Consider the following 72,089-nt stretch of genomic DNA (forward strand, 5'->3'; position numbering starts at 1 on the left):
TGCACATTGTCTATTTGGACTTTAGTAAAGCGTCTAACACTGTCTCGCACAGTGTAATCCTGGAGAACCTGGCTGCTCATGGCCTGGACAGGGGGATTCTTCACTACTTTGGAAAATGGCTGGATGGCAAAGCCCAAAGAGTGGTGGTAAATAGCATCACATCTAGTTGGTAACCGGTCACTCAGGGCTTGGTATTAGGGCCAGTAATATCTTCATTGATGATCTGGATGAGGGGATCGAGGACACACTCAGTAATTTTGCATATGATACCAAGTTGGCTGGGAGTTTTGATACGCTGAAGGGTATGAAAGCTTTGCAAAGGGATCTGGATAGGCTGAATCGATCGGCTGTGGCCAGTGCTATGAGGTTAAATAAGGCAAAGTGCCAGGTCCTGCATTTGAACCACAAGAACCCCATGCAACTCTACAGGCTTGGGGAAGAGTAGCTGGAAAGCTGCTAGACAGAAAAGGACCTGGAGATGCTGACTGATGGAGCTGAACATGAGCCAGCTTGTGTCCAGGCAGCCAAGAGGGCCAACAGCATCCTAGCCTGTATCAGCAATAGCATGGCCAGCAGGGCCAGGCAGCGATTATCTCCCTGTACTGCACTGGTGGGGCTGCACTTTGAATCCTGTGTTCAGTTCTGGGCCCCTCACTACAAGAGACATTGAGGTGCTGGAGTGGGTCCAGGCAAGGGCAACAAAGCTGGTGAAGTGTCTGGAGCACAAGTCTGATGAGGAATGGCTGAGGGAAATGGGAGTGTTTAGTCTGGAGTAGAGAAAGCCTGGGGGGACCTTATCATTCTCTACAACTACCTGAAAGGAGGTTGTAGTGATGTGGGGGTCAGTCTCCTGTCCCAAGTAACAAGCTATAGGACAAGAGATAATGGCCTCAAGCTGTGCCAGGGGAGATTTAGAGTGGATATTAGGAAACATTTCTTCACAGAGAGGATGATCAGGCATTGGAACAGGCTGCAAAGAGAAATGGTGGAACCACCATCCATGGAAGTGTTCAGAAACAGTGTAGGTGAGAGCCTCAGTGATATGGTTTAGTGGTGGTCTTGGCAGTCCTGGGGTAATGGTTGGACTGAATGATCTTAAAGGTCTATTCCAACCTAATTGATCCTGTGATTCTATTCTGTGATTCTGTGGTGTATCTGTGTCAAAAAAACTTGAGCTCTTGGGTCCTAAATCCCAACTGTTCTGTTTACAAGGAGTTTTGGACCTTTCTTCAGTAAGAGGAGGGAGTCCAAGCTCTTACGTCACTCAGAGGCAAGATTTATGTCCAAGCAGAGGAGCTGTTTCTGACCCCCAGCTCACACTGAATTGGGAAGTCACAGGAAGTATCTATCCTTCACAGTCAGGGTCAGGTTTTGAATATTACTTGCTCCTGCTGTGCATGCAAACAAATGTTCACAGTTTGTGCCATTCCAGGAAAAAATCCTCTTTCTTATCATTACAGAGTCATTACTCTGATCTCCTGGATGTCACAGGTTTAAACAGTTTTGAGCATTGCAGAATATCAGTAAATAGGGAAAATTAAAACATTGAGATTTTTTTTTGTTGTTGTTAGTTTTTTTTCCTCCTCTGAGTGATTCTGTGCCCTCAGAATAGGATACGATGTTGACTCCAGGTTGTGTATATATACATGCCTGCTTATTAGTATTTTGTTTTGGTTTTAAGATGTAGGGCTTAGGAGGTTGCTTTTTTGCGGTAGGTATTTTGGGGGTTTCCTTTTTTTTTTTTTAATGTAATTAAAGCTGGCATTACAGCCTTTCCTCTGTATAAGAAGCTTAAAAACCAGTGTAGTATGATTTTGTATATTAAGTGGTTGAAGCCATTTTTTAGTGTCAGATTGTTACCTCTTAGCCATGTTTGAAAGATGTGCATTTAATTTATTATCTTGTACAAGCCAGCTAATTTTATCAAGTATGCAGCTCTGGAGTTAAAGCAGTATTTACTCCCTTGAGTTTGATTGTGTTCTCCATTGTGGTGAACCACAATGATCAGCTTTTTTTTCTCAGAATGTTCCTTTAATGGTCAGTTGCTTTTCATTAAAAAAATATATTTAATAAAAGCTTCAGTTCTGAGCAAACCTGTGTCCTGGTTTCAGCTCTGTTCTCTTCACTTTCTCAGTGCTGTGGCATGGAAAATAGCTGAGAAAGTCTAGCAAATACATTGTAAGAGAGTTACACATTTTGCTTTTTATAAGGTAAACTTATGGACAACAGTTTATGGATAAAATGTTTAAACTGGCGTAATTGTTTTGTTGTTCAAACTTCCTTTCACAGGAAAATTCAGAAAATTTCCACAAAGCCAAACCGCCACTAGAACACCGTCCAAGTAGAACACAGTTTTAGGCTTGGATGAAGCTGTAGTAGAGGGGAGATGACTGTGGGTGGCAGGGAGCTCTGGGTCTGATCTGAACAGCAAGGCTGACTGAAAGCCACACCATGATTGAGTTAAAGGCAGCCTCAATGCACTTGTTTTCACCTGGAAAAAAAATATTGATTTAGAAAAGTATTCCTTATATAGTGTTGGGTGCAATATTGTCATGTGACAGTACCATCCTCAAAGGCGCTGTGGGACTGAGAGCGGCTTCCTTGGTGTTTTAGGGAGGTGGGCGGGTGTCAGTACCTTCGTTAGCCTGCAGCATCTCAGCGGTGATGCTGTGCCTGTGCATCTGTCCTTGTCCTCTTCTCAGGTGTAATCATGAGCAAAAAGGGAGACATTTTTTTTTTCTTTTGTAGAACTTCCCATCCATGTCAGTGTTTGGTGACAACTCAAAATGTATTGAAATATGCTAAATGTTAAGAATATTCTCATTTATATGAAGGATTTGATGCATTCTTTCTCTGAAGAGAGGTTTTTAAAAAAAGTACCATAGAGTTGCCTCTGTCATAGGCAGTTCTGGTGTGACTGCCAAGAAGCACACTGAGAATTCATCTTGTGGTATTTTTCATTTCTGTAACTTAGCATGCATATTACTGGTCCATTGTTAGTGATTAAAATGCAGTCTGTTTCTTATAACAGGATACTCAGTTCTAGTAAGAATGCCGTATCTTAAAAAAAGGTGTGCATTTCATTTGAACAATTTTCTTTTTCACTTTTGCATGTCAAGAGTGCTACAAAAGATTGCTATAGTTTATAGTAGATTGCCCAGATTTTATATGTTGTTAACTATCAGCATGTTTAGTTTCATAGATTGTGTAGAAATGCTGTTTGGAAAAGGGGAAATAAATTTGATACTTTTGAGGTAGATTCAGCATGCAAAGCACAACATCTGGGAAAAAAAAAAAGTATTTACAATTGTTTTATGTTGTATTAGTTTTGTTCATTGAAGAACTATATAACATACATGTAATTTCGATCCTCAAAGAAAAAAATGTTTTATGGATGTAAGAATGTAGGGCTTTTATATAGCGTTTTCACAGAGCTGTGTGAAATTTCAAAGCAAGTGTGGAAAAGCAAATCTATTAAACAAATAGGTGCTGGAATATTGTAAAAAAAGTATTAAATTTTCTACTTTGGTTTTATAGGTCAACAGAAATACTTCAAAAGGCTGAAAAGCACAACCATATGTCCCTAGGATATTGTGCATCTATAATTCCGACCTTCTAAAATGACTCAGGATTCAGTTATTACACCTGGTTTGGGGAAATGCATAGCATTGTAGAAAACCTTCAGACATAAAAAGTCCAAACACTTTGACCAAGGGAAAAAAAAGGATTTTTGCCAAGAAATATTGATCCAACAGTCCATGACAGAAACAATTAATTTATCTCTGCAGTCATCAGCACCGAAATCTCCCTGTATTATAGGGTTATATATAGCTGGTATGCAAGGGAAAAAGCACACCTAAATACCCTGTGACAGGTTTCCCGTCTATTCTTTCTGTTTCTGGTACTCAGGAATAAAGCCATTTGTACACAACTCACTTCACTGTTTCCCTTCTCCTCCCTTCCCTTTTTTTCTCTTCATTTCACTTCTACATAGAGTGAGAGAAAACAAAAATTCAAAGTGGTTTCAGCAAAACAAGGCCAAATATATCTCAACTGGTATCAAGCCTATATGGAACTCATTTTCCTACATGTAAGGTGAATATTTTGGATTAAATTTTTAAGGTAAACCTGAAAGACCTTCACAGTAATATTCACAGCAGTGCACATTGTGAATCATTGTATTTGAATGTGTATTAATTATACATAGTGATTCGGTAGATTATCCATCATATGGTTAGGTAAAAGCTTAAGGTGTTTGAAGGAACAGGCTTGTAATTGCTACTGCAGTATGGTGGCAAACTTAAATGATGAAGAGGGATGATACTCACTAGTATATGTCTGTGATTTGCAGGTTGATTGATCACTAAAAATATAGCATTTCATGGAGGAAAAAAAAAAAAAGAAACAAACCAAAAACACCCAAGCAAACAAATTCTTCTTTGTCCTCATCATGACTTGCAACAGATCATGATACAGTGAAGCAAGAGGGAAATCAGTCTTACAGCCCACAAAGGGGGAAAAACTGCCTTCAGTATTGGCCAGTGGTGCAGGATGTGATCCTGGTGTGTTATTTCTCAGTGGAAAATACTGTTGAGCAGCTGGTGTAAAAGAACAGGAACGGGGTTCTTTTGTCCTGAACCACATATCTTACTAAGTCAGCAAAGGAAAACTGCAGGTGAATTTTCCTAATGTATGAAGAAATAGCTTACTAAATGACAAGTGTGCAGTTCACATGCCTGCTTCATTTATACTTCATAGTTTGCAATAGCTATATAGCCTGGCAAAACATTTAATGAAGCCTCAGGCTCTGGAAGAGAGAAGAGCTTAGTTTACGTGCCATGTTGCAGACAGTTACTTGAGATAGGAACTGGAAAAGAAGGAAGGCGTAGGCATGCGGTGGCAAATACCACCACAGAAACTTCTCAACGTGTTCATTCATCAGCGGCCATACAATTTAGGGAATCGTCTAATTAGGTGTAATCAACTGCCAGTTGATGAGCATAGAAGACAATTTGCATTTATTGGAGCACTAATGAATAACTCTTCTCATGCCTACACTGACCATAAGCTCATAGTAATTATAAGTTATTTCACATGTCACTTTTACTATGTTCATAAGGCTCCTGTATGCCATTTCAAATAACTTTCAAATTTCTGTGCAAGCCTAAGAATGCCTACCTTGGGTTTTTGATCAGGCTGTCTCCAAATTTGCTGTACTTACTGCTGGTACAAAAACTGAGCACACAAGAGTCAGAGAAGCTGATTATTTTCCTTTAAACTTAGTAGCACTTTCAGAAAGTCAACAATCTGAATTCACAATTTCTGCTCCAGACTTGGAAGTGACATTTGAGAGAGGCCAGTAGTGCATTTCTGGCTCTCTGCTGTAGTGATCTAGTTACAACTCTTCCGTATCTTTATAACTGACTCTCTAAAAGTGGAGGATGGGAAGTGAAAGAAACTGTTATTTTATATTAGTAATTTTGTGTTGTCAGAATATGCATTGGCGTTGAAAGAAACTGTGATGATAGAAATTGCATCGCGATGTCCCCTGCGATAAAGACGTAAAGCGTTGAAGGAATATGAGGTGGAAGTGGGGAATGTTATTACAGAAAGTGGTAGTGAATGACCGGTGGCGTGTGACAGGTACTGCCTTTGGCCTGTGGCTCCGTTTTTCGTTGGCAATACTCTGTAGTATTGCTGGCATCAGCTAGCATCGTTTATCTTGGTGGGAGATGCCTTTGAAGTAAGCCAAAGCTGCGACGCAGCTATTATGTCGGGATTAACAGCTGTGTCCTGAGATCATCTCTGCAGCTCAGCTGCTCAGAAAAATACTTTAATATCCCTGAAGGTTTGAGTCGTCTCATTTATACCATGTAAAGATGTTTTGCTTGTGAGTGAGGCAAGAATACAGGACTTCATCTGTGATGCTGTGGTTTCTCTGCAGAGATTGCATTGCATTTTCTCTGCAGTGCCATTAGTATTTGCAGTGAGATACAAGTGGCAAAAAAGCCCTGGTTTTTGTTTTATCTTGAACAACACTCTGGCACAGCATCAGAATTCGGATAGTTATTCATGTGAACAAAGGGTTTATTAAAACATCATTTTAGAAGGACAGCGATCTTTTTTTTTTTGAGACTTGTGTGTGTCATCTTTCCAATCATCATACATCTCTAAAGAGCCATGCGTTTGGCAGCTCTGTTTCCACAGGCCATATTTAGACAGTGGCAGTTATACCATATTGCATAACTGCATCCTGAGAGTACCTTTGATGAAGGGGAATATATACAGGTATAAAAATATATAGAGAGAGATTGTGCAGGTTTCACATCTTTGTATTATATTTCACAAGCTAGTTTTTCAAGGGTGCTCCTAGTATATCATGAAAAAGAGTCACTGGCTTAATGGTCTAAGTAGTGTTCTGTCATCTTTAGAGTCTGCAGGAAATGGATAATCCTAGGGCTTTCTGAAAAAAACACTGTAGATCTTTCCAAACATTTCTGTATAAATGCTTATACATATGCTTCATACATGCATATGAAGAAAATTAGTTTAGATTTAGAAGAGGGTATTAAAAATTGCAGGCCAGATCATAGGTGTTGCTGTGAGTTAGAAAAGCCTCAGGTTCTTCCCTGATCTTTGTTAGGGATGCTTCATCCTCTAAAATAGCTCAAAATGGGGTGACACAGAAATACTTTCTCTTGGCTTTCTGTGATGCTATTACATATTGAAACTAAGTTGTACAGAAACTCATGCTGTCTTTCGTGGGCTAGAGACACATGTTCCCTGAGCCTCATGTTCTGCCAGAATGAGACTCAAAATCAGTGCTTTTTGCTGTCCTCTGATACCTCCTGTTATCTCAGATGCCACTGGCAGAAAATGAAGGAAATCCAATACCCAGCATTTTTCAGCTGTCACAAGTAATAGTCTAACCACTAGCAAGGTGGCTTCATCAATTGGTAATGCAAGGTAACATCCTTATCGTGTTGCTGTATCATCTTTTAGAGCTTTTCATCTTAAAAAGTCTCTCATGGTCTTGTCCTCCTCTTTATTTTCCAAACACAATTTGTGCACAGTGAGAGGAAGAAGAGACTGAAATGTCTAGGGGAAGGATAGCGAGGAAGTTGACTTTTCTGACATAATTTGAAATAAAAATGTAAATAATGTGGACGATGTGTTTCATTAATACTTAATCAAAACATGATTTTTTTAAAAGTCACTATTTTCTACACAGCAAATCAGTGCAAACTTCCATGTTTCTGTTTAAATAGATCACTTTCCTTGGTGCCTTCTCTGTTTTTTTATGCACACAACGTGACACAAGGATTAATTCCTAGAGCAGCACAAGAAAATTGAAATTGATTTTCATCACAGCAGTCAGCAGTATTCCTACTAGGATGGGTTTGCAAGATGACTTCCTGAGATTGTATGTGAACAGCAACAACCTCATGGAGCCTATTCTTGAGCCCTTGATATTCTTAATTATGGGAGTACTGGTTTATTTAAGTAGCAGCTGGACTAAATTATTTTGCAGGAACATCTTACTTCTAAGATGAACTGCTGTGTCCTACACAGGCATTGAGCAGCTGTAGTTTCCTTAGCTGAGTGGTACCATTTCTGAAGACTTGCCAGAAATGTTCAGTGTACTTTCTTATGGAAATAGCAGCAGGGTTGTGAGTCAGTTTGCATAATGAAAAGTAAATTGGGGAGCACTTTTGCTAGAAAGGATTAAACTTTAATAATCCCTTTGAGAAACTATCGTTTAGAGATGCATACTATGGAGAAAAAGTCAGCTTTGACATTTGATTTCAGGCTTCACATACTTTGTTGGACTAAGGGCATAAAGTAGTTCCAACCTTGCCAGTGATTATTTTGGCTTCTTTGGAAAGTAAAGCATATTGTGATTACCATAAACAAATGTTAAAGGTAATTTCATTTCTTTTAAAGAAATGTCATGGCACCTAACTTCTAGTTACATTACTGGGTAATTAGGAGAATAGAAAATTAAATTACAGAAGCCAATCTGAGACACACCTAGCTTCAGTATTTTAATCTTGTTTATATAATAACATGTTTAATAAAACTGTATGTTCAAATAACATTAGTAAATGGAAATATTGCTGTATTATATGTAGAGCTCTCCTGTCTTTAACCTTTTACACATGCTGTTCAGAGTGTTGTTTACAAAAAACAGATAAAAATATTTTGGCTTTATGCTGCGTTGTGCTGTCTTGTGCTATCATTGTCTACAAGGAAAGACAAATTGGGATACATAAGTAGTGATATTACGTAATGTTATGCTACATGCTACATTATGTTTTCTAATGTTATTTTTACCATTTTTTCTTGCAGGCAGTTCATATTTACATCAAGATAGTGTTGTGGTTTAACCCCAGCCACAACTAAATCCCCCATAGGCACTTGCTCACTCTCCCTGCAGTGGGATGGGAGAGGCAATTGGAAGAGTAGAAGTGAGAAAACTCATGAGTTGAGATAAAAGCATTTAATGGGTAGAGCAAGAGCCATACATGCAAGCAAAACAAAACAAGGAATTTACTCACCACTTCCTGTGGTCAGGCAGGTGTTCAACCATCTCCCGGAAAGCAGAGTTCCATCATGTATAATGGTAACTTGGGAAGACATATGATATCACTCCAAATGTGTCCCATCTCCCCTTCATTCTTCTGCCCCTAGCTTTATATGCTGAGTATGATGCCATATGCTATGGGATATCCTTTTGTAAGTTGGGGTCAGCTGTCCCAGCTGTGTCACCTCCCACCTTCTGTGCACACCCAGATTGCTTGCTGGTGGGGTGAGGAGCAGGAAAGGCCTTGACTCTGTAAGCACTACTCATCAGTAGTGAAAAACATCCCTGAATTATCAACACTGTTTCCGGCACAAATCCAAAACATATCCCTAGTTTGGCTACTGTGAAGAAAACTAATTCTACCCCAGCCAAAACCAGCACAGATAACTATTGGTTTCTTGTCACTGTCAAAGTGGGACAGAATGAAAATGGATTACAGTGTGGCTGGTGCATGACATGGAGACTCAGTGTGCCCAGTTAGCCTTTTCTTTCAGGGCAGCAAACTCAGGGGACCTGTGCTGCTCTTGTCCTCTGTTTAGCAGCAGTAGGTTCCCCCTCCTTCTGGTGCAGTCTAGCCCAGGAATCCCCAAAATGCTTTATTTGAACAGATGTCGACTTGAAACATAAAAATTTCCAGGCAGCTCTGTGTCACACACCAGATGCCAAAGATAGCTCTGCGTGCCTAAGTGCGCTTAGGTGGCACGTGGTTTCTGGCACTCTAGGGGCCTCTCTCACTGACAGCTACTTGGCTTTTCAGTGCCTGACAAGAAGATGATTAATTCAGGCAATGCATTTATTATTGGCAAGTTGAGGAGGAGTAAAATCCTGCTGTATTCATCAGCATATGCTTCGTTGGAAGTCTGAAAATGATTGCATATAATTGATAGTGGTTAGCGACAACAATGGGTTTTAGGTACTGCCATCCCATAGGTGTTGTTCCCCTGTCGTGCAGGATTCATGCAGTCTTTAGAAACTGGAATGTGAAGTTTTTGAGAGTAGGTTTGACTGCATATGGCCTCTTCAACTGCTGAATAGTACAGGGCACACCTTATTTCTTTCAATACTTTTTCAATAACTGTTATATTTTTTGTGAAAAAAAAAGTGCATACAGCAAAACTTCAAATGAGTGCTTTGCTGTCGCTATGAAGGCAGTTAACAGGATGATGCCCATTCTTGTGCTGCCACTGAAATTGCTGTCCTCAATCTCTCACCCATTTTAAAGCATCAGCGTATGGAACTTTCTGCTGCCTTGGTGAACAACTGCTTTTTGAATGGGAGGGTGACAGGCAAAGTGTGCATGTGAGTGCTGCTCAGCCATTGCATGGACAGCATCTTCTACCTCCAGGAGACTGGGTGGGTAGAGTAAAGCATAAATAAGTGGTTGTGGAAGGGGTCAGTCCTCTGCAAATACAGCCAGTATGAAAAAAGTCCTGCTTGAACCCCTGGGAGTGAGTGGTTTTGGTGGGTTTTGTTGTTTTCTTGGTTTTCCCCCTAAATAAGCTGGATTCAGTTAGCTGGACATGGTTACTTGACAAGATTTTGTCCTTTTCTGAGTCATCATTGTTTCATAATATCTTGCATACTGTGCAAAAGTAGTGACAAAGCAATATTCTTTTTAAACTCTTTCAAGAGTCAGTTTTTCACTTGAAACTCATTATGAAACTTTTCCATTTGCATGCTTCCCTTTCTCTCCTCTCTGCCTCACCTTGCCTCTGGTAAAGCAGGTCCTGAAAAGTCTCTCCACTTTCAGTCCATGTTCATGTGGTTCACATGGAAGTGTTCAGGTACTGTTAGGGGAAAAGATACTTCACAGTACAAAAGTTATATTGCCCAGTCATATGGGAGCAAAGTTTTTAATGAGGTCAGTAGAAAGCAGATGTATATCAAGGAGAGAAGCAGGGTTTTTTTGAGTGTGATATCTAGTGAGCCAGAGTTTTAGAAAATGGGTCTTAATTTATACCACCAGGATAGCAAAAAACTGGTACATTTTCTCCACACCTTAAACATGTTCTGAATTGCTGAAATGGTAAACATAAAAAAGTGCAGAGGGTAAGTTCTTTTACAAATTGGTAATTAGGATACAAACAACTGTGGAATAAGGTCAATCAAAATAACTTGGATTCAATTTAGACTTAAAGTGATTTTAAACTGTTTTAAAATATTCACTGAAAATAACTGGTTGAAGAATGAGGAATACATATAAAACATAACATTTTTTTCTAGAAAGTAGCAAAATAGCATTGTTCCATTAGAAAGTCTTCTTCCGACTTCCCCATTCAAGCTACTAAAATGAAAACCATATATCAGGCTCACGGTGTCTTTTTAAGGACATAGGTTTATAATACTCACTATGCATGTTCCATAGCCGCAGTAAAGAGCAAAATCACTTGGCAAAGTAGAACGGCAGTGGCCACAGGGATGAAATGTGGAGCAAGCATTAGCTGCATATGCGCGTGCATTCATGCTTTAAAGCAGAATAAGAAACAGTGAACCCATACTAGAATTCAGTTCATTAGGATTGTTGTAGGGGAGTGTGTGTGTGTGTTTTCACCATGTGGATTTATTGAGTAATTGTATGGAACAAGTTTTAGATATTCCTAAAGCTAAACTTGATAAGGAGCTATACTGTCATGTGGAAAAGAAAAAAAAACTTCTGTCGAAGCTCTTAATTGTAGCTTAGAGCAGAAGCAATTATTATGTATCTATTTATTATGTAAAATAAAAGGGAAATGAAGAAATCTTTAAAATTGGGAAAGATGCTGAATGCTGTGAAAAAATCTTGAAATTCTAGGACCCTTAGCCAAGATAGGATGTGGGAGAAGGAAAATAACTGAAGATTGGTAATGAGATGAGCAATTTCATCTTTGAAGATGCATGAAGTAGTCTGTGCTGTCCTACTGTATACAAACAATCTTCACTGTGAAAGGGCTGTCTTTAAAAGGCAATTTGTATAAGTTGAATTTCTACAAAGCTACATCTGTGGAGTACTAGTTATTTACAAGAGCAGTTTGCTTTTCCCCTCTTTTTCAAATTTGACACAAGCTTTTTGATCCTCCTTTCCCTTCCCCCACCCCCTGTTTTTTTGTTTCATCATCATGATGAAAGTCTATTCCAAATGCGTATTTCTTCCATATCTTTTTGGTTTTATATTTACTGAAGTATCATATTATCTCCAGCGACATAATCCATGTGTCCTTAATGTAGGTGTATTTGATTCATTAGTGTGCATTGCAGTGGGAAATCCTACTATGTTCATATTAATAATAATAGTAATTATAATAATAATCAGTTGTTTAATACTTCTGTCTCTGATTTATAGGAGATCTTTCTGTGTCTTTGAACAAACAAACATCAAGTATTTTCTTAGCAATGAGGGCAGTCCCTGAAAGTATTCATTAGCATAAACTCTGAAATAATTGCAAAGAAACAATAATTTTGGACAAAATTCGTGTTCCTCTTAAGATCTACCTCCTTAACATATCTACCACTGTTCAAAATTACACTAAATCATGTCCAGATCAACAAACACTGTATTAAACCTGCAGCCTCAACACTAGGACTAGAGTTTATGTCACCAGATGATGGTCCATGTGTGATGGGCTGCACATAGACTGGCACAGGTTACATGATGGCATTTACATGGGTGTGTTGAGGATTCTCCCTTCAGTAAAACTTGCAGATCTTAGGCTATGTTTTTGCTAGCATACTGAAGATTATGTACTGCTATCCATATCGCTGAAATAGTGAGGAAAATACCTACCAGGGAGGGAGGTCTGTGCAGTGAGAATCCTCATACAAATATGCAGAGACAGCAGCGCCCGAGTGTTTGTGCACACATTTGTATGCAAGATGAGCAAATTCATTTTGCTCCAGTTGTCAGCATGAGTCCAAGAGTTTGTGTGGTAGCCTGTTAAGTGCAAGTTATAAGTAGCTGATAACGAGATATTTTACTGGAAATATTTATGCAACTTCAGTTGAATAGTCGTGCCTGCTATTTTATACACTCTATATTGAATTATGCATCAAGTATAAATCTGCCAAAGCTAATATAATTGGAATTGCAAAGGCTAGTGAATCATCTGGAACTATCAATGTATGCATACCTTAGTATTGGTAAAGAGACAAAGGAGAACCTGGATGCCAGTGATGTGTAAGAAATTAGAGAGGTAGCACCTTAGTACTTAACTTCAGTTCTCAAAAAAAAAAAAAAAAATTGTTATCAGGGAACTTTCTGGACATGATTTTGAGAGATAAAACCCTTAACAGGACATTATGTGCACATCTACTTGAAGGAGCACAATTAAAGCAAAAATCACTTTGCGTTATGGCTAAGACCAAGATTTTCCTGAATTTCTAGATCAGTCATAAATGTCAGTCAAACACATAAAAATATTTGCATTTATTAGTGTGTAACATTGCTGGTGTACATGACTTGTTTAGTCAAGTGGCAGTCAAACTCAAAGCTGCTTGATCTCCTTCAATTGGTTTTACCTGTTTGTAAATATAATAATTTGCATCTGGATAATGAAAAAAATGGTTAAGACTCTTCACACAAGTTCTGAGAAATTCTATTGCTTTCTACCAGGGAGGCTTTTAGGGGTAGCATATGGGCCTTTTGTGGCCCTAAGCATCTTTTAATTCTTGGGGTATAGTTCCCATTGATGCCACTCCAAAAAAAAGACTATCTTGTGTTACCATTTAGAAATGAAAATGCAATGCTTCAGGATGGCAAAGGGGGAAAATTAATGAACACATTTTCCTGTGTCATGTATCAGTAAGGTACAGTATGTTCATACTGCATTAGAGTGCATGCCTCCAGTGCTTGAATATGAAGCTCCACTCTTTAGGGGGCAGGGAGGGAGAATGTGGATTCTTACTGCATTATTTGCTAAGGTTTATAGTGTAAATATGTGTGTGTATGCCCAGATACATACATGTATGTATGGTTTGTTCTGTTTTCTTCAACATATGGTTTAAATATAGCTGGGCGAAAGTGTCAGCTAAGTAATTGTTTACCCTATACGAATCATGTTTTGTTAAAAATAGCTTTTTAATTAAATCTTGGGTTGAATCTTCACGTAGTGGAGACAAAGCATATGCTGTCATACAGATTACAGTATTACTGACTGGAAGCTCAGCATGTTGAACAGTTTTTCCTGTAGGTCTGATAAGACCAGTAAATGCTTGAGTGAGGAAGTTGAGCTCCTGCATAGCTGAGCTTCTGAACAGCCTTTGTGCACCAAGCTGTGCACACATGTGTGCACATACACATACAGACAGAGCCACTAGTCTCTGCGGGTGGGTTGAGGGTCTGCAGACGTCCTGTTGTGTATCTTTTATTGGAAAGTATTAATGCCATGGAGATACCCACCTAAAACCAGAATGTAAGAACATAAGAATAGCTAGAAGAAGATAATGAACTGGATCTTCTAGAATGGGAATATACATGCCTCACATTACCTAAAGATGCAAGCATCTCCCTGTTAGAATGACTGGCTTTTGTCTGTTGACTGGCTTTTGTCTGTCTGTTAGGGTTTTTGCTTATTTGCTTGTTTGGAGTTGGTATTTTTTTTTTGTTTTAGTTTTTTGGGTTTGTTTTTGGTTTGGTTTGATTTGGTTTGGTTTGGTTTGGTTTGGTTTGGTTTGGTTTGGTTTTTTTTAAAGCCTCAATTCCAGAAGCAATTTATACTTAACCATTTTCCTTCTGCAGTTGATGGATTTCCTAGCTTAACACCTTGGAAGATCATGTTGCCGATTTAGAAGCTTAAACTCACAACATTTAATTTTCACTGCTTCTGCGCAACATGATGGTTACTAAACTTGTCATGATGAACAGTTTGTCTTGAAGATAGTGGAGAAAAGGTGGCCTTGTACTGCCTTTCTCATCTTCACCTTTTGAGCCCCAAATACATTAAACGTATCAAAGAAACAAGCTTTTGCAAAAACTGAATAACCAAGAGATTCGTGACATCCTGTGAAAAATGTGGGTACCATGCTTGATTCCTTCCTGTTCATTTTTTCTTCAACCTAATGATGGTTAGAGTATCTTTAAGCCTAATGTTACGTATTCCTGAAGAATAATTGCATTTTCTTGCTCAAATGCACAGCCATTTATAATAGTTATTATAGTTTCTGAATGTGTTTATTACACAGGATCTGTTGAGGGAAAAAAAAAAAAAACAAACAAAACACAAACCAAAAAAACCCCAAACTTGGTTCTCTGGTGTTTCTGATTCAAGAAAAAACAGTAATGACCTACTGTTGGGTTTATTGTACTTTTAATTAAAGCAGATGCTCTTAGCCATTCTCAGGGAGATTGATATGAACCATTGTTCAGATACAATATGATAATTCCTGCTTTCCTTGAAACCTTCTGATTCTACATCTGTTCTCAGTATTTTTAGCATTGGTCAGAAATACTGTAATACTCACAAATATTCACAAAAGCTCAGAATTTTTGTGTAAGTTTCAAATACTTAGATTTATTTGGTTTAGATCATTTAATTTAACACAGGGGATAAAACTTAACTTTTAGTCTTGTTTCCAGCCCAGAATTAAGAAGTTCTAAAGACTGATTCTGGACAGGGTAAGGTGGTGTAGCAGAAACTTAATGTGATTTGTGACATTTTGGGTTTGTTGGTTTGTTTAGGATTCTTGTACTTTGATTTGAAATGTTATATAAACATTAAGCCCTTGATGTGCACTTTATACGGTCTCCAGCACTTTGAATCAAATGGGCATAGAATACTTTTTAACAGCTACACTGGAAATAGAAACTAGAAATAGAATTGAGTCAGGTGAATGGGTGTCCACTTTAAGCTGGATCTCTTAGATCAAAAGAGATAGAAATGTAACTTGTCCATTCAGAACTTGGTAGAGGGGTAGCAAACTCTTGATAACAAGATACTCAGAGTAATTGAATTTCTCACTCAGTAGTGTGAATGCAGATCCTAATTACACAGGTTTAGAGGATTATTCAGGGCTATTTGCTTTTTCCAACACTGGTCACAAATCTCTGAAATTGCTGTAGTTAAAATACTGCTAATGACTAGCTCAGTTACCTCCAAAAGGATTTTGTGACTTTACATTTAACATTTTGAGACAAACCCAGTTATCAAATGAGCTCCTCTTCCTTGTCCCTGTGTTTTTATTCCTCCCAGATGCAGCAAAGAACATTTCAGAATTTCAAGGGCATTCCTGGCAGAAAGTAAATAATGATATTAATTGCAAAACTCTCCAGGTCAAAACCCTGAAAAGATCAGCCTGCACTGGCATTGTGTATTCAGATAAAGCTCTGCAAGTGGCATGATGCTTGGATTTACTACTGCTGCCAGGAGCAGGGATAGTCTGCTGCTAATGGGTTGCCTGTCAACAGTGCTGTGCACTTACGGAAGCTGCTTGCAATTTTTATATTTTACCTAAGGTTTCTGGGGCATGCTCTAGTGGCTCTTGACAAAGTATCATGATAGTTCAAGAAAGGACGGAACCAGTCCCCTGAGCATTAAGATGACAAAAACTATTAAGACCTTAAACAAATCAGCATTGATAGATCCATGCACTTGGGAGTTTTATGCTGAAAATTACATTCTAGCGTGGAAGTTAAGCATGTGTTTAGAATGTACGGATCTGTTTTGCAGTCCTGATTGTTATTGAGGTAACTGAATAGCTCTCTCTAAATAATAATTTATACGTAGGTTATTAATGATGAGAGAGAGTCTCAAGTGAATCAATCTACTCAAATTTGCAAGAGTAAAGCTGAGTCATGCAGATGTCTAAATGTTGACTATACTAAAAATACTCACCCTGGAAGTTCAGGTTGTCACCTCCCTTAGTGTATGAAAGAAGAGCGCAGCTAAAGTAAAACTGGGGTAGAGGGCTTGCAAAGATAGTTCTTCAGAGTGGTGCTTGGAGCTTCATTTGTAGAAGATTGCCCATGATTCTGTACAGATATGACTAGCTAGCTGGAGCTGAATGATAATGGTACTGCTCATCTGTGGTCTTCTGGAAGGTTGAAAACTTCATAAGGTACTCACATGTAGCTACCCTTTGTATTTGGAAATCTAATACAGCATTGTTTACTGAAATATAACTTCCTCTGATTATGTTGTTTTTTTTTTCTTTTTTTTGCAATGCTTAATCTGGTATAGGTTGGTGTACCCTTGAGGAAAAAAGAATGAGCCTATGGTTATTTTTCTAAGTTTCATGAGAACTTAATTTGGAAGTATATTAATGACTCCAAAACCCGCATAATTTGTTCCATAAATTACTTTGTTCTGATTTTTTTGGAAGTCTCCAGATGATTGGAAATTGATATTTTCATTGCTTATTTCCTAACACTTACTAAAAAGTAATTTTGGATCTCCTAAAACTGGTGTTTAAATGTGCTCAGCCTTCTAGTGTCACTTGTCATTTGCATGCATAGGAGTCTTAGTATCTGTGAAAAAAAAAAAAAAAAGAACAGAAACAAAAAAACCCAAAACTCACAAAATCCCTAATTTCTTTTATTCCCTACCTAACCTGTTTCATTTTTAGTATTGATAAAGCAATTTCCACTTTCTTCCAGATTGGCTTCAGTAATCATGGTGAAAATTTTTCTCTATTATATTAAAAGTTCCCCAACTTTCTTCTAGTCATATCATTAGAGGTAGTGAAATTAAGAGAATATGAAAAAGAAAGGCTAGTTCCATGGAGAGAAGGTCACTAAGGAAGGAGCTTAATTTGAGATAAAAATGTTTATTTGAAGAAGGAATCATTCAGGGTGCTGTTTAAATCAGTCTTGTACTCTTTTTAATCAGCATGCACCACGTAAAATATAGATACAATAATTAAAAGAAAAAAAGATCTTTGCATCGATCTTTCAAAATAAGCAATGAAAACCACATGTATTCTTAAAAAGCAATCCTTCATTTTATGTGATGGCAGTGTGATATGGATGTCTTAGCCCAGTTACCGGGATAGTAGCTATCATGGGAAAACACCGTATCATTTACTGCATAAATGTGCGCTTGACAGTGTCGGTTTATCTCAGGCTATAGCATTGTTGTTTTTTAAGAAAATGGAAGTAATACAATAATTGGTGCTGAAATTTGCTTGTATCAAGCACACAGATTTAATGACTGTACTGAATTGCTATGTGATAAAGAGGCCCAAGGCACTATTAGGGACCTTTGAGTTTGTTTCATGCAAATACTTGGGAGGCAGTCCATCCAAATGTGCACAAAATCAGCAATAAATATAAGAAGGAAAAGTGCCACAGAGAAATAATTGGGTTTTTCACAGTTTAGAGATTTTCCACAGTTTAGAGACAGGAATATGAGCTAGATCTGCAGGGTCCTAGTCTTGTCTATCCTGTGCTGTACCCACTTTTCCATAGATTTTTTTTTTTTTTTTCCTGGATTACGGCTTGAAGGGTATATATTTTGTTGAGGATATTCTGAAGTCTTTACAGTGACTCTGTGTAAACATTTTTCACCTGCTTATGAAAGTGAAAATTAGAATAGCAGTATGCTGCAGCAGCAGAGCAAATCCAATATAAACTCTAAAGTGCTTACCATGTTCTGCACATTCGTCATGCTATAAGATGAAACTCTTTACTATACCATAGTTGTATTATTAATAATGTCTGAACTTAAATGGAATCCTCTTTCATCCAACCACTCCTGGAATTAGAATGATTTATTAGAGATAGAAAAAGAAAAATTGTAAATTTTCAATTTTAAGTAAATTGGACAAATTTTTGCTATTATTGCTCACTTTCAATCATTTTATGCTGCACAGTGTACATTACTGTAAGATCAGAGTGCATGTAGCCATGAATTTTTAGTTGAAGTGAAATGCAAAAATGGAATATTCTGAATTTTGTTCTTTTTGCAGTCTTTTCTTAATATTTGGACAGGAAAATAATAAGGGTCTTTTTAAAGACTATGTTATGACATTTCTTATTATTAAAGAAGTAGAAGACCTAGACAAATTGATGTACATTGTGCATGTCATGTTCGATGTTTCTTGAGAAATAAAGCTCATGTGGCTCGCAACTGAGACGAGTAAGTTTTCTGTGCTATTGCACAAAAAGGAATACTAAAGTAGGCAAGGATGCATAATGAGTTGTCCATCAAGACTTCTTTGACAGGTTCAGACTTTTCTAATTTAGATAAATGTTGGTTTTGTTTTTAGATGAACTAGTAGACATTTTCTAACAGTCATAATAACAAAATTGTTGTTTGAACCAATTGGAATCTTACAGTATTTCCAATTAAAGGAAAACAGAAATTAAAATTTCTGCATAGGATTAAAGCTTGTATGCATACATGCTTTCTATATTTACTGCTTATTTCTTGTATGTATAATAAACATATCGCCACATGGAAAGGTAATGGAAAGGACAGAATGGGTCAGGCCAGAGATCTTAAAAGTCAGAGTTCTGACTTAAAACAGGGACTTCAGATAAGGGCATATGCTCATTGCACGTTCATTTTGTGCTTTATTGGCACAGGTTGCTGTCTAATGAACAGAACATTTGCATCAATTTGGAGTACAGGTTATTGGGATTTATTGTAGAATGTTTCACAGCATATCTGTGATACCTGAATAGAGACCTGAATCCAATACAACTAGTGCTAAGACTTCATATGCATTACAGAAACGCATGTAGTATATTGTACAAGGTACGCTCTTTGGTATAATTACTAATCCTACATCTGGTATAGTTGATAATCCTGCAGGTATTACTGTAGTATCGACACATCTGTTTAAAATAAATGTTGCCTCACAATAGGAAGAAAACACTGAATTGATTCAGCAACTTCTGTGTGGATATTTGATTCCAGTCAGAACCTCTGAAGTATATTTAGTCTTAGATCATTTTATAACTGACTGAGAAGACAGAATTTCCTTTCCAAGACTCATAAATGTAAATTATTGCAGCAATGACACTTCTGCCATTTAATCCTAGTGGGGTTTCAACCTTCTCAGTTGTTAGCCAGGTTAAAGGATTGTGATCTGTCGACTGAATGAAGCATCTGTGTAAGCAATACTGTAAACCTCCCTAGAGACCACCTCTTATAAAACATGTTATTATGGCTGCAAATTCATGATCTCTAGGTATTAATGCTTTATGTACACTACCAGAATTTCTTCTTACTGACATCCTGAATAGAGAAACCGTGCATCACAGTCCTCTGCTTAAGAAGCAGATAAGAAAATGTGAATTTTAGGCAGAATCCAACACACTGTCATTAGGGGGTAAAGTGCCTTTTATTGTCATGTGAAGCTGAAAATTGTGTATATCCTTCTGTAAGAAAATCTGTACTTAATGACCACACCGATTTTTTTTATTGTCCCTGTGAGTAGCTACATTCAGATATTTTTTTTTTTATGCATTAGCACAATTCAAGAATGTTTGTAGTGACCTTAATAGTTCTACAGAAATGAAAACAACAGTCAAGTGGGAGCAGCCTACAATGTTATTTACAGAAGCACAGTATGACTTAAGTAAATTATTTTTACATGTTATTAATGCCATTTACTGAGTTTCAACACAGACTTGCTGGGCTAAATTTTAAATTTAAAGTGCTAGAAAATAAAAATGGACATTTTCTGTCAGGAATCATGCTTAGATGCTTGCTTGGAACTCTTCAGATAAACCTAATCTGCCATTCTAAATCAGTAAGAGAGAGTTACATAATGAAAAACATTTCTGAAAATGGCATTTCAGCAGATGCAGAAATAACTGGATGCTGCATCCCTTCAAGTGTTCAAGGCCAGGTTGAATGGGGCTTTGAGCAACCTGTTGTAGTGGAATGTGTCCCTAGCCATGCCAGAGGGGGTGGATCTAGATGATCTTTGTGGTCCCTTCCAACCCAAACCATTCTACAATTCTATGAATCTAAGAATTCTTGAATTGTCACAACCTGTAGAGATGACCAAATTACTTAATATGGTAAAAAAAAATGAGAGTATCATTTGGGTGGCATTAAAACTGATTTTGAAGAAAAATAGTGTGGAATTTATTACATGTATTACTGTTTGCTTAAATTAATAAATTAAAAAGGCATAAATGTATTTGTTATTCTTTCCAAATCTGGGAAAGTGGGAGTGAGTCATAGTGCTTTGTTACAGGGCAGAGTAGCCCAGTTGGAGAAGATTCAAAGGTGATGAACAAGAATGTCTAGAGGTAAAAAGCACTTCTTTTTAGAGAAATTGGTATCCTTTAGCTTGATGAACGCACAGCTGTTTTTAAAGACGACATCATTGCCTAAAACCTGCTGAAGGGAACAGAAGAATAATTTGTTGCCTGGGTCTGTATTAAATAAGATAAGTGCAAATGGATTCAAAACTCACTGAAAAGATCAGAAGGGACCAGACATGTTACTCATGGAGGATCTTTGCCTGGATAAAATGATTCTTTCTCCAGGTATGAGCATGTTTTTGTTATTACTGGAAGTGGTAAGAAGGAACTAATGAAGCACAGCTTTTTCTGCACTGTTGTCACTAGAGACGGGTGTGCATACATTTCTATATAATCATAGAATCATAGAATAGTTAGGGTTGGAAAGGACCTTAAGATCATCTAGTTCCAACCCCCCTGCCATGGGCAGGGACACCTCACAATAAACATATCACCCACGACTCTGTCCAACCTGGCCTTGAACACTGTCAATGATGGAGCATTCACAACTTCCCTGGGCAGCCCATTCCAGCGCCTCACCACCCTTACAGTAAAGAGCTTCTTCCTTATATCCAATCTAAACCTCCCCTGTGTAAGTTTTAACCCATTACCCCTTGTCCTATCACTACAGTCCCTAATAAAGAGACTCTCCCCAGCATCCTTGTAGGCCCCCTTCAGATACTGGAAGGCTGCTATGAGGTCTCCGCACAGCCTTCTCCAGGCTAAGCAGCCCCAACTTGCTCAGCCTGTCTTCATATGGGAGGTGCTCCAGCCCCTGATCATCCTTGTGGCCCTCCTCTGGACTTATTATACTTCTTCTTATAATACTTTTTCTCTGGCAAAGACTGTGGCTTCCTTTTCTTTTATCTTTGTAATGAGTGTTATTAGATATTGGCCAATGAAATACAAAATAATGAGGAAAACTGTATAACCCTTGGTCCTCGTAAGATGGCAGCTGAAGTTGCAATACATCCTGTGCCATAGCTTTTCTCAACAAGGTAATTTTGCCCATCAGACCTTGTATGGAGAATCTTTAAGTAGGCAGTCTGTCCAGTGATGAACAGGTAATATCCTTTGTGGAAACTGTTAAAAAATAAAAATTTGTCATACTGTTATTTTTGGTTTTCTGATTAAAACCTTGCAATTGCCCATAGACCTCAGAAAGACAGAACTGTAACTGTAATTTGTACCTGTAATGGTCAAAAGAAGAGGGATTTTTTTAGGCATTTTTAAAGCCAAAAAAAACCAACAACAACAACAAAAAAAAAACCTCAAAACCAAAAAAAAAACAAAAAAAAGAACAAGAGAAACCCACCAAAAATCAACTTTTGCTAGGAAGCTTTGTTTCCAGAAGTTACTGGAGACAGTGGGAGGTAAACCCTGAAGTATAGATTTTGAATTTGGAAAACACAGAGTGTTTCTTTTTCTTCTGTATTTTGTGCTTAGAAAGGAGAGCTGATTGTATTGTCTTGCAGTTCCAGGATGTGCCTAAGATTTATTGGATATAAATTAAATTCAAAAATCTTATATTCTTCATATATTTGTCAAGCTATATAATCCTTCCATTCCCTTATTTCCTTGTTTAAAAACTGCAAGAATATCTTTATATTGATTGTCCATTTAAATAAGCTATTCCAAATAATCATGTTTTGTCAGTGACAAACTTTTTCAGGGACCAAATGGAGTCACTAACATAATTTAAAAATGGATGGGAAAAAAAGAAAAAAAAAGTGATATTGACTTGAAAATATGTTTTGCCATTTTGAAAGAAGTTATATATAAAGAAAAACTTATTTGGGTAAATTCTTTATAAGGAAATGTAATAAGAATACAACATAAGTTTCAGTAAAAATTTGTGTTATAATTGACAGAGGAAGAAGGGAGAGGAATTAGGGGGGTTGTAATGATTTATTTGTGGGTAGTATGACAACACAGACTGTTGAACACAATTCTATTTGTCCATCATAAACAGAAATGTCAGAAGCTGGGCAAAATTTTAACCATCTGGTTCCCTGATTCTTACAAAGACTGTGAAAGTAAAACAGGCAGAATACTTGGAGGTAAAGTCTCTCTTTCTAAGACGTAGAAGCCTAAATAAATTATGTAGCTATTTTTATTCAAATATTTGTCTGAGAACCTAACTTTTCTGTAATTTACATAGTTTTTGTCACATGATTTCTCTAAATTTAGCAGAAAAAAGGGTAACAGAAATGTCCGTGGGATTGCACATGCTTTCAAAGTTCATGAGAAATACCTTATTTTTTCTCACCTGCTATACATACAGCTAAATGTTTTCTTGTTTGGCATTTTCACTCAACTTTGATTGACCATGTATACTTCTGTGTATTTCCATTGCATACTGGTGCTAAAAAATATACTGGTTTTGAATGTTTCCTTGTATATCTGACTTAATAATGAGACTCATTCCTTTTTCAGATATACGTTCTGCATCATTTTCTTGGTCAGGAGTAGCTTTTTCATTGGTATAAATACAAATACAATTTAGCCACTTTTGCTGTATTTCTTTCTTGTATCATTTCTTCAAATGTTGAAGTAAATAGAAGTGACTAAGCTTACAGAAAATGTTGAACAGTTCACTTACATCGAAACAAGTCCCAAGAGGTGTCACTAACCTTTGCAGAAACGATAATAAAGGACAAGATGTTGACTGCAGCTCTTAAGCTGGAAGTCTTTTCAAGATCTGCAGTAATGTCTTGGTTTATGCACTCCATTTGCTCTCACTGAAAAAGACTCCAGGCATATCACATACTTAACATTCAGTGTCTTACAAGAAGTTACTCTGTCTTACAAGAAAATGGCTGCAAACTATGTGTTCAGGCTGAACTCCAGAGGAGAAAAGGACATCTGAATTATGGAAGTCTAGTCTTAATGTAATGTTTGAACTGTTATACTCAAGTGAGTTAGTCTCTTCCCAGCAAGGCCAAGTCCTAGTCTGTACACAAGCCAATGACTTTCTTAATCTTGCTGACATTGTCAGCTATATTCTTTGTTTGTTTGTTTGCTTTGTGTTTTGTTTGGGTTGGTGGATTTTTGTTGTTTTGTTTTTGGTTTTTTGTTTTTTTTTTTTTTTTAATATACACTCCATTTCCATCTAGTCCTCTGAAAAGATGGTATAGCTTTTTAGAGCAGTTAGAGAATGAGAGCAGCAGTCCCCATCTCTCCTATGTTTTTCAACTTTATATTCTCTGTAAACATTATATCAAAGAATGCAAGCTCACTCACAAGACCAGTCTGACTGTGATGAGGGAAAACCTTGATTAATAATTAAATGTATATTTTAGGCAGTGTTGTGGCCTAATCTTGCTGTATATTTTGGGGCTTTTTTTTTTCTTAATGCTAAATACTGTTATTTATGATAGAGCTGATTAGATTGAATTGTGCTGCTTGGAAAAGTATGATTATGTGGGGTACTGAATTCATAAACTGAACCCTCACTCTCACCCTGTGAAATGGTCAACAACTGAAACTGAATGGGTTTCTGAGATACTAAGGTACAGTGCACAGTGTTTGAAATTTTTTCATCTCAGCTTCCTGAAGCTTACAGAAATACTACAATTGCTGCATTCTTCTCTGTTCTACTACATTTACAGTAAGACTGGGTATTTCATTTTGAAATTTTATTTTTTTCGCTTTTCATTCCTACCATGAATCTGCAGTCAGCAATTATTTATCTTTTTTTTCCCCAGAGTCTAATTTTAAAGTTGTTTTTCCAAGTGTGACTTTCTTCCCTTTGTGCAGTGATAAAATCTTCTCACCAAGGTCAAACCCTGACTTTGTGATTTCTGAGAAGCATTTCTGCAGGAGTATGATGGTGTGATGAGTGTACAGAAGTCACAGATAGTATTTATTTAATTTTCTATTTCTGTTACATGTGTGAGTCCTTAAATAAGCTAATTTGGTGAATAAAGTGTGAAAAACAATCAATTGCATGCCATGGGCAGAATAAACGTTGGATTATTAGCCTAAGAAACATGCCTTTCTTTTCCTTTTTTTTTTTTTTTTTTTTTACGTTACCTCATGTAGCCTATGAAATCCTGAGAAATGGTGGTGTTTTTTGCAGATTTAATAAAACTTCAGTTTCTAACCAGCTGGGAAATAATTTTTTACCCAAATAAAAAGGGCTTTAGAGTCAGGTTGTTTTTTTTTTCCCCTTATAGTACCAATAATAAATTAGGAATACAAAAATTTTCCCTTTCAGATCAAACCTATTTTTTTCAGGGCATCTTCTTTCAAGTACTGAAAAATTAGTATTCCTGTCTTGCCAGTTGCTCTTAGTTTAATAATAAAAATCCTGAATTGTCAGAAGTCTTCTATCCAATTTATTCTCCCTTATAATTGCTTCTGTATTGAAGTGTTCATATTTGCATAAAATGTTGAAAGATTTTTATAATGCTACTTTTTCATGTTTTTTCTCTTATTCAAGGAAACAGCAATCATTTCAGTAATCATTTGTGTCAGTTATATAAAGACATTTGAGATCATGTTATAATGTGTTCTAGCTTTTCAGTGATTTAGATGAAGCAGAATTTCACATTCTCAATTTTCTGTAGGGTGCAAATTGTATCAGTGATTTAAATAGATTAGGAGACTGTCATTGTAATAGAGAATTCAAATTACTGCGGGTTAAGTAATTGATGACATGTGTGTTTTAGCCTTCACCAGTGTGGATAGTTCCTATCATGGTTAATAATCTATCATGAAGAAAAATTAAATAAAATAGCAACCATACGTGAAAAAAATAATGCTCTTCTGACTGTAGTGGAAAGTGAATTCTGCTCATTTGTAATACCTGTAGGAAAAAAATATAGGAAATGCAGCAGAAAGTATGAATTTTCATTTAACTTTAAGAATCCAGAAATGCATGCTTCATAGTGCCTAATGGATGTGTCATGACTGTATTCCTGGGAATATTAAAATATGCTTCTGCCGTATCTACTTTGTGAAATGCTGTAATTTATACAAAACTGTATCTGTAGATTCTTTATTAAGGCAGATTAGTGGAAATGTTACCAAACTTTCTTTAGGACATTTCTTTGTTTATGAAAAAAAAAAAAAAAGTAAAAGCTTTCTTTCAAATTTTTAATGAGAAAGTTTCAGATTTCTTTGTGGAAGACAGTATATGGTAAAACACTAAGAAAAATATTTTCTAGCATTTGATATTCCAAAGCCAGTTTAGAAAGCTTTCACATTGCATGGAAACCTTCTGATTTTTCTATGTAAAACCCAGGACCAACAAACAGTAGATGGATTGATACCCTGAGAGTCAGCAGTTACACTTTAGACTTATGTGCAACTGCAGCTGGAGTAGAAGACAGGAACAAAATGGTTTGTTATAATTATAATGCAGGTGTTCCATGAATAAGTGACCTAGTGTAATTCCTTACCCTAACACTAAAATTAAAATTTTCTCTGTAAATCAAGGAGTATGAACTCTCCTAACTTGAGGTAGTACATCAGATTAGTCTATTGGTTGTCACATTGTAAATTGTTCACTCAGACCTCCCTAATAACATCAGAGTTTTATTTCAATGCATCCTGAAACTTTAGAAAATAGTTGATGATCTCTAGTTAGGTCTACTCTAAAAGCCTACCTAAATATATTTAGCATCACTATGCTCATGTATGGAAAAAATGAAATATTTTCTAAGTCATCAACCTCTTCTACCTGAGAAGAGTAGATGTCTGCTACCTGAAGAGTCATAGTTAAGTATTTTTCATATCACTCTTGGGATGCCAAATACAGAACTTTATTTGAAGAGTGCCACAGTGTCTCTCTTTAGATCATTCAAAATCATACAACTTTTTTTTAGAATTAGAGCATTTAGAAATTACAATCGAATAGAAGAGAAAATAGAATAGAAAATTAATACAATAGGATAAGAAAATGAACAGGATGGAATGGAATAGGCTAGGATAGGATAGGATAGAATGGGATGGGATAGGATAGGGCATTTCAGATTGAAGGAGCCTACAATGATCAACTTGCCTGATAACTTCAGAGCTGACCAAAAGTATAGGCATGTTATTAAGAGCATTGTCCAAATGCCTCTTGAACACTGATGGGTTTGAGGCATCAGTGACCGCTGCAGGAAGTTCCAGTGTTTGACCACCCTCTTGGTAAAGAAATGTTTCCTAATGTCCAGTCTAAACATTCCTGCATCTTCATTCCCTAATGTCTTGTCACTCTTTCCTGGGGAGATCAGCAGTTTGTGATACATTTGTTCTTTCCTCTTACTCCTTATGTTATTTCAGATGTTACAGCTCTCTATTGAAATTGCTGGTTTTATCACTGTACTTTCCACAGTATTCTTCTCAGAACAGTAATTTCCATTCCATGACTCATCTTTTATCTGTTTCCTACACAACCCAAACACCTCCCATATGGTACAAGTCAAACAATCTGCAGGCCTACAGAAGCTCTTGCCAAAAACCTAGAGTTCTTCAGGAGCAAGCAGAATGACTTTGTGTAGATATCTGGAAGACTGTAATGTGTGACTTTCAAGCAAGTTGATATCTTGAATTAGCAAAATAAAGAGGATATCAGTACAATGGTTAAGAATGATGGACTTGTAGAGCGTGATTATCTGCCATGTACCTACACAGTCTTGGAAAAACTGTTTAATTTCATTGTGTTTAATTTCTCTTATTTGCACAAGTTAAGCTCATCTTCTGTTAATTCAGGGAGTTTCACACTTTATTAACAATCTTTAATGCAAAGTGATCCTGGTTTATACTCACTTTCTTATCTTCTGCAGTAGTGACTTAAGAAATTGCATGCAATACAATTTTGGAAAATGGTAGAGGTTTACAGAGGATTTGCTATACCTTTGAATAAGGAAACAAGTAAGTATGCATGTGTCAGGCTACATTTTTTATTTGCTTTTCTAAGCAAAATGAAAAACAATGTGACTGCATAAATTGATTTATTCCCATTCCGGCATTTTATGAGAGTGCTAGACAAGTGTGTTTCATATCTGATATTGGTTGTCTGGAATTAACTTACTTAGTAAAGTGCTTACCTGCTTAGTTACTGAATGGAGGAATATTGAAACACAACTCTTGGTCTTTGCTTCATAGTAGAAGGTACTAAATGTTTTGCTGCTATGTTCATTGGCTGCAGGACAAAAATATGAATAAATCAATAGCATTTCTAACACTTCTTTTGAGGTACATCATTGTTTATAAAATTGACCTCTGATTTCCCTAGACTGATTTTTTTTTTTCCCTCCCACGTAAAATTGAAAAACATAAACAGTTTTCAATTACATTTTGTTTCCTAAAGTGTTCAGCCTCAGAAAATCTAAAAAATACACATTGTATTTCAAAAAGCCATAAATTGATGAAAAATTAATTAGCGTATCTAAGTACATAATGATACATAACACTGAAGAAGTCTAAAATTTTAAGAGTTCAGTCCTACCTACAACAGCTGCAATAATTTGAAATTCTGACATTTATTTCAGTACCACCAAGGTTAGATCTCAAAAATTACTCAGTGCAAAATTTCTGAGAGATTTAGGTGATCCATTTCCTGAGGACTGCAAACGCCTTTTTGTTTTTGAGATCTGTTGACTATTCAGCAAAGGTGATAGATTCTCAGCTGAGATCTGAAAGAAGAAGTTAACTCCACGGATATTCTGGAGTGTAAGCCTGCCCTATTCCTTCAGAAATAGCTTGACCTGTGTTTCGTGATATGTTGGTTTAGTAATATTTATTTAGGTGTTTAAAACTTACATGCTTTGTACATGCCTTATCCATTAATTTAAGTCCATTCTAGAAGTGTCATTAGTCTAAATCAGGAGAATGTAATGAGTGCTCAACTGAAGACGTAATATGTGAACTTGTGGCCAGTGACTAACTCTTCTTTTTTTTTTTTTTTTAAAGAATTAATTACTTTCAAAATAAGTATGGTGGTCCATTTGCTGTTCAGAAAGAGTAAATTCAGTTGTTAGATTTCCTGTACTGCTTCTCTGGAATTCTAGAGTTCTAGTCTTAATTGCACAGGTATACTTGCATATTTCTAGAAACTGAGTATTTCTACAATCACTTGCAAAAGATTTTCAAAGACCATAGGAAATGTTTTCAAATATTTCTAATATTTTATTCAGTTCCTCTATGAAAATCAACTAGAAATTGTGTCTGCCTTTTCAGTCTGCCTTGGATCCGCTACTATAAAAATAAATGGCCAACCAAAAAAAAAATCATAATCTTCAAAAGCAAGAAATGCTGAATACAAGATTTGATTTGTCAGATCTTTGCAAAACTATCTGTAGTGAGTTTCTTGTAAAAAATAGGCCTTTCAGTCAGTTTGTGAGTGTCTAAAGGCTCTGCTACCTGAAGTCCTTGGGTATTTGTACTTAACCCTGCACCTAGGAATGTTTCCTTAAAATAAAAGGAACTGCTTATGTACAGTGTTTAATCTGGTACAGATTTTCAGGCTTGGACCACAAAATTTTACAAATAAAATTAATTATCTTCTGAATGGTCACGTTGTGGGATATTACTAAGTAGATCTCTAATACTTTAGAAAAGTTTAGAAAATAATTCATAATTTCAAACAGAATTATGTCAGAAGAGTCTAAGAAGCTAGTTGAAGCGCTGAACAGGAAAACGAAGTTAAGGGTAGCATTCTCTTTCTGCCTTCTCTTTGGCTTCATGATGAATTACAAAGAAAACTTCTATATGAAGTATATATTTTCCCATCATATGCCTTGTCTGGTTTCTTCTGAATCTTATTGAAATTTTCAGTCCTTTGCATTCTTCCTGTCAGATTTATACAATTAAATGGAGGTTTCCTTTTCAAAGACAATATTTTGGGCATGCATACCTTACACGATACCCTGGATGCTTATGTGCTATTAAAATATAAACTGAACTTCAGCCTAGAGAGAGACTGTTTCAAGCCTAGGCAGAGGCTTTGATAGACTATGTATGTTATCAGTCAAGGTAATAACATATGTAGTTGTAGAGGCTTCTAGACCTCTGGGTGTTCTCCCTTATTTTGTTCTTCCATGGAAGAGGTGACAGTAATGTAGCCTCCTACATTTTACTTTAGCAGAGAACTGCAGCTGTATTGAGGTGTGCAGAAATGGTAAAGGTTATTCACTCTCAGAGAGTCCATGATTGCAAATTATCTTCATGATTTTTTTCATCTACACCTTTCTGACTTTTTTCTGCTACTCAAAAATGTTCCTGAATTTGGGTCACCTTTGTTTTGGATCACCTTTGTTTTTGCATATTGTTCTTAGATAAGCTTTTATTTCTTGATCCAGACTCTTCACCTCTCTACCTGCATTATCAATCCATGATATGTTGTTTACTTCCTTTTTGACAAGTTGCAAACTTGCAATTAGTTCACAGATAATGCAAATATGTATTTTGGTACTGGTAATCTGAAGAGTCTTCATACCAAACTCTTTCAACACAAAAAGGCCTGAAAGTCAAAGTAATGTAATCTTGGTCTTAAAACAATACAGTAAATATACTAATTTCTTAGGATGCTAATGATGTGGCTGAACTTGAGTTACAATCTGATTTTTGAATTAGCGTGTCTTCATTTTGCTGGCTACATGGGGACAAAGAAAAGTTTATTACACCTACCTTATCTTGGAAGAAATAGACAGCAATCAAATTATGCTTTTTGTATAGGAGATGAATAGGTAGGAATGTCCTGTGCATTCCCACTTATCGACTGTTATCAGACTGTTATGTTGCTTTCACTGAAATCCCACATTGCAGTTTCTTCACACTAAAATGACATACTATTTTTATAGCTGGCTGTTGAAGGAATGTCTTTTTTTCCAATGTGTTAATGTTCTGTAGAATGGTTAGGGTGCTTCCGGAGCCTAATGTAGAGGAAATGTAATGTAGAGGCTGGAAATGTAATGTAGAGGCATGTCAAAGAAGTAATCTCCATTATGTCATGGACAAACCAAAACAGAAATAATAGAGGATTTGAGAGGATGGATGATCATCTTGCTTCTTTTTTGACTGTAGATCGTAGAATTATGGAATCACACAATGGTTAGGGTTAGAAAGAACATTAAGATCAGCTAGTTCTAACCCCATTGCCGTGGGCCTGGATGCCTTCCACTCACCCAGGATGCTCAGAGCCCCATTCAGCCTGCGTTTGGACGCTTCCAGAGATGGAGCAGGCGCAACTACCCTGGACAATCTGTTACAATGTCTCACCAGCTTCACAATAAAGAATTTCTTCATAGTATCTAAACTAAATCTGTCTTCTTTCAGTTTAAAAGTGTTACACCTCATCCTATTGCTACACTCCCTGATAAAGAGTCACTCCTCACATTACTTGTAGACCCCCTTTACGTAATGGGAGGCCTCCTTTGAGCCTTCTCTTCTCCAGGCTGAACAAACCCAGCTCTCTCAGCCTGTCTTTTTAGGAGATGTGCTCCAGACCTCTGATCTTTGTGGCCTTCTCTGGACTCACTCAAGCAGGTGCACTTCTGTCTAGTGTTGGGGGCCCCAGAGCTGAATGCAGTACTGCAGGTGGGGTCTCGTGAGAGTAAACTAGAGGGGCAAAATCCTCTCCCTTGACCTACTGGCCATGCTCCTGTTGGTGCAGCCCAGCAGATGGTTGTCTTTTTGGTATGTGAGCACGCTTTGCTCACAGACTCATATTCAGTTTTTCATCCACCAGTAGCCCCAAGTCATTCTCTGCAGGACTCCTGTCAAACCACTCATTGCCAGTTTGTATCCATGTTTGGGATTGCCCTTACCTGAGTGCAGGACCTTGCATTTGGCCTTGCTGAAATTCATAAGGTTTGCATGGGTCCACCTCTCTAGGCTGTCAGGGTCCCTCAGGGTGGCATCCCTTCCCTGTTGAGTATCAAATGGCATTTCAGAATCAGTCATGGAGATCAGCTAAGAACTGTTATTGTGTGTTCTGTCCGATATCAGGTTTTTGTCCTTTTCCCATAAATGATCAAGAAATGAAGAGTATAAGAAAGTAAGAATTTATAGCTTCTGGCAATGCATGTTCTAGGGACATCCTGGGCTACAGGTTGACTCAAACCTGCTGGTTTTAGCTAAGAACAGGTTGCATGAGCTTCACTTTTAATATTTTTGGATTCCACAGTATCCTTGGACCTTTATGTCTTCTCTTATAGTTCCTGTTCTTTATTGTCTTCTTAAATAGCAATGGTTTAGTTTGCCCATTTAAATTTCAGGTACTTCTCTGTATTTTGTAATATCAGTATGTCTTACTATATTCCTTTTTAGTCTTTCACTGAATATTGTCTGGTTAAGATGTACCATTTTACTTAGGAATTTCTTAACAACTTCTCACGTTGCATAGGTAAATTGAATTATAATGATAGTGCTTGAGGAAGACATATCAGATAGCATTACTACGGTTGGTGGCTTATTTTTAGCTTAGTTTCCTGTAGAAATTATATTTGTACAATGACACTGTTTCTCAGAAACAAAGATTGTTTCTTCCATGTGATGTCCTTATCCTTATTGTTGCTGGCATTATCTTTTGAAGCAATTTCTCTTTCATCTATCAGCTAGAAAATTCAGTGATAAGGAACTCCTAAAAACATGAATTCAGTAGAGAAATACATTTTAGGACGTGGATTAGGACTTCCTTAGAGAATTAGTTTGCAACACAGAAAAGTTCTGTCTTGAATTCCTGGATGTTCAAAAGAATGTAAGTAAGAAACTATGGTAAGTTGTATAGTTTGTGTTGTTTCACTTGGGAGAGGGATTTGGATTCAGTACTTTGAGCTAGCAAGGGCAGGGGCTGGGGGGCATTATTTAAGTGCAATTTAAATATGCGGGATGTACATTGCATAATGGGAAGGGTTTAGTGGGGAAAGAGGATTGCTTTTTTAATTTTGTGCAAAAATAAGGAAAAAAAAAAGATTAACATCTCCAAGAGATGCTGGAATACTGCATCCCTGCAACATATTGAATATTTCAGTTTGCATACATTTGGTGGAAGCTATCCAGATATATTGCTGATGATGGCAAAAAACACACATGTATGTGAAACAGCTTGAGGGTAGAGATTTAGTTCAGCATTCTGGTTCTCTAGCTTATCTGTTGCGATATGTGAAAGATGGTAGCTCATTAGTGAAGTGCAAAATTATTTTTATGTCAAAAAAAAGGTTATTAAAAGTTATTACATGCTTCTTGTTGCCCCTTAACACTGAAACATCAAGGTCATTTTGCATAAAGTATATGTCAAGCGTGACTTCTTCAGCGTGATGTTTAATGGTGTGCATTTATAAGAGTTTAGAGGTCATGTTCAGTCTGTCCAGATGTAACATTCCTCTGTGCTGTCTTGGTAGCCCTGGGCAATGATCAGGTGGTCCCACACATTTTTATATGTATTTTTTTCTAGATTTTATGTTATAAAACTTTATTTTAAAAATGGATTTGGAATGTATTCAAAATTATTTTAGCTAGAGTAGGAAGCTACTTATGCCCTTTTTTATTCCATAAGACTTGCAATTTTTGCTCTGTTCATGTTATCTGCAGTTTTTCAGATATGCTGTTCATTAGGCAGTCAGCCAGCTATTCAAAACACCTGCAGTATATGCAGTGCTAAGGCAGACTGCTCACTGAGAGACCTAAGTCTATCAGGATCTGAAGAGAAGGGTAAGTTATGGAATCTTCTGTGTGCTCACTAATTAACTGATTGACTAGGTTTACATAGGTAATACTATCAGAAGGCATTATTTGCTATGCATTTGAAGCCTAGTATTTTGCTGAACGTTCATCTGACTGTCTTATAATTTAATGATTGTAATATTGTGTTGAGGTTATTAAAGTTTTGTTGTATTTGTAATACTATCTCAACTGTATGCTCTGGTTATTTTACGTGGCTACAGAAAGTGAGGTGCAGTCTGCAGATGGTAGCACTCAACAATTCTGTTTGAAGTCGTACAAAATCATACTTAATTTTGATTTCTAAAAATTGCATTTTATTGGGTCAGGAAATTTATTGTTCAATTCCACCACAGAATATATCAGCCTTCAATTTCAGAAGGAACAGATATTATTTTCTCTTGTTTAAGGTATTTTTTCTTTTCAGCTTTGCAGTGTGTCTTGTGTGCACTCCTTCTCCATTGTCTCATGTCAACAGATGTTATCTGATGCTTGGCAGCAGTGATTGTACAGGCAAGGAGATAACACTTTAGATAAGAAATTATTCTGAGTCCTCATTATAAAAAGGTAACTCTAGTGTTCCAGACCCATGAAATTCAGGCTTTATTTACCTGTGTTGTAAAAAAATACAGACACCCTATCCCCACTCTTCATTTTGTGCAAGGGATTTGCACAAAAACCTCACAGGAGAACATCATACACAAAACCCTGAGTATAATTTCAGTCAAATCAATCCTGCTTTAAACAGAGTATTTATCAGGTCTGTTAGGAATTGTCTTCCATTTTGTTGATGCCACAGTATCTGCTTAGCTCCAGGTATTTTGAATTCCTGTTGCACTTGGAGTGTAAATGTGCACAGGAGAGTGTTGGTCACAAGCCCTGGAGAACCGAGGTTTATGACTTTTTCTGCCCATGCAGAGCCAGGCTTTTAACACGCAGAATGTGTATTGCCTATATGCCTGCAAATCTAAGAGGCGGGTCACACTTTTTTCACTCAGGTACTTTTTGCATTATGCATAAAAGCAGGGAAAAGATGTTTTACCTAGATTTCTAATAAACAGAGGCATTTTCCCAAGTCCAGAACATTAGCCAAATTTTAACTGGTTTGGCCTGCTGTTTAAATTAATGGAAGTCTCCTGTAAGGGGATCCATGATCATTGAAAAAGAAACAAAATATATCTTTCCCCCCCCCCCCCCCCCCCCCAACTATGAGATTATGGATGCTTTTATTCAGAAAGCAAGGGAAATCCAAAAAAGCTCTGAGCTAGGAGTGGGTATGATGGTGATCATTATTATTTCAAAGGATCAGCATTTGATCCTGACTGAACTAGTTTAGTTGCTGCCAGACTGTATTCTTTGAAAAAAGCTGCCTACTAGCAAAGAAGGAAGATGTCTCAAAGTTATTGTGGAAGGAGAATGACAGGAAATCTGAGCCTGAATTTGAAACAGACAATGGAACTGATATTTATTGCATTCTCTATCTCCTGTATATCCCTTCTCCAATATAAATATCTATGACTTTCCTGTTGGCTGAGCTTGATTTAGTGCAGATTTTTTTCCAAGATGAAAGGGCCAGTGGTTCCTGGTTTGGTGGGTGCTTTTTGTGGTATTTTTTATGTGTGTGTGTGTGTTTTTTGGTTGTTTTTTTGTTTTGTTTTGGTTTTTTTTGTGGGTTTTGTTTTTTTCTTTTTTTTTTTAATGTGTTTTGGTTTTGTGTTTTTTTCTTCTGGTGATTAATATTAAATGTTGAAGTCTGTCCATCTTTAACTGTAGTGAAGTGCCCATGACGTCACTGTTAATTACACTTGTGTTTTCAGCAGGAAGAGCAGTACCACAAGTAAAACGTAAAGCATATGTCCTCATTACCTTCTTAAGTGCTTTATAGGACTATCTGCAATTGTTAATGTAGGAGTAGAAAAGGATCCACTGTAAAGACACAGAGGGTTGATACAATCTCTGGGTCTTTTGGTTTGCATTCCAAAGCCCAAGTGATTCAGCCCCTAGGACACCCTAACTTAAATTTATAAATCAGTTGTCAGCTCTGTCTCTGCTTCATAAATCATGTTAAGTATGCCTGATCATTGTGTTGATTACTCAGACCCTCAGACAACTGAAGTAATGATCAGGAAGAAATGGTTATATTTGTTTAGTGAAGTGAAACATGAATAGCTTAATTTTCATTCCCATATGTTTCTGTGATATTGCTAACAGACCTGATTAGAAGGTAAAGACCTAGTGGAAGAGATCTGGAGTAAAATCCAAGTGGGAGGCAGAGGACTGTGGAGAAAGTGCCAAATGGGACTTACTCATGGTCTTTCAGGGAAGTCACAATCTGCCTTCAGTGGATTTAAAACATACACTTTTTAATATGCATACTTAAACTGTTGTGGGTTTGTGTGTTTGTTTTTTTTTCAAGATACTTGCTGTTGAGTTCAAAAACAGTGTTATATTCCAAGAGTCGCTATTTTTGTATATCCAGTGCCAGTGGCATGATCTCATTTCAGGAGTGTTGGCTGACCCTTCCTAGATAACCATTCCACAGTGACTTGTCAAGGCTCCGACAATCAGTTACAGTGGAAAGGTAGCATGCTTTCACGTATACCAGTTTAGGAATGGGAATGGTAGTCTTATCATCCATCATCCACAGTAAGCACTATTATGACATATCATATGGTTTATGTAAAATGTGGAATGTTTGAGGGTTAAATTTAAAGAGCTGGTATTCAGCTGGTATGACATTGTATACTAGGGTGTTTCCCCATATGTAAGCTGTTCTAGTAATTTCATCTAAAATTCGCAGTTTCATCTTTTTGGTACAGAACTTTTGAAAGTGACTATATGTAATAGAGAGATTTCTTGGAAATGCTTGCAGTCATAAGAAGTATGACTAGAAGCTCAGGAGAACATGTGACAGATAACTCCTAAAGTTTATCCATAAATCTTAAGTGCATAGGATTGGTCTGGTTGTGCAAATGTAATCAGGTGGGCAAACTTTTAGCATAAAGATAATGCCTTATAAAATACAGTGTTTAGCTTTTCTTTTTTTGTTAATAAGGCATTAGGAATGATCTTGAGTTACCCAATTTTTTTTTTTTTTTCTCTTTTCTTGGAATAAGGACATAACTGTTTGTTATAGGTGTTTGTCAAGCATGACAATTAAAAGAAAATAAAAAAGTCTAATACAATTTATGTTTTATGAAAAAGCATAAATAGTTGTACTGGAATATAAATTAAAAAAATAACTTGGGACATTTTGCAGAAGAAAATGCAGCTTCAAAACTGGACTCAATATTCAAATCCAGTTCTTATGGAGATTATTTTAGTGAGCTTTGTCACAAACCACGTCTGTACCTCCCTAGGGAAAGAAAACCCAGTATTTCGATACTTTCTCTCAAGTCACATGGCCAGAAATATCTCAGAATTAAAAAAAAAAAAATATGTGCAAAGGCACTATGAATTTTAGAAAGTTCTTGACATTTAAATCGTATCTCTTTGAAGATGATACAAAATGCTTTAAAGCACCATTTGATCACTGTGGAAGAACTGTAATGCACTGAAATTCATTTCGCAGTGGTTTATTTATTAACCCAGTAAAAAGAAGAAGTATAAAAAGAAGAAGAAAAACACACATTCTTTCGTATCCTTCAGAAAATAAATCTACTGGCCAGGTGACAAAACTATACTGAATTTCAGTCAGTGATATGAAAATGTTTGTTTATTTATTTATGATTCCTAAAACTTCTCAAGATATTGTTTCTCTCTCCATTAGTCTTCCACTTTAAAAATAATTCTGTAATGTTGACAGCATACTTTACATCCATGTTCTTCTTAGTTTACAAACTGAAAGAAATAACCCAGGACAAATGCTACTGAAATAAAATTAAGTTTATAATTCATCCAAGTGAACAAGTCTGGATGGATTTTTTTTTTCTTTTTTGTAACATGTAGGGAAACTAGATTTTTAGATGAACACTAGTAATTCAGACATTGACTTGAGCAGAAGTGCTTGTTATACTGCTGAGGTATAATTATACAGTAACAAACCATGAATTACTTAGTTGTAAGTGTTACTGTTACATCATTTTCAATTATATTAAATTGTTCAATGTTGATATCAGTCTCAAACGCAGGTTTTAACTCCTGAAAGCAATTCAAAGCAGTAAAACTTATAGATGTAGTCTAAAATGTCGTAAGTGGTATAAAATCAGTAATGCAAAGTAAACCAGAATTTATATTTTAGTTTAGCCCAAAAATGAAAATATGGAAATGTAATTATCAAAAAATGTATACTTTATGGTATGTGAGACTTACCAAATTTGTCAGGTTAATATTCATATTTCTGTGCATCTACACTTTCATATATATGCTTACAGAATCATAGATCCTCCAGTAAAGCCTTCCTACCACTACTGTCCAACTTTGTTTTGAGATTTTTGGTCTGAGTCTGCAGCTCATCATCAAACTGACTGAGGGTGCACTTGATCCCCTTGTCCAGATCATTGATAAAGATATTAAATAGGATTTGCTCCAGTACCGAGCCCTGAGGAGCGCCACTTGTGACTGCTGCCAATTTCATTTAACACCATTCACCATCACTCTCTGGGCCCAGCCCTCCAGCCATTTTTTTAACCAAAAAAAGTACACCCATCTGTCGTGGTTTAAACCCAGTCAGGTAGCTTGTTCACTCACTCCCAGTGAGTGGTGCCGAGCTGACAACAATCGAGGTCCGTGTCCGTCTCCCCCCCCCCTGCCTCCCCGCACCGGGGCTCTCCCCTTCCCTGCTCCCGGAGGAACGGGGAGGAGGATCGAGAGAGTGCAACTCCTACGGGTTGAGACAAAAACAGTCCAGCAACAAGCAACAAATCACCACCGCTACTATCAACTACAACAATGATAAGGGAAAATAACAAGGGAAGAGAATACGATACCACCGGCCAAGAAAACGAGTTCCACCCGGAAGCCCCTGTCCTTCCGGGTGACTCCCAGTTACCCCTCACCCCGGGCATGACGTGCTGTGGTATGGAATACCTCCCCGGCTAGCCCGGGTCAGGCGCCCCGTCTCTGCTTCCTCACAGCTTCCCCTCCTCCCTGGCAGAGCATGAGCCTCACAGAGTCCTTGGTCAGGGTAAACATCACTTAGCAACAACCGAAAACATCGGCTTCACCAACACTGTTCTCAGGCTGGAAGTCAAAACACAGCACTGCACCAGTTAACACAAAGGAAAAACATGACTGCTACTGCGGAACCCAGGACACCATCCAAGCAATAAGTAACTACATCTAAGTATATTTTTCAGCCCTTTATTGGAATATACAGCAAATCATAAGAAGTAATATCTCTGCTTGTCCTGCCAGACATGTATGGCTCAGGTTGCAAAGGCCCAAAGCTGACTCACGAGCTTTTCTCCATAGATAAACCATCGAATAAAGCAATATGGTGTTAGCAAGAATGACCTAAATCTGGTCCTCTGTGAGTAAGCAGTTGGTACGGAATATATGATGGTTCTCAAAAGTTCTACTGTAATATTCATATTGGAAAAGTGATTCAAAGTATTCAATTACCATTAGACTAAAATCACCAACATTTTGACAAGTTACATTACACTGCCTAGTGAAAACGATATCTGGCAGATATCAACTGGAAATTTGATACAGAAATGAGTGTCAACTTCATATCAGATGTTTTAAGCAGAATTCTTTTTTAACAATGTCATTTTAGCGGGTGTTTTCAGTTAATCTGTAATTCCAAAATATCAGTGTCGTTGGAAAAGAGAAAAGCTTATATTTAGAGTCTCTGTATACTTTCTTTTGGAGGCTTTATAACTTCATTATGCACTCTAGACAGGGTGAACCATTTATCTATTTCACTTAAAAGTGTATCCACTTTGGATGCCTCTGCATTAAATGATTTTATGTATCAAATATCTGCCTCTGGGAAAAACCTCTCGGATGTCCCTTTTTTTAGGTATCATACAGGCGGGATTCAGAGTTATAATTAATTAACTAAATACTTTGTGTAGGGAACGATGCTTCCAAGGCACAAGGGTCTTGCTGACAAATCAGGATATGTGGCCATAGATGTGGACAGTGTTAGATTCAGTCCAAATAAAATCAGAAAAACAGAAAAATAATCGCAGGTCAGAGGATTGGTCTAGCAGGTACTGTAGTTGCTACCAAAGGATCTACTGCTGATAATCTCCTCAGTAAAGGATGTAGATTTTTTACTGGAGCATTGAAGATTTGCTTTCTACCATAAATAGGTTCTGAGCACATAAAGAGATGGCAGTAATGCTGGCATTTGGAATGAAACCCAAATCCTACTTCCTTTTTGCCCTGATCTCAAATGTAAGTTACTTTATGAAAGTGAAGTAATATGAAAATGTTTGTATTTAAAAGCTACAAAATCTTAATTGCTTTTCATAGCTTGAATATATTAGCTTCACAACCAAATTTAGTGGATTTAATTAAGCTCAAAGAATACGATAGTGAATCTTTAAATGTTCCAGTTAACTAGAAAATAGCATCATCTTCCTTTCACTTCCCCACATTGCCTTTAATTATTCCCCTTGAATTAAAACTATTTGCTGTAATTATTTTTTTTATTGCAGAGGTGCCACTGTATAAAGTAGAGGGAAATGCATGACTGTCACACATGAAGACAATTCATCTCATAAGTAATTTCTGAAGACATATGACTGAATATAATAAAAGGTTTTGCTTATAATAAACCTATGTTAATCCCAGAGGAAGTGGGGACTGTTGAAGTTCATGGCACGGCCATTTTAAGAGGCGATGAAGGCCTTAAATCTCCTTTCCTTCATTACCCTCCTATCTCCAAAACCAAAAATACTCTGTTAGTTGCCTTAAAAAATGTAGGCAATAGAGCGTAACTTGTTACATCAGGCTTGTCTGAACATGTATTAGTATAGTTCTCACTTTGCTCTTTGAATTAATAATTTTTCACAATGTTTATTCTGCACTTGGCGTTTAGGCACTAAACGTAAAAGTTTAGCCTTTCAGGCACAATGACTGAGGACAAAAGTACCTGAAGAGTACTGTACAAATGGTGGTAATTGAAAAAATTCAGTGCTTTCAATGTTTTGCTAAAGGGAGACCTGTAGAATGATCAGCTCCTTTTGCTTAGTAATTATTTCTTTGTCTACTAAGGCACTCCTTATTTAACAGACTTTCCACCTCAATAAATACAGTTGCAAAATTGTCATTATAGAAAGAATTATGGTCTGAAACTCATGCAATTTGTCCTTGGAACTCTCTTTTCCTTCTTTTCCTAAAGAAGTAATTTTTGGTGTTAATTAACCTTAAATGGACAGTATGACATCTCATCCCTAACAACAAATGTATGCATGAGTGTAACATCTCTATGAAGGAAAGGAACTCAATACAGAATTAGCAGATTTCTCTTTTAACAGCAAATGTATTTGAAATATTTTTAAAAGCTCAGTTGTCTAGATTCCCAGTTATTTTAACCTGATACCCTCTAAACTTCGATGATTGTGGGCTGATGTGCCTTGGATCAAGCCATAGAGAGAAGGCAAGTAGAAGACTCAGGTAGGAGAATAATGAATATATAAAGTAAGAATAGACCATTAATCTCTTCTACACTGTTAGCTGCCACAATGTGCAACCAGTATTATGTATTCCAGAAAAAAAAAAACAAAACAAAACAAAAAACAACAAAACAACAAAAGCCTCCCTTGTTCTACTTCCTGTTTTGAACTAAGCTAAAGGCTAGTTAATGTCTACTTACCATGTATTATTTACATATTTTTAATAGGATTTTGCATTTCTTTAAAGTTGTATATAAACTGTTTTTCTCAAACATTTACTTTTAGTATTGGAAAGTCTTAAGCACAAAAGGGCTTTACTCATGGATTTTTATTGTAAAATCAGTTCTGTGTAGCCTCTATGGCTCAGTATATGATTGTATATGGCCTTTTTATCCCCAGATGTTCACCTTACTTGTCTCTAGAGTACTATATGATCTTAATTACCTTACTTGTCTCCAGAGTACTATATGATCTTAATTACCTTACTTGAAAATAAGCACAGCAGTACCAAAATATCCAGCATTTGACTCCTGCAGATGGCTGGTGTTCTAAGAGTGAAGATAGAAGTGGTGCAAACCAATTATTTATTTTCTGATGAGATTTTTTTTTTTCCAGAATAGAAAGATGAATGTAAAGGGCAATAAAAGCCTAACTCCATGGCCAAATAATAGGCAAAGTTTTATAATTACCAGTACAAGTGGTGGATTTGTCCCAAAAAGCATGGTGAAATTAAAATAAAGATTTAATAATCAGTGGTTATTAACAGAAAAATGCTACCCCACAAGGTCTAGTTGAGTCATTTCACTATTAGAAGCAATAACTAGTCATGATCAGGGAAATATAACCCCCATTTTCAAAAAGGCGAAAATGGAAGACCCAGGGAACTACAGACCAGTCAGTCTCACTTCTGTGCCTGGCAAAATCTTGGAGCAGATTCTCCTGGAAATCATGTTAAGGCACATGAAAAACAAGGTACTTGATGACAGCCAGCATGGCTTTACTAAGGGGAATTCCTGTCTGACCAGTTTGGTGGCCTTCTATGATGGAGCTATGGAACTGATGGACAGGGGTAGAGCAGTTGATGTCATCTTCCTGGACTTGTGCAAAGCGTTCAACACTTTTCCACATGATATCCTTGTCTCTAAATTGGAGAGACATCAATTTGATGGATGGACCACTCGGTGGATAAGGAACTTGCTGGATGGCCGCACACAAAGAGTTGTGGTCAATGGCTCAGTGTCCGGCTGGAGACCAGTAACAAGTGGTGTCCCTCAGGGATCGGTGTTGGGACCGGTCTTGTTCAACATCTTTGTCGCTGACATGGACAGTGGGATTGAGTGCGCCCTCAGCAAGTTTGCTGATGACACCAAGCTGTGTGGTTCGGTTGATACGCTGGAGGGAAGGAATGCCATCCAGAGGGACCTCAACATGCCTGTAAGGTGGGCTGATGCCAACCTCATGAAGTTTAACCATGCCAGGTGCAAATTCCTACACCTGGGTTGGAGCAATCCCAGGCACAGCTACAGGTTGGGGGGAGAAGAGATTCAGAGCAGCCTTGTGGAGAAGGACTTCGGGGTGTTGGTTGATGAGAAACTTCACGTGAGCTGGGAGTGTGTGCTCATAGCGCAGAAAGCCAACCGTATTCTGGCCTGCATCAAAAGGAGCATGACCAGCAGGTCAAAGGAGGTGATCCTGACCCTCCACGCTGCTCTTGTGGGACTGCACTTGGAGTATTGTGTGCAGTTCTGGTGTCCTCAACATAAGGACAAGCAACTGCTGGAACAAGTCCAGAGGAGAGCCAAGGGGATGATCAGGGGACTGGAACATCTCCCGTATGAAGACAGGCTGAGAAAGCTGGGGCTGTTCAGGCTGGAGAAGAGAAGGCTGCGTGGAGACCTCATAGCAGCCTTCCAGTATCTGAAGGGGGCCTATAAGGATGCTGGGGAGGAACTCTTCATTAGGGACTGTAGAGATAGGACAAGGGGTAACGGGTTCAAACTTACACAGGGGAAGTTTATATTGGATATAAGGAAGAAGTTCTTTACTGTGAGGGTGGTGAGGCGCTGGAATGGGTTGCCCAGGGAAGTTGTGAATGCTCCATCCCTGGTGGTGTTCAAGGCCAGCTTGGACAGAGCCTTGGGTGAGATGGTTTAGTGTGAGGTGTCCCGGCCGGGGGGGTTGGAACTAGATGATCTTAAGGTCCTTTCCAACCCTAACTATTCTATGATTCTGTGATTCTATGATTTTGTTTCTTTTTTATTTTGCATGTAGGTTGGTCCCATAGACCTCTTGAAACATCACTAAGTTTAGAAGCAATGTATGAAATAGATAGATACAACTGTAAAAGCCTTAGTAGCAGAAGTTAGCTCACTGGTTGGATTTTGTCTTCCTTATCAGATGCTTGTGGAATGGTATTAAAATGAAATAAAGTGTCTAGTACTTCTTGATCACCCGTAGTTTTCATGTGTATTTGACTGCAAGGGAAGATTTTCTGCTAGGAAATTATATGATGCAGCTAATTATATTGGCTGAGGTAATACAAGAGAAATCAATTAGATCTGAAAGCAGAAAGGCTATATTCAACTTTGGAGCAGTAACTGCTGACAAAAAAAAAAATATCTGGAGGATTTTGCAAATGGAGAATTAAAAATTAGTGTGTGTATACGTTTAATGTTAACATGCAGTTTGTAATTTTATTTTATTTTTATATTATTTTATGACTGAGTAGTAGAATGATACCCATGCAGGTTAAAAAAAAAAACAGAGTTGGTTACATTTCAGGCAATGATTATAATTAAAGCTGTGCAGGACACATCTTATGGCTATTCAGATCTTCTGGGAGGTGACTGAGCAGTACAAGATTCTTGCTGGTAATTTAGTTAATTTCTGGATGGTAGGAGGTAGTCCTGATCCAGAGTTCCAGGTAACTCTCAACTTTACATTTTATAATTGCACAGCTTTACTTTCTGTTTTTAAATAATATCATTCATGTGTCCATATTTTGGAAGGTCATAAAAATTTAAAATGATCTGTTGCAAAATTTCAGAATGTAAGAGAATTTTTATGGTGTATAGTTGTTGTTTTTTTTTTCTCCCAGATTCTAATTACCTTACTGTATGAAAAATTCCAGCTAAAAGTCTAGTGTACATTGCCTCAATTTTTTTCATATTTTGGTAGTTGTGTTTACTTTTTTTTCTGATTTACATCAAGGAATACCTAAAAAATAGGGAGGTAATTTCGTCTTGTAAAAAAAAGCCATTGGCACATGGTTAAAAAATCAGTTAGACAAAGTCTTTTGGATGTCTTAGGTATTCAGTAAAACTGTTACTGGTTTTAACGTATGTTACTAGAGAGTAGTGCAGTTTGTTAATGGTTTGAGTAAAATTGCTTCTTTTAACCAATCATAAAATTAATGCAGTGCTAAATTAGTTAATTAACAAATAAGCTACTGCACTAATGTGGTTCCTATTTGCTTAAAAGTTTTTTCAGCTATTGGAATAAGCAACTATTTCAGTTTTCTTATGAATACTTGTAACTCATGTAGTAGTTTGTAACTTTTTATTCAGGCATACATTTCACATGTAGAGTGGGTCTGCTCAATGATTATTAAACAAAGATCAAGTAGTTCTATATTCTCTTGATTTTTTTTTGAAGAGCTACTGTAACCTACAAACTCAAATGAAAAACATTAGGTGATTTTAGCATATTCACTTAGATAATGTAATCTTCTGTACATTAGCAGAGCAATCCAAGTATTTTCATTTCCAACCAAACACAAGTGAACAAATTTAAGGGTGGAGATCCTTTTCTTTCTCAGGAAGAAGCTCTTAGTAATTCCAGTGACACATAGGTACCTGGGTTTCCCAAATTCTGCCTATTTAAGCTCCAGTTATTGGTAGTGCATGTGACATCAGGAGAAGCAGCAAGTATCGAAGTGCCACAAAAGGAGTAGGTCTGCTTTTGCTTTTGTACTTGAGTTCATTATTCCCCATACCAATCATCTGGTCCTGATTTTTATCTCACTGTGACCTCCCTTACTGGTCTCTGTCTGTTTTACGGGCAGCTTCCCTTAGCCATGGGTCAGTTACTGATGGTCCTGCAGCTGGAACTGGCTGGAGTTATTATGTTCAGAGTGAGTCACAGTAATCTACTAAATTTACAGTAATCTACTAAGATCTACTAATTAAACAGTTTTTTTCATTGAATAACCTGGTGTGATGGAAGGTGTACTGCACATGGCTGTGGGGGGAGAGGGGGAGGGTGGGAATTAGATGAACTTTAAGTTCCCTTGCAACCCAAACTGTTCTATGATTCTGTGATTCAATTAGTGATTTTTAATTTTCAACTTTGGATAGATTTTTTTTCTTTAGCTTTGATCTTCATGGTAAGGACTAGAGAAGTTGATTTTCAGCCTATTTAAAGAACAAATTATGAACTCTAACTTGGTTTGAACTTGCTGGCAATAGGTTTGAAGCAAAAAGGTTTTTATAAATCCAGATTAATCAAAATTGCTACAACTGCAGTTATTTTCAACCTTTTAATTGCTTATATGCTTTCTCTTACATAATTAAATTGCATTAGATAATTTGTGATTTCCTTATTTTGCCTAAATACATTAAAAGAATCATTACTGGAGTATGTTTCTTATAATGAATTCATGAGCACTGTGAGTGGTTAATAGCTTTACAAATCACACTGAGAAAACCCAGAATTTATTTCAACACCCCATTGGTTATCCTTGCTAAGCCAGCAGTTTTTTCTTCTTTCAGCTAAACTAGTAACAGAAGTACTTGCTTTCTTCATGTTCTAAAATATGATTTTGCGTGAGCTGATTATCAAAATGAAAATAGATACTTAGTGCACACATGGTTTTTGCATCCTGTATGCTTTTATATTATATCATCCTTTCTTCTTTGCAAAACTGCCGGGAATCTTACAGAAACTTAGAAATGCGTTTTCAATAAAACGAGGTACAGAAAAATGCAGATATGCTTACTTTCTGAAGAGGAAATACGATGCGTGACACGTTGATTTGCTAGATCTAATGAATGAGAGGAAAAAAGCAAATGGGCCTTCTGACAAGTGTCTGTACATATGATTTGTGATCTTATCTGTATTTCTGTGCACTGCTGCTGATGGGCAGTAATCTACTCCTGCTGGAAGATAAAGTGCGTCAGTACAGAAGCTGCCATGTTTTGGTTGTACAACCAAAACTTGAGTTATTAATTGTTTTTAACAAAGGGTACATATCGGCAGAATACATATCACTGGCCCAAAGCTATACTTGCTTCACATACCCATGAGTGTATTGTGATATATTTTGCCTACACCACAGTCTTGTGGACTTCAACAGTCAGATGGAACAAGTGAAAATAAGTGTGGAAAAGCACATTTAGATTGCTATTATAATGTAGGGGAGTAGAGAGAGTTTTTTTCTTCTTCATTATAAAACTTATCCTGGTCTTCTTTCATGCCAGCTGCAGTGCAGAATCACAGGCAATCAGCACTGCTTTACCCATAGGGAGGACAGTGACTGCTGCTGTGTCAGTTCTCAGCTCCTCTTTGTTCTTGTCTGGACATGCCATGAGGTGTACTTTGCTGTTGGCAGTTCATGAAACCTTGGTAAGCAGAGACACAGAAAGTGGTGCTGCAGAGAGGAAAAGGAAACTGCAGGTGTATTCTTACAGAATATTTGTGCATTATGACTGAGATGAATACCCATTTGAAACAGTTTATTGGTCAGTCATTTCTAGAAATCACTGGTCTATGATTTCTAGTCATTGCTTATTTCAAAATTTATTCTGGATGTTACAAACCAAAATATTTACATTTAACTGTAGCTGTGTCATTCTTTTTACCTTGGTATGTTGATTCAATATCTTATAGTTTGGATAAATATTTTGTGGCTTTTGTTTTAATAATTCATTCAGTTAAAAAAAAAGTTAATAAGTTAGTTCTTGATAACATTAAGCAAGTTTGTTAGAAAAGTGCAAAAATTTTAGCAAAGCAAAGGGACAAACAAACAGCAACTTTATGTGTAAGGAAAAAAAAGGGCTTGGCACATATTTCAGTATTGCCATCTTCAGTGGTCTTCATAGAAGTATCTCTGACACCAGAAGTTACTGGGAGAGGGAGCTATGACATGGTCATTCTCTTATGTATATATTTCCATTAATCTGGAAAGACTTTTTCTTTCAGTTAAGAATCTGAAAAGATACTTCATAGTTGACATGTTACTAAACACAGGGTAAAGCCAATGTAATAGGCAGAGGGACAGCCACTGTTCTGAAGGTACATTTGGCTTTTGAGGGATAATGGCCTCTAAGAAAGAGCTGTTAATTCCAGGTTCCCATTCATTTTGATGGATATCCTTGTGAAATGGATATTCTTGTGAAATGGATGTGTTCAGTTGAGTCCCTGAGCACAGCCATTTTGAACGACTGGAAGATGAATGGCTATACATGCACTTCATCATTAATCAGTTGTTAAATATGCATCATAAGCTGTTTTTGTCCATGATTTCAAACAGAAATGGATACTTTTCTTACCCTTTGACTGCTTGATTTGATTTCTTTTTTCCTGACTTGTCTGTTAGCAAAAGTTAACTTTCTCATATGCAAGTACTAAATTAGATTCTGTGTTCGCAGAGCACATGAGCAAATGCTTAATATTTTTTAGGCATATAGTTTAAATGCAAATGACTCCTAGGCTTTAAATGAATCATGTGCTTTACTAAGTAGGTACCAAAACAGTGAACAGGAGCATGAGAGGTGGGAGGAAACTGTTAGAAGCATATGTTAGCTCTGTCTTCTTTCTGTGGTCTTAGGCCTGACTAACAAGATGTACTTCATTGTGAAATAATGAATTTTAATTGTTTTGTTTACAGCATGGCGAATTTGTGAATTAAACATAATTTATGTAAAACTTGTATGAGGCGAGAGGATGTGGACAGTAGGTAGACTAGATATATTGTATTACTAAATCTATAAACCATCATTCAATGAAATGAAAATTAAATTTTCAAGAAATATGATGGTTGTTTATAGAACTGTAATTAACTTATTGCTTGTAATACCTATCGTTGGGAAAAAAAAAACACTTATAATACAATTATAGCAAATGAAGCTAAATTACTGTTTATTTAGGAGCATTGTGTGTCCTTAATTGGCCAGAGTTCTTTCTTAAATAATTTCATCTCTAAGATGTTATAAAAAGATAAAAAGCTGTCTTCTAAAAACAAAACAAAACACCCTTATGGTTTTGAGTATATAGTATATCTAGAAAATAAAAATATTAAGAAAGTATTAGGAGAATTTTGGTGTGTAGGAGAAGAAAAATAGTTTTCAAAAGCTAAATAATTAGTAGATATTTTTTATTTTCTGATAGTAAGGGGAGTGACTGACTCAAGTTCAAAAAGACACCAAATTTAACACATTCAAATTAAATAAGTTTTAGAATAGATTTATTAGTTGACTGTATGAATGTACTTATGCAGGTTAGAAGACTGACTGTACCAGTTTATTTTGCACTTTGCAGAAAGCAATGCCTGACTGCAGTCAGTTTAAATTTATAAAGGAGATAGATGAACGGTACTGGTTCATGCTAATGACAGGGGTTGCCAGAAATATTCTAAAATGTGGCCCTTCAGTTACTAGTCCATTAAAATAATTGGATACCCAGCCAGTCCAAGAAATATCCCTTCCTAATTTTCTGCCTAAAGAGCACTTGTTATGATTTCACCAGAAATGCAGGAGGTCATGATGGCCCCTAGCAACTTTGTGGTACTGTCTAGTAACAACAGAGAAAAAAGGCCTATGCAGTTCTTTGAGAAAGATGTGGAATCTTGGAGATGAATCAGAAGGTGATCAAGACAGAAATTTAGCCATTTTTTTTAAGATCTGTCATGCCATAGATTTTTGAGGAAATGAAGATGCCAAGGCATGAAAGGAAGTATGAGACTAGTGGGAAGTGAAAGTCTTATGTCTAGGTGATTTAGAGAACACATTATGTCCCAACAGGCAGAATATCTGGGAAGGAGGTCATGTCCCTAGTGGCAAATGTAGGTGACAAAGAATGGAAGTGGTGGTTAATTTTAGGGTTATCTGTCACTGATAGGAAGGCAAGCAAAGAACTAGGGAAAGATGAATACAAGCATCTAACTCCCTGCATAATGAAAATAATGCTTATAAAAGGAAGAATTAGCTTCTCCAGGAACTGTAGAAAACTCAGTTTGTTTGCAACTTCCTCTGAGAATAGAGGATAGTCTCTAACAGATGGTTTGGCAATAGTTACGGGCAAAATGGTTCAGGCAAACTGCTTAACTGCCAGGTTCAAGACTAACTCCAGCACTGTGTCAAAGGAGGCTTCAGTGGAGCCAGCTGCTAATAAGTACTTCTTTTATTTCAAAGAAATCATTTCTGGATTTAGCTGATTTCCAAGCTACAGCAAGGGAGGGGGCTAGTGGGGTTGGAACTAGATGATCTTAAGGTCCTTTCCAACCCTAACTATTCTATGATTCTATCCTTCCCCACCCTCCATAATCATTATCATCTATCTTCTTCTCTTGATCCCAACTTGTTAGAATTGTCTGATACCACAGCAGGCAAATGATAAACACTAAACCAACATTGTTTTTTTATTTCTCCTCCTCACCCCCACTGTAACAGAAGAAAACAGGTTAGTTTTCTTCTGTGAGAGGGATTAAAACAGTGCTTCAAAACCACCTTCAAAAGCATGGGGTGAAGTAAAAGGGAGTATCTGAACTTTCCCCCATTTCAGTGGCAGTGAGCCCTTAATCCTGTTGAAGCCATCTTGTGAAACTATGTCCAGAGGCAAATGAAAAAGAGTGTATGTGTATCACAGAGGCATCACTGAATGCTATAAACATTCTCTCTACTAGCTACTAGCTGCAGAAAAGGGCATGTGTTAGTTGTTAGCTGCATGGATCATTTGCTTTTGACCTTGGCAACAGTATTTTAGCAGTTTCCGAGTATAGTTCTATAACAAACTTGTCTGCTTCATTGCTTCCGTTATACACACAAATCTTGAAGGTATGATGAATACCTTTAGTTTTTCCAGCTGTTATCAACTTCTTTCTATTTCATTATAATAAACACTTTTATTTTGCAAATTTATCATGTATTTGAATTCTGCAGGTGTTTTTCCTTAATATGTGCCTGGATCAAGGATAATACTATTGCTCTTGATGGTCAAAAAGATAGCTTAGCCCATGTAATTTGGTCCATTTGCTATTGTTGTAGACATTCACTCACAGCTGTATGATGGCTGAGCTTTTAGCTTTGAACAGATGTGATTATATCAACCATTTCACTGCTTACCATTTTTTGTGACAAGTAGCATGAAGATGTGCTTAACTTAATTTTCAGTAAAGAAGGACAATGTCAAGGTTGCATAGGCTTGAAGTCATTGCTCTTTGAAAATTTTCCTTTACTGTATACATTAGCATTTTCTCCTATAGTCATCTCGGAAAGAATACTTCCCTCCCGCATCTTGTTTTTACTGTTATTATAGGCACTCGTGAAACTCCCTAAGATTCACACTTCAGTGTGTTAAACACTTTCTTTTTTTTTTTTTTAATGTCAGTGGCATCTCTTCTAAGTGTACAAAACAGCTTACATATACCTGTACTAGTATGGCGATGCAAACTTTTCTTACATGTATTTTATTTTTCTCTTTTATGTTTTTTTTTTAATTTTAATGCATCTCTTCATAGCTAAAGGGAGTGCTTTCCTATTCATGTCATTTCTTTTTCTATATTTAAAATTGCCTGAAAAAGAAAAATTTACAACTGTTTGTTTATGGCTAGAGACAGATAATGGGTCAAAAGTAATGCAGAAAAATCATGACTGCTTCTACAATGCAGTCCTCAACGACAGTTTAGCTTCTGGGAATGATGCAGATGGGGGAAATACCGTCGTTAGGACAGTATTTGTGAATGTATATCTTCAGTGTAAAAAATCCAAAGGCAGAATACGTCAGGCTAAGTTCTTTGCAGGTGACAGTGATAGAAAAGAAAGCTCCACAGTAGGAGCCTCTGGAGTCTTGTGAGTGGTTATGGATAAAACGAAAAGGGTTGCATTTTTCTGGAGCATGTGGCTCAGCATACTTGAACTGTTCTGAAAAGCATCTCTAGATGACTACAGGTCCAGACCAGATGAAAAGGGGTCATTTAATACCATGTTAAGAAACTCTGGTTTAAGAGGAGTCTCAGGAATGCTCAGAAAATGATGAGCTCATACAAGAAAACGTATGCCACAGAGAAGATTCAGAACTTGGGAAGCATCTTGTGTGTTGGTCTCATGTGTATGTCAAGTGGGTAGCATTGGATAAAAAAGCACTATTTAAGTTTCTAGAAGGTCAAAAAATGAGATGTATAATGGCTCTGGCAGAATGCCAAAGGATTCTCATGCTGAAAGCCAAGATTTCTGTATTATGTAAAATTGTAAAATTCTGATTTTATGAGTGTCTTAAATTCCTTTGTGACCTAAAACTTCCTGTGGTCTGGGCAGAAGGAGGAAGAATTTTATTCTTTTCATTATTATTATTATTATTGGCCTTAAAGATTGGGGCTTGAATTAAAAGTAGAAAGGAAGAAGTAGAAGTTTCCAAGAATGAACGTAAGAAGGTGACAGAAAAAAGTAAAAAGGAATGAGGGAAGCTGCAGTGGTGCAAGGACATAGAGTCTTACTAACATGCAATAGAACCTGTGAGTTTTCAGCAAGATTCAGATTGATTTGGAATCAGGTATGTTGTCTCAGTGTTGTCTCCAAAATCTTAATCTTTTACACAGATATTCTTCAATAACTTTAATAACTGTGTTCTTTTAAGCCTATTGCAGAGCTTGGAACAAACTAAATGGGGACATCTGAAATTGAAATATGTATGGAAATTGTTCTTATGTAAACAGAAATTTGGATCGTGAAATTTCTGCAATTCCTGCATAAAACACATGCACTGTCAGGAATATCATATCCTATTGGCCAAGTAAAACATGATCATGGTCAGATTTCTGGAATTATGAATTAATGATCTTTCCTGTTCTTCTTAATGCTGTGCTGGCTGACACCTACAAAAATGTACTGGTTTAGTCTCGGTGTTTAGTGCTCATGTATTTTAGGACTGCCACAGTTTAAAAAGAAGTCATATCACCACTTCAGGGGTAGGGGCAATAAACAAACAAATGCTCTTATTCCGTGATCCCCACAAAAAAAAAAAAAAGAGAACAGTTGAAAAGACTGTACAGTTTCATTGGGAGCAGGATTCTCACAGCATCTTCATTTGCTGGGGCTGCTCAGAACTGAGATCAGTGAGGGAGATAGCTCCCTGTCCTCCTACCTACACCATTTTCCGTCACTTTAGTCAGCCAGGCAGCAGCACACAGGCAAACATGGGGAGGGAGGCAGACAGTGAAACAAACTAAAGGCAGAGAGGGATGCTAACATTTTTTCCAACCAGAATTTCAGGGGTTTGCTTTTCTAATTATATGTTCCAGATTTTATCATCACATTGACTTGGGAAATACCTTTTGTTTTTACATGGGAAACAATTTTTAATTCTCTTTGAAGAATTAAACACAATGGGACACATTTTTCTTCCAGGGATTTAATACTTTCTCTGTCAGGATGACACATAACCTAAAATTGTAAGATGATCCATGGAAAGATGGGAGGATATGCCCCTCTGTTTCATGCAGTTTTTTCTTGTCCTAATTAGTGGTAAGGCTTCACAAGATATAACAAATCACAGCTGCCAAAGGCCTTCTGTTTCTGTTTCATGTACATTGTCAGCTGCCTTCTGACACCAGGCTGTATGCTGGGTTTTTTCCCTTGCAGTGATTTTGGCGCTCATTTCACTACTCAGTGGTTTGATTCATCTTGCTAAAAGGTCACAATGTTAACCTCACAAGAGAAGCGGATGGCTTTATTTGAGGTTCATGAGTCCACTTGGCTCACCTGAGAGGTGGGAGAAATACCAGAGCTAGACCATGTGGCATCACGAAGCTCTAGGATGTCCCTGTGAGTGTTGGTGAACAATTAGACCAATGCAGTTATCTCAAGAAAACTTTACTTGCATGGGGTTTTTTTATTGTTTTTTATTGAGCAAAGAAGGTAAGAATGTGCTGTGGAAATAGCATCACCCAGTTAATCCTTTATGAGGCACCAGTTTAATCCATAAAGCAGGCAATAGTCTATTTAGTAAGACTAACATAAAATGAAAAAGAATAAACAGCAGCTTACAGATAAATAGAAGAGAAACTACAGGGTTGGTTTGGGGTCCATCCCCGTCCCCTGTCCCCCCCGTCCCCCCCCCTGCAAACTGTTAATGTAATAGAGCAGTAGTAGGTCTACATATCATATCGCTGTATTAATTGCTTACCAGGATTTTGTATAGTATAGCTTTATTCCCAGCATAAAGCAATTTGGCTACAATGACCAATTGCTACTCGGTACTTGTTTGCTATGAGCCTGTACTATACTATGCTGTTGTATTGTCAGATTTCCAGGGCAAGGATGTTTTGTTTTGACACCTTTCTTCTATTATTGCTGTGCATGCTATGATTGTTCTGGTTTTATAAATAGCAGTTGACTGTGTGTGCATCTGTGCGTGAGAGACAAAGAAAGAACAGAGGTAGAGAAAGAGGGAGAAGGATGAGAGATTAGGGAAGGGAGAGATGGAGAGAAGTATTACCCCAGTGGTAGCTAGAAACCAACCGGGTTCCCAAAATAGTACCCTAATAGTTCTGCTATTTGGCTTGGCAGTATGGAAATTGGGCACGTTATTTCCCATAATCTGCTGGTGGTTAATTTTTAATTTAGAAAGGAGGCTACAGGTTTGGAGCTACCTAAGAGCTGAATGGTTTATAACACAGTGTGCTGATCAGGAATGAGAAGAAATTTAAATATAAAAAATGTTTAAACAACTTAGCCTTTGCCTGTCAAAATTAACATGTTGTTAGCTTTGTGGAGAAAGACACAAACATACCTGCCGTTTTAATGAGTCCTGAGGCGTTTGCCCCAAGCTTTGTGAATCTGATCAAGTGCTGACTAAATGAATACTGACCATTGCAGAGCTGCTAATTAAAGGTTTTTTTACTCATATTAAGTTGGTTCAATTTGGCACGATGCATTTTGGAGACACTTTGATACTCCTTTTCTCCATCAGCAGTGTGCTAAATGTAAATAGTTCATTCCAGCTGGATTGTAAAGAAGTTGCCCTACTTTTAGCACAAAACAAAGAAAACCATGATATTTTCTTGTCCTGATTAATGGTGAGGCTTCACAAGATTCACTATCAACTGTCAGAGGCAGGATATTCTCACCTGGTAGCATTCAGTTACTCAGATTTCTAATTTTGTTGCTGAAGATTTTGGAAAAATATAAGCAACTTTTTTCTGTCATTGCCTGTGTGACCAAGGGACAGTGGAATAGGGTATGACAATGTGAGAAGAGGTGGTAAGGGACAGAGGCGATACCTGTTAAGAAGATGCCAGTAGTATGTGGCAAAAGCGAGTTGTAAGAACAAGATCATAAGGCAATTCCTCTTTTAAATTTTTATATTCTTTACATAGATACTACATACATCTAGTACCTCAGACCACTAACGTATAAGAATTGCTTGTATATTGACATAGTATTGTGTTAATAGTGTAAATCACAGACTGCAAAGAAATCAGTGTTTCATCAACTAAAAACTGCATTTGTATCCCAGTATTAACGTATCTAGAGGCAGCCTTAGAAAACACTGGACAGGCAGAGTAAAAATTAAAAACATTTTTATACTTGGACATAGCTGCCACTAATGGGAATCTCCTGTCAGTGTAGGGTTACTGGTTTTATGAAATATTCTGTTTTCGGCTTCTGTAGTTATGTGAGTGAATTCTGCCCACCAAGAGGCAGACATTGCTTTAAGGTTTGATCCAGCCCATTTGTTGTGGTAGAGTTGTGTTAGGTCACGCACAAACACAACAACCTCTTGTGGCTGGCAGACAGGATGGGTGAGTTGGTGTATCTCACTGCTTCTCCAATTGCAGGCCACATATAAAGGACACAGTAGTAAGTGTATGTAAGTGAAAAAGCAAAGAGGTAAGGGAAGCAAATGAGAACAGGTAGAAATGTGAATCCCTATTCGCATCTGGACCAACAGGCTTGAGATGAAGTTATGAAGAGGGCCAGGATGCACAAGTTGCCCATTTTGCGGCTGGCAGATTTGATGTTCTTGTCCTTGAAAGAAATGTCACAAAGTGCAGGCAGCTGTCTTTTTTATCCCAGTCAGTTCCAAACTTTCCACTGACTTGCAGCACCAGGGAAATTTGTGTTGTCTTTCAATTTTTTATTTTTTTTTTTCTGTTGGCCTCCCATTTTATGCTTATTCATGGATTTCTTGCCATTTGCTTCGACTGTATCACAGGGAAAGCACTGAGGGTAGTTCAATGTGTTGATGAATCATCACATTAAAATATCTGTCAAGCTCCTACATTGCTGTGAAGAAAGCAAAAGATTAAGGAAATATTTTCAGTGTTGTTCATGTCCATTACAGTGGTTCTGACTTGAGAATTGTGTATTTAGTAATAGCTTGGCAAAATTTCCAGGATTTTTTTATAGACAGATAATTTTACTGCTCATAATAACATGATGGCTTTTATTTCTAGTTTAGCAAGAAATGGTTTGCATTAAAGGAAGTGAAAGTGGTTTATACAGCTGGAATAGATCTCAACTAGAAACTATTAAAATATAAACAAGAAGAACATTAAGTCTTTTTTAAATTAATGCTCCTGGAAGAACCACCACAATGCAAACAAAGCAGCATGCAGCATTATACATAGAATCATAGAATGGTTTAGGTTGGAAAGGACCTTAAGGTCACCTAGTTCTAACTCTCCTGCCATGGGCAGGGACACCTTCCAGTAGACCAGGTTGCTCAAGTTTCTGTCTAGCCTGGCCTTGAACACTGCCAGAGATAAAGCATTTGCATTAATTTTGCAATTAATGTAAGTCCTGCCATTCCTCCCCTTCCTCTTTTCTCTTCCCTGACGAAACAGAAGAGTTACTAACTTCGCTGTGGTAATAGAGGTCTGACAGAGAAACTCCTGGTTTTTAACCTATGAGCACATGAGATCCCAAATGCAAGATGAGCCATTAAAGGACATTCTAATTTCATGGACTTCTGCACAAAGCTCGTTGTTAACTTCTTTGTTTGTGTATAGCTATATGTTGTTTTAGGAAGCTTACTGTTAGATCAGCACTGAGACAAGGAAACTGTCTACCCTTATTTCACTTTTTCACTTTTCATCATTCTGTATCTTTTATGTTCATAAGATAAAGATGTTCTCTTGCCTTGGGGGTTCTGCGTTCCATAAATCCCCATATGTACTTGGTTCAACTTACTTAAAAGCTTCCTTTGTCTTTCTCTTGCACTGCTGATTTTTAGTAGTTCCACTGAATTACCGAAAATGCAGTAGAGTAACACCATACAAAATCAAGAATAATACAGATTATCTACTATCAAGAAAATAGAAACACGATAAAATGTTTCATTCTGACGCACTGAAAAACAGAAAAAGTAGCCTTTACCTTTTTATCTTTCTTGTTTGCACTCCAGTATCTTTGAGCTCTGTGATAGCCAGTACACTTTCCACGGAGACCTACTATGTATGTATATGGCACTGTAAGAACTTTATGATATGTTTAAGCATTGTTGAAAATACATGTGTATATGGAAACTTGTTAAAGCGAAATACAAGAGGTAGTTAACAAGATGGGAGGTTAGGAATAGTCGCTTCAGGGAATAGCCCACAGTTGCAGTGGCATGGGTGTAGATGAGACTGCACTGAAAACAGTACCCTTTCTTTTTCTGGATAACTGTAGTAGATGTATTTGTCTAACAAGGGGAGAGCTTTGCTTCAATCCTGTGCAACAGGATAGCTAAGACTTTCTGTCTGATTTAATTTTTGTCTCTTGCATTAGGTGGCTTGAGTGCCCTAAAAGCTATAGGTTAGTGTATCTGGAGCCTGAAAGAATAGGTATGTCAAGCAGTGCACCCTTGTCTTGGCTTCTTACTTGACACCCTTATTTAACTTTTCTTACAACAGCCAAATTACAAAAAAAAAAAAAAAAAAAAAGAAAAAAGATGTTTCAATACAGTGAACACTAAATCATGTTCCCATTTTCTAATATATACTAAGTTCATTGTTTTACCTGGTTATCATGTGATCTGGCGATGTCATTGTTTGGCAATTAAATGTTGTGAGATAAAGGGTAAGAAACAAACAAAATGACAATAATATTTGCATTATATTTCTTCATTCACATTTGGTTGGTTGGTTTGTTGGTTTTTTTTTACTTCATATCATGTCCCATGCTTATGCAGTGGATTTCTTCCAGTTTTATTACGGTCAGTATTGCAAATGCAATCTGTGGAAATACAGTGCCATAAAATTAGAGTAACTACAGTGCAACGTGGATACCACAGTGATGAACTGGATTCTGCAGTCAAGGTCTACTTCCTTTTAATTGCTGTGAGGGGTCATTTCCACACCACGTTAAAGGCAATTGCTTATCCATAACAACATCTGTGAATCTAGTTATAAGCATGCTATAGCAGTTTTACTGATCCATAATGCCCCCTTATAGCAAGCCTTTGCTTGTGATAATGGCCAACATTGTTATGGACTAAGCTAGATGTATAATACTATACTTTAACATAGTACAGTGTTAGGGCTTATCTTTGCAAATGAGGTAATCCTTTACCTGACAAGACAACCAGGAATGGATTCTGCTGTTTTCAGAGCAGATTCAGATGTACTGCTTCTTTTGTGAGGATACTGAAGGACAGTATTAAGGAGATTCTGGCCTGATATTGTATGTTTACAATCTTTCAGTAAGTTTTATTAGTTGTCCATCTGTTTGTACATGTAATATTTGTTTATCCAGGTATTTTAAAGCCATCTGTATATATCTGTACATTCAATATCCTAGTGCTAGCCTGAATATTACTGTCAGTAGTCTTACCCTCTCTTATTATTTGCAATTAATTAGGATAGACTTACCAGACTATTCACCCAGAATTTAAGCAGGAGAGGTTGTCTTACTGTTGGCTTATTAGTCTTCATTTGATAAATGTTTACTGTCATGTCTCAATAAAGTATGAGCTGCAGTCTGTTAATTTTGGCAGTTTGTATTTGTTGAGGATGCTTGGCTTACCCTCCCAAGTTTCTACCTAATTCCATTTAATTTATTTACTTTCATTAATTTCTTGCATGATTCTGCAGTCAACCGTGTGGCCATTATTAACACTGACTGGACATACAGTTAATTGCAAATTTTTTTTGTTAAGTAGAGGAGTGAAAAAGTCTGATTTAGACTTTCAGTTAATTTCACAGATGCATAGGTAGCATAAAATCGATAGATTCAATGGAAAAAAATTGTGCTGGCATTGACATATCGCCATTATTTTTTGAAGTTTAAACCTGATTTTTTTTTAACATATTAGCAGAGCTAAATACTTTGTATTTGATGCAGATACATTTACAGCTGAGTTTTAATTTTAAAAAAGTACATTAAAACTGAAAAAAAAAGCCAAAGTTACATGTTAATAGAGGTACATAATTTTGATTAAATTCTTTACTAATAATATTTCCCATTGAAATGTGGAATTTGGGGACCTAGTTATTTTCCTTTGTCACTTGTGAACATAAATATAAATATACAATACTGTGGAGGACTAGGTATGTTAATTTGAAGAGCTATGGAGCATCCTTAGGTGAAAGGTTTTCACATCTTTAGATACACACTACTTAGTTGTTTTACCACTGCTATATGAAGAACATTATATCTCTTTATGTTTTCCCCAGGTGTCGTGGTTTAAACCCAGCCGACCAGCTCGTTCACTCACTTCCCCCCCCCCTTTTCCCCCCTTTTCCCCCCTCTTTCTTTCCTCCCCTTCCCTGCTCCCGGAGGGATGGGGAGGAGAATCGAAAGAATGCAACTCCCATGGATTGAGACAAGAACAGTCCAGCAACCAATGTACAACAAAAATCACCACCGCTACCAACACTGACAATGATAAGAGAAAATAACAAGGGAAGAGAATACAATACCACACGCTGAAAAACGAGTCAGACCCAGAAGACCCCATGTCTTTCCGGGTAACTCTCAGTTACCTCCCCCAGGCATGACGTGCTGTGGTATGGAATACGTCTTTGGCTAGCTTGGGTCAGGTGTCCTGTCTCTGTTTCCTCCTGGCTTCCCCTCCTCCCTGGAAGAGCATGAAGCTCACAAAGTCCTTGGTCAGTGTAAACATTATCAACAACTAAAAACATTGGTGTTATCAGCGCTGTTCCCAGGCTGAAAGTCAAAACACAACGCTGCACCAGCTGCCAAGAAGGAGCAAAACTGACTGCTACTGCTAAACCCAGGACAGTATGTACCCCTTATTCCATACCATTCACATCATGCTCAGATCCCACATTTTCAATATACCATTGCTGTCACATATATTATATACATCCACATACACACACAGAGTGAGAGAAAGAGGTCATTTCTTAGTGCATGGACCAATCCCTATAATGCTGCCGAGTCCATTCGGTCCAAGATGTCAGGTTCCATCTCTTGTAACAGTCTTTCAGGGCAGGAAAGGCTGTGTGCAGTGTTGGATCGTTGCCTGCTGATGCTGATTGTTCCTTTACTGCAGAACTCGTCTGGTTCTATCAAAGTTCATTCTCTGTTGGGATGATGGTTGGAGGGAAGTCAGGGCCAGTCACTGGTGACCTGAAGATATCTATTTGGTGGGCTACAAAAGTATTACACAGCAGGCAACAGCATACAATTAAGTTCATTGGCTGTTTTCTGCTAAAATCAAATCCCTTTGAGGTATATATCGGACTTCCCCATTTTCCCGCATTACCCATGAAGTATATCCAGGTCCCTGAGCAAAAGCACTCACCTTTATGTTGCCAATCTAAGTCCATCTGAGCCACTTCAATCTTAGCAGCTTTATCCACTTGTTGGTTGTTCTGGTGTTCCTCAGTGGCCCGACTCTTGGGTACATGGGCATCTACATGACGTACCTTCACCACCAGGTTCTGCACTCAGGCAGCAATATCTTTCCACAGTGCAGCAGCCCAGATGGGTTTACCTCTGCGCTGCCAGTTGCTCTGCTTCCATTGCTTCAACCACCCCCACAGGGCATTTGCTACCATCCATGAGTTAGTATAAAGTACTGGCCACTTTTCTCGTTCAGCAATGTCCAGGGCCAGCTGGATGGCTTTCACCTCTGCAAACTGACTCGATTCACCCTCTCCTTCAGCAGTTTCTGCAACTTGTCGTCCAGGACTCCATACAGCTGCCTTCCATCTCCGATGCTTTCCCACAATACGGCAAGAGCCATCAGTAAACAAGGCATACTGCTTTTCACTTTCTGACAGTTTATTATATGGTGAGGCCTCTTCAGCAAGCATCACCTCCTCCTCTGGTGCCATTCCAAAATCTTTGCCCTCTGGCCAGTCCATGATGACTTCTAGAATGCCTGGACAACTGGGATTTCCTATTCAAGCGCGTTGTGTAATTAGTGCAGCCCATTTACTCCATGTAGCATCAGTTGCATGATGTGTAGAGGAGACCCTGCCTTTGAACACCCAGCCCAGCACTGGGAACCAGGGTGCCAGGAGGAGCTGTGCTTCAGTGCCAATCACTTCTGAAGCAGCTCGAACCCCTTCATAGGCTGCCAGTATCTCTTTCTCAGTTGAGGTATAGTTGGCCTCAGATCCTTTGTATCCCCGACTCCAAAAGCCAAGGGGTCGACCTCGAGTCTCCCCTGGAGCTTTCTGCCAGAGGCTCCAGGTAGGACCGTTCTCCCCAGCTGCAGTGTACAGTACATTTTTTACATCTGGTCCGGTCCGGACTGGTCCAAGGGCTACTGCATGAACTATCTCGCGTTTAATTTGCCCAAAGGCTTGTTGTTGCTCGGGGCCCCATTTAAAATCATTCTTCTTATGTGTCACATGATAGAGAGGGCTTACAATCGAACTGTAATTTGGGATGTGCATTTCCCAGAACCCCACTGCACCCAAGAAAGCTTGTGTTTCTTTCTTATTAGTTGGTGGAGACATTGCTGTTATCTTGTTGATCACATCTGTGGGGATCTGTCTACGTCCATCTTGCCATTTTATTCCCAAAAGTTGCATCTCCTGTGCAGGTCCCTTGACCTTACTCCGTTTTATGGCAAAACCGGCTTTCAGCAGGATTTGGATTATTTTCCTCCCTTTCTCAAAGACTTCTTCCGTTGTATCACCCCACACAATAATGTCATCAATGTATTGCAGGTGTTCTGGAGCTTGCCCCTGTTCCAGTGTAGTCTGGATCAGTCCATGGCAAATGGTAGGGCTGTGTTTCTGTCCCGGGGCAGTCAGTTCCAAGTGAACTGGACGCCTCTCCAAGTAAAAGCGAACTGTGGCCTGCACTCTGCTGCCAAAGGAATTGAGAAAAACTCATTGGCAATATCAGTTGTGGCATACCACTTGGCTGCCTTTGACTCTAGTTCATACTGAAGTTCTAGCATGTCCGGTACGGCAGCACTCAATGGTGGTGTGACTTCATTCAGGCCACGATAGTCTACTGTTAGTCTCCATTCTCCATTAGACTTTCGCACTGGCCATATGGGGCTATTGAAGGGTGAGCGGGTCCTGCTGATGACCCCCTGACTCTCCAGTCTACGGATCAGCTGATGGGTCGGAATCAGGGAGTCTCGGTTGGTGCGATATTGCCGCTGGTGCACTGTTGTGGTCGCAATTGGCACTTGTTGTTCTTTGACTTTCAGCAACCCCACAGCAGAAGGATCCTCTGAGAGACCAGGCAAGGTGGACAGCTGCTCAATTTCCTGAGTCTCCAAAGCAGCAATACCAAAAGCCCATCGGTACCCTTTTGGGTCTTTGAAATGCCCTCTGCTGAGGTTGTCTATGCTGAGGATGCATGGAGCCTCTGGACCAGTCACCAGGCCTCTTAGGATGTATTTTCAGTTAAAAAAAACATAATCTGAGCCTTCTTCACCACTTCTCTAATACATGTTCTTTGGCCCTGACATAAACTGGGCCTGGCAGTTTCGCTTTGTTCAGAATCTGTGTCATTCACTTGGTTTTGTGAGACAGGGAAATGTCCCTGGCAGAAGCATTATCACTTCTTTTTTGTATATTCAGTTTCTATGTTTATGCAATCTAGTACCTTGTCCTTTTTGCTATAGGTGTGCTCAGAGGAGTGTGCTTTTGATGGTCTTTAAGGAGTAACCACTATTATTATCTCTTTATTGTTATGTTAATTGATTGTTTTCTTAGATTGACCTTTTGATCGTAGTCTGTGCCAGAAAATCTGAACTGAACATTGATTACCAAAGTTTAAACTTTGTGGTTGATAACCATAGTTCTTTTTGTAAAATGTTGTGGCATGCAACCTGCAGAAGGTGATCATATGATTGGTATGTTACCTATAGCGGCCTTCCTAAATTTCTTGACCCAGTCATCGCTAAACTTACAGCATCTGACACACAGCTTAAAAATGCAGCAACTTGCTAAATTTCTGCAACCAAAACAGGGCATTATGTACACTAAAAGGAACTGAAAGTCTAAAAACATGGCAAAAACATCCTGTGCAGCTACATTCAGAAAGGAAAGATATGTCATTTCAAGTTCATTACTCTTCAAAGTTCTAGACAAAACCCAAAGTATAGCAGCCACATGAGGAGAGGAGTTCCATTTCAATAGACTATTAAAAATCACTTAAATGTGATTTTACTGGAACTGAAACTCTGGCACACTGTCAGTGATCATAAACTAGACATAGAAAAAAGCACATGGGGAAGGACTGTTTAGTCTTGCACATAAAATATCTACATTTAAAGACAAAACAAGAAAGGCAGTTTCTTCATGCCTTCAGAGTTCAGCAAGATACTTTTCCTTAGAAGATTCCTGAGATGTTGTACTACATAACTGAAGGATGAGAGGAAAGATCCGAACAAGAATCCTGGCTATTGATTTGTCTAGTAAGGTGAATCGAGGCTGTCAAAAATTAGCACATTTTGATGATAAAGATCTCACTGATCTGTATCAGTCTTTTGATTTATGTGGAATTTTTGCCTTTTACTGGTGGTGATGCTGATCTTATTCTTGCAGAATTTATTAACAAGAAGAACCTGGGTTCTGTACTTCATTATAAAGATACTGTAGTCCAAATTTTGGCTTTCCAGTAATTGAGTTAAAGTAGGAAAAAAGTAGGTATTATGTAAGTCGTAGGGAATACTAGTCTGACAAATCTTTATAGCAGTGATTGAGAGCAGGAAAACCTTTTTGCACTGGGGTATACCATGTATCACAGTCAGAACTAACATAATGAAATTAATTGTCAATGAAGATTTTTAAAATATATTGTAAAATAAACTGTAACTGTAAGATTAAGGAAGTACTTCAATGGATCTGCTTGGTGAAGTAGCTTAGTCAGCCAAGTAAGGTGTAAGTACAGCTAATTTGACTTAAAATGGTGGGATTGGCTAGATGACTCTCAGGTCTCTTTGGACTGTACTTTAAGTCGTCCCAATTTAAAAAATTTTCTCCCCTTCAAGAGGAAACCCTTACCTGGAGAAATGCTGGGACAACCCAGGAAAAAATATTTGGAGAAGCTGATCTGCTGAACTTACGTCTTAAAAGATGAGATTGAGAATTACAGTAGTCCTTAGGTGTTAAATGTAATAAGATTGTGATTCTGCTTGTGTGTACATAGACACCGCAAACACCGTAATGTAAAGGGAGAAACCTTTCAATCCTAGCTAGTGGATTTTGGATTGTCTCAATTATTCTATTCCTTGACATTCATATGCGAATAAATCCACTTTAGAAAACCTGGTAAGTTCAGAAAACTTGTGGACATGAAGATTGAAGGCACAAAATTTGAATACAAAGTAATCTTTCTTTGAAACAATACTGTAAGAGAGGAGATCATTCCCGTAATTTGTTTAGCACTAATCTGCTGCAATGCACTAGAGGATATCTGCAGATGAGATGTTAAGATAGTGAGAGGTTTCAGTAGAATTCTTCATTGTAGTATTTTCTAAAATTCAGTGCAGATTCAGTTTTCTTAGTTGCCACTATATGCAGCATACACTAGTCCAAGTCAAGATCAAATAGCATCTGCCCTTCTGTCAGGCATTCTGGTGTTTTCATGACTTAATGAGTTTAGTGTAAGCAGTAAAGCCAGTCGGTTTTCTAGGTTTCCTGATGGCTTCAGAACTATATACAAGTGTAATACTTCAAATATATAAAGTGAAGCCTCATGCTCTGGTGAGGCAAGCTGAATGTATTTTTTGCATTCTTTTTTTTTTTTTTTTTTAAGTGGGAGAAGAGAGAAACTGCATACCTGAATATGCAGAAGTCAGATTTACTGATGTTTGGTTGGTTTTTGTCATTAGAAATTTATTTGGCATTCCAGTTGCTTATATTCTGTAGGTTTTTTTTTCTCTACAAAAGTGAAAGCAGTTGCTCAATCTCTTAGCATTTAATAGAGGATGGTATCTTGTCTGTTCAGTAGATCAATGCCAGAGATCAGAGACTGCCACTGGGTCATGGAGATGCTTACCATTCCAGGAATGTAGCTGTGCTATTTCTAGTGACAGTGCAGCCATTTGGGCCATTTTCACTTAAGAAAGAGCTGACAATAATATATTTCTTCTGACATACCTAATAATATGTGTGCACACCCTGTTCACTTCAGAACTGAGAAGCCAGTGTACAGTGGTTGCACACTGAGCTGTTGAGAGCCAGCTGTACATGTACATGTCTGGCTTTCTACCCAAAGTGGAACCATCATCTATTTACTTGTTCCCAAGCATCCCAGATTTCAGGGTCTTATTATGAAAGCCAGCCACACATGAGAATGTCATTATAGCTGGAGCTAGCTCTGCACCTTGCCTAATATATATTCTCTCTTGGAGCCCCTAGGAAGTGTGCAGCTGCACCAAGTTAATCTGCAGGCCATTCCAAATTCTACATGGTTTGCATGAACTGGAGCAACTAAGTAAAGCTGGATCTGAGCTCATCCCAGTAACTAAGGTTTAACTGGTTGAACATAAGCTGACTCAGCATAGGCTGGTCTTTCTGGGAGACATTGAAATTTCCTTCACCCAAACATCCCAGTGTGCTCTCCAGGATCCTGGTTACCCTTCAGTTTTCAATTTTTGAAATTTTCAATTTTTTCAGTTACCTCCTTATTCCTATTTAACAGGGTTGGATATAGTGTGCCAGAAATGCTTACACTGAAGGATCGTAGGATCTGCTGGGAAAGAAAGTGGAACAAACTAAAATACACATTCACCCTTTAAGTAGTGAATATCTGCTATTCTCTTCTTCTCAAGTACACTGTAGAAATACAAAAGAGCCAAGAAATTCAAAAGTGATGAAGTGAAGCCCTGCACTGAGAAATGCAAAAAAGGATGATTAGGAATTGGGAACACCTTATATATGAAGAGATTAAATAGGTAGTTATTGACAAGCCTGGAAAAAAGTAAGCGAATGGAGTATGATCTAGACATACTGTAAAACTGAATGTTGTGAAGGTAGGGAGAGGATCGATAGTCTCTGTTTCCCATAACACAGTAACAAAAAAGCACCAGATGATATTGTTGAACAGGGAGTTTAGAATGAATGAAGTGTACTTTCTCCTAGGATATTTTCTTGAAGCTGTGGAAGTCATCGTCACAAAATCTTAAAAAAGCCAAAAAACAGATGCTGCCAAAGGGTGATTCCAGAGCTTAGGTAAAAGGCTGACTGATCAGATGTGTTAAATTAAAGGACACAATTAAAACCTTGAATGCAAGCTTTTCCTAAACTGTGGATTTCTGAAATTCTGGAGGGGTCAAAGGGCATTATTGTTACGTACTTTCACTGTTCTTATTCCCCATACATAAACTACAATCCAGTGTCAGACGTGATATTGAGCTCATATAGGCTGTCAGTGTACTGAGATGTGGTTTAGTGTCTTTGTGACTTATTGCAAATTAGATGTTAAATTTTCTGCAGTTTTTTAATACATAGATAAATCTGTGTATGTTGCTACTTTACAGTTGACACTGTCACTTCCAATGAAGGCTAGCAATTTGAACTTATGAATAATGCCTGTAACTGCCTATAACACCAGTGATGGTTCAAATGGGGCATCAGAAGCTCTGGTGTGTCCAATAAAAATTCTGATATATTGATTTTACTTTTCTTTTTTTTTAACAGAATAATGCTAATATTCCTCCTTGAAGTGTCTGAACAAAATATTACAAAGATTTCAACCATTACTAGTCCGTATGGACTTAATTGCTTTTCTGAGACTTCAGGAGGAAGATTTTCTTTCATTTATCTCTTCAGTTAAGATTTCCAAAGCATCACATCCTCTTTCCATCTCTAACTTCTCTATGTGTTATCAGTTCTCTAGCTTCTCTATGTGTTATCAGTGCTAAATGATCTGTTAAAATAAGCAATGGTTTGGTAGTAATGATTTTAAAAGAAAGGTATTATTTTTCCTTCTGCTGGAAAATGTTCACTGTGTGTGTGCAGCCGGTTTGGGTTGTTTTTTTTTTCTTGTTTTGTTTTGTTTTTTCTTTTCACAGAGTTCAGTATTGTGTTATATGCTTCCTTTCTGCCAGTGTAAAAACTGGAAGAAGTATCAGACAAATAGTGGAATTATTGCTGAAAAGAACATCGAAGAGATACCTATGCCACAAACTTTTGCATCTCATGGTATAAGGCATCACATTTCAATTTTAGTCTCTTAAAAAAGGGAAGGCTTATCCTTCTTCAAAAGTGCTTGCTCACATGTATCACTCAAAACCCCCCTGGTAAAGTAGAGTTGAAGTAATTTTAGGACACAAGAGTACCAGATTGTCTAATAAGCTATGGCTGTCTTAAAATTTTCTGACGTTGGACCTAAATATGTTGTCAGGAATTGTGTTGATCCACAAAAGAAAATGTCTACAACTGAGTCAGCATTAGGAAGAAAACATTGTTTACATTTTAACCCTGCCTGTGCATATGAGCCTATAGCACCAGATGCAGTTATTTGCCCAAAGGCTTGAGGAATTCATTAAGTCTCTGTTCTGGGTTTCAGTACTAAGTGGAAGTCCAGGAAAACAAAGTAACCTTCAAATGGATGATATTTTCCAAAGAATGTGTTTCACATCATGTCAGGCATGGGGCAGGGTTGTTTGCTCAAAGAATAATGGATTCTTGAATTCTGTTAGGTTCACAGTAATTTCTTACTTACATGAATTTCTTATGCACCAAAGTTAATAATTTTTGGTTTGGTTTGGTTTGGTGGGGTTTGTTTTTTGTTTTTTGGGTTTTTTTTTTGTTTGCTTGTTTGTTTGTTTGTTTGAATTTGAGGACACTAGGTTTGCTCACTGGCCTAAACTAGGAACTTCCTTTGTACTGACAAAAACAGTCAAGGTAACAGAAGATTGTGATGGTGCTCAGTCTAGAAGGTACTGCACATTTGTTTGTCCCTCTAAACAGTTGTCTTAATAGTAGTGTGTATAATCCTATCATTTTCATCCTGGTGTCCTAGTCACTCTGCCTTTGGTCAGGCAAAAGAAAATTACTTCGGTGTTTTTAGAAGGAAAATCCAAAGGACGAAGACTGCCACATAGCCGTGGTACTTCATACGTAATGTATGTTAGTGGTCAAATGGGACAGTTGCACTGAAGCTTTCTGCAATAGGCAGGAGCTGAAGGCATTAATCTTCACACTGAGGGTGCCATTATGCTGGTATCGGTCACATCAGATCAGACCTCCCTGCTCTGACTGCAGTCTAAAAGAAGGACCCCCATGGCACTCAGCACAACCTGCCATACACAGCAGCTGCAGCATTACTAAGATGCCACCAGCAGCTTGGGGCATGCTGTCAAATAAGAGGGAAATTTTTTGGGGAAAGAGGGAGATTCAGCCTCTTGATTCTCATACGGCTTTAAAGACAGATCCTGACTGCAAAAACTGGTGAAGGTTAACAGGGAAATAAACATATTAAAGAAACATGTTAGGTTTTTGTTTGCTTTTCCAATTTCCCTTTGAGCCCGAGGTGTGGATACCAATTTTTGCTAAAACCTGAGCACAAGCTTGAAGTGTGTCTGTATTAGCATATAAGGAGTCCCTTCAGACGGGAATCTCATGATCAAGATGTGCTCTTTGGTTCATATCAAGGCGAAATGTCAGAACACACAAGATGGATTCATTTCAGCTGAAATGAGGATAAGCCATCAGATTTGGTACACACTTAGCATGCTCTAGGCACTAATTCACCTTTAGACCCTGCAAGCAGTCTAGAGCTAGATGTAGGTCTTCAGACCTAACTGTTTTGCCCCACACATTTGTTCCCCTTGTACTGCACCTCTTGCTAATATAGATACAGGCTTTATGTTAAAAAAAAAAAAAAAGAAAAAATATTGTCAGCAAGTCCAGTGCAGACAGTCAAAAATGCTGTTTCAAAGTAATTTTGTTTTTATCCTCACCATTTTTTTTCCTAAAGCTCACAGATTTTAGTCTTCACATCCATTATATCTCCTGAGTTTGGAAGGGATGGAAATAATGAATACTCTTTGCCTGCCTTGCCTGCCTTCCTTCTTGCCACACAAGTTCCATGGTTGTTTAAAGTTTTCAGTTAGTAGCAAAGAGCATCTGTGCAACACCAAGAACACTGGAAGGCAGAGCCCTTGCAGTGATGTTTCATTTATAATTGTACAGCCGCTCCTGAACTGCTCCAGTGCTGCACAATTGGGTGTGACAAGTGCTGGGTGGCTGGCAGTCTTCCCAGAAAACACATCCCACTTCAGCCAGCAGCTCTTGGCTGTGTGGTAGGAATTGCTCAGTGAAGCTACTTACCTTCTGGTATGAAGAATTGGGTTAGATTACATTAGATTAATTTAGGTGATCATAATGGTCCATATAATCAGTTTTCTAGTTTGCATGCTGTCAGAATCTCGTAAGAGCAGCCAGACGTAACAGAGGTGTAGGGTTTTCACATGGATTTAGCACCTTCCTCAGCCATGAATCTCATCAAACTGCATCTGTCCCTTTGAGTGGTTTCCAGTTTATAGGTTGACCAATTCCTTAAATGTGATTCTGCTGTGTCTTATCAAACAGTTTTCGTATGAGGAAGCTTGTATAAAACTCAGTTACTGTAAAAAAATTATTAGTTTTCCTGAACTCTGATAAAAGCTGATACAAAATGCTTTAAAATGTCCTAACCCCAAGAACAACATTTTCCCTGCCTTTTTTGATCTAACCTTACCAGTCAGTACAGTTCCCTCCTTTTAGTAAATTTTAATCTTGTTTTTTACATCTATAAAATGTATATATATGAAGTTTGACTGGCATCATATATTATATTGCCATATGTATGTATTTATCTGTGTATATATATACATTCACAGATAATACCCATTTTTCATGTATTTGTGTGTATATATATATTTGTATACATATTCAAGCATAGTTTACACAGCTTTATACATATTTACACATATTTATATAATGTAGAATAACAATTACAAACAGTAGGAGTGCAGTGGTATCAGTGACATATTTCCTTTGGGCCACTGATTCACATATGTTGTCATGAAATGATAATTATAGTAAACACTGTATTTTATATCTCTCTTTTTGACAAGGTCTGCACAAGCACTTCCTTGAAGCTGGGTATTATTCTTGTGCCAAATTAGCACTTTTTAAAACACAGAGGGAAATGTGACTTTTTTAAAGGAATGTCATTCTGGAATTATTTTTCAATCAATAGCAGTTTTCTGTATTTTGAACATGGACTCTCTGTGTACTGCACCACTATGGTACCTGCTGTGGATATATTGTATTTTCAATTTATGGATTATGTGAGTGATGGTTAGCCTTCTGGGCATATTCGTGAATCTTCTTCACCACTTATATAATAATATGGGTAAATGTTTCAGCATAGAATTCCTAAGAGCTTCACAGACGTTGGTGAAAGCTCATTATTTGCAACAGCTTAGCAGATGAGGGAGGTCAAAAACTAAACACAAGAGTTTATATGTCCTGGTTACATGAAAAAGCTTGTGTTATATGAAATTACTAGAGCTTCCCGCAGAAGGTTTGTGAAGGTGTGTGTGTATTCTGAAACCATAGGTTATCCTTGACTTCATAACCATTGTGTTTTGGCTCTGTCATCTTCACTTGGGTCCACTGTGAATAAAGGACAAAGTGCAGTAATAAGTGAAAATACTTATAAACCAGACCGTTAAAGTTATATCCTCTACCTTCCTACTATGAAAAGGTAAAGTGCAACATGAGTATAATCAATTTTGTCCTTTTTCTTGGTGTTATTTGAAGATTGCACGTAATTTTGAGATGTTGATCAGTCTTGAACACGCCGGTGTGACTTAGACAAATACAGCGTTAGTATCTCATTTCAAACTGTAATCCTATGTTTAGTCTGTCAGCACAAACTAGCATTAACTATGCAGAGTCTGTTAGAGAGCAATGGGGTTTATTGGTGGGGTAAGAAATGCAGGCAGAGCTGCTTTGTTACTTCTTAGTATAAGCCTTCAATACACGTATCTGCAGAAACTGGGTCACTCAATAGGTTCATATATTTCCATAGCATGTCAAAGAACCTACAGATTTATTACATTCAGTGTATTTTAGTTCACTAGAGCTAGCTGGAAGAAGAAGAAATATATTAGCATTGAATTAGAAAATGCAGAGAACAAAATACCTGGCTATGTTTTTACTATGCTATTACAGACTTGTGACTGAGAAGTGTCCTTAATTCCTTCTGAAGATATTTCTGAAATATTATCCTTGAGGTTTGTGTTTGAATTTGGGTTTCATTTTAGGGGTTTTCTTGTCATAAGCTTCTTCTGCTTCTTTACATCATTTTCACTTGAAGAACTTCAGATGCTCAGAATTCCTGAGCCTACATTTAATCTTGCTACTTTTTCCCCACTTGTTTAGCAATGAGCAATTTGCAGCAAAAAAAAACCAAACCTGTTACTGGCTATAACTAGCTTTAGTATAATAACTCAGGTTTTAAAACTCATCTGTTTCCAGTGTAAGCTTCCATAGTCTTCAGGTATACCCTTGAAGTTTCTTTGTTTTGGTTCTGTGTATGAAAGATAGGCCCACCCTTTTAGTTGTATATTCATTCCTTGTGTTTCTGTGACACAGAATTACAGCTTGCCTTCTTCAACTGTCACCATGCCTCAGTTTGCTGATGCCAAGTGGCAGGGTTTGCTCATTCAACTTCATGAGCATCATTTCTGTATTGGAATGAAATTATTTTAACGTTTCCAAGTGCTTTTATTAATTTCTCCTACTGGGCTCTTTTCCCTTTTCCCATCTCATTTTTTTAGAGGAGCAGGATTGCAGACTGGATTCCTGTAAACTTCTGCTGAGCTCCAATAAAACACATGCTTCTAGCTTGCTTATAAGTTCACAGCCATGTATTGTGTTTTCATGGCAAGGTTTTGGTAGTGGCAGGGGCAACAGGGATGGCTTCTGTGAGAAGCTGCCAGATACTTCTCCCATGTCTGATAAAGCCAGTGCCAGCCAGTGCCGAGACAGACCTGCCACTGGCCAAGACGAAGCCCATCTGCGACAGTGGGACCATCTCTGGGATAACACAGTTAAGAAGGGGGAGAAGTTACTGTGCTGGAGCAATAGCAGCCAGAGAATCTGAGAGAGCAAAAGCCCTGCAGGCACCAAGGTCAGTGCAGAAGGAGGGGAGCAGGTGCTCCATGCACCAGAGCAAAAATTCCCTGCAGCCTGTGGTGCAGACCATGGTGAGGCAGCTGTACTTCTGCAGCCCATAGAGGTCCGTGGTGGAGCAGATTCCACCTGCAGCCCATGGAGGACCCCACACCAGAGCAGAGGGATGCCCAAAGGAGGCTGTGACCCCATGGGAAGCCCACGCTACAGCAAGCTCCTGGCAGGAGCTGTGGCCCCATGGAGAGAGGAGCCCGCACTGAAGCAGGTTTGCTGCAGGACTTGTGACCCTGCAGGGACCCACACTGGAGCAGCCTGTTCCTGTGGGATGCACCCTGAGGGAGGGAC

Source organism: Pezoporus occidentalis, unplaced genomic scaffold (assembly GCF_034315485.1).
Source record: "Pezoporus occidentalis ecotype Australia unplaced genomic scaffold, CSIRO_AGI_Poc_V1 ctg86, whole genome shotgun sequence".
In the NCBI taxonomy this organism is placed as follows: Eukaryota; Metazoa; Chordata; class Aves; order Psittaciformes; family Psittacidae; genus Pezoporus; species Pezoporus occidentalis.